Source organism: Arachis stenosperma, chromosome 4 (genome assembly GCF_014773155.1).
Source record: "Arachis stenosperma cultivar V10309 chromosome 4, arast.V10309.gnm1.PFL2, whole genome shotgun sequence".
In the NCBI taxonomy this organism is placed as follows: domain Eukaryota; kingdom Viridiplantae; phylum Streptophyta; class Magnoliopsida; order Fabales; family Fabaceae; genus Arachis; species Arachis stenosperma.
This window is the reverse complement of record NC_080380.1, coordinates 91,736,114-91,808,202: the sequence shown is the minus strand read 5'-3', so window position 1 is coordinate 91,808,202 and position 72,089 is coordinate 91,736,114. Positions and strand designations below refer to the sequence as shown.

The following is a 72,089-nucleotide window of genomic DNA, read 5'->3' as shown; positions in this document are numbered from 1 at the left end:
TCAGTATTTGGAGACTCATTCAGCTCCTGCCTTAACCATTTAGCACTTGTTCTGAAAAGATGCCAAGAGACTAACCTGGTTTTAAACTGGGAAAAATGTCACTTTATGGTGACTGAAGGAATTGTCCTTGGACACAAAATTTCGAACAAGGGGATAGAGGTGGACCAAGCTAAGGTAGAAGTAATTGAAAAATTACCACCACCTGCTAATGTTAAGGCAATCAGAAGCTTTCTGGGACATGCAGGGTTTTATAGGAGGTTTATAAAGGATTTTTCAAAAATCGCCAAACCCCTGAGCAACCTGCTAGCTGCAGACATGCCATTTATCTTTGATGAGAAGTGTCTGCAGGCATTTGAAACTCTGAAAGCTAAATTGGTCACAGCACCAATCATCTCTGCACCAGACTGGACATTACCATTTGAACTAATGTGTGATGCCAGTGACCATGCCATTGGTGCAGTGTTGGGGCAAAGGCATGACAAGCTTCTGCATGTCATTTACTATGCCAGCCGTGTGCTAAATGATGCACAGAAGAATTACACAACCACAGAAAAAGAGCTACTTGCAGTGGTTTACGCCATTGACAAATTCAGATCCTACTTAGTAGGATCAAAAGTGATTGTGTACACTGATCATGCTGCTCTTAAATATCTACTCACAAAGCAAGATTCAAAACCCAGACTCATCAGATGGGTGCTGCTTCTGCAAGAGTTTGATATAGAAATAAGAGACAGAAAAGGGACAGAAAATCAAGTAGCAGATCACCTGTCCCGAATAGAACCATTGGAAGGGGCGTCCCTCCCTCTCACTGAAATTTCTGAAACCTTTCCGGATGAGCAATTACTAGCCGTCCAGGAAGTGCCATGGTTTGCAGACATTGCAAACTACAAGGCAGTGAGATTCATACCCAAGGAGTACAGTAAGGTGCAATCAAAGAAATTAATCACAGATGCAAAATACTATCTCTGGGATGAACCATATCTCTTTAAGAGATGTGCAGACGGAGTAATCCGTAGATGTGTGCCTAAAGAAGAAGCACAGAAGATCCTTTGGCATTGCCATGGATCACAGTATGGAGGACATTTTGGAAGTGAACGAACAGCCACAAGAGTCCTCCAGAGTGGCTTCTACTGGCCTACTCTCTATAAAGATTCCCGAGCATTTGTGCTTAACTGTGATAGTTGCCAGAGATCAGGCAACCTGCCCCACAGTTATGCTATGCCTCAACAAGGAATCTTGGAAATTGAGTTGTTTGATGTATGGGGTATTGACTTCATGGGACCTTTCCCACCATCATACTCAAACACCTATATTCTGGTGGCAGTGGATTATGTATCCAAATGGGTGGAGGCTATTGCAACACCCACTAATGACACTAAAACAGTGTTAAAATTCCTCCAGAAACATATCTTCAGCAGATTTGGTATCCCCAGAGTGTTAATCAGTGATGGGGGTACTCATTTCTGTAATAAGCAGCTCTACTCTGCTCTAGTCCGTTATGGAGTCAACCACAGGGTGGCTACTCCATATCACCCACAGACTAATGGGCAGGCAGAAGTCTCAAATAGAGAACTTAAAAGAATCCTGGAACGGACTGTAATTAACCGCAGAAAGGATTGGGCAAGAAGCTTGGATGATGCTCTGTGGGCATACAGAACAGCATTTAAGACCCCTATAGGGACCTCTCCATACCAGCTTGTGTATGGAAAGGCGTGTCACTTGCCAGTGGAACTGGAACACAAGGCCTACTGGGCAACCAGATTCCTGAACCTTGATGCCAAATTAGCTGGAGAAAAACGATTGCTCCAGTTAAATGAGCTAGAAGAGTTTAGACTCAATGCTTTTGAAAATGCAAAAATTTACAAGGAAAAAGCAAAAAAATGGCATGATAAGAAATTGTCATCCAGAGTCTTTAAACCAGGGCAGAAAGTTCTGCTATTTAACTCTAGGCTCAAATTATTCCCCGGGAAATTAAAATCCCGGTGGAGAGGTCCATATGTAATTACAAGTGTATCACCATATGGCTACATAGAGCTTCAAGATAATGACTCTAACAAAAAGTTCATTGTCAATGGACAAAGAGTTAAACATTATCTTGAAGGCAATTTTGAGCAAGAATGCTCAAGACTGAGACTTAATTGAAGAATCAGTGATAGTCCAGCTAATGACATTAAAGAAGCGCTTGCTGGGAGGCAACCCAGCCATATACAAAGTTTAATTACTAATTAAATAAATTTTCTTTCTTTACAGGTTTAGGTATAAGTATCTTCAAAGGTGAAATAACAAATTAACTGAAGTCCCAAGAGTTACAGAGAAATTTGGAAGTTCACTGGCATGAAAAAGCCAGTAAGAAACACTTTGGGCGTTAAACGCCCAAAAGAAGCACCCACTGGGCGTTTAACGCCAGTAAGGGTAGCCTTCTGGGCGTTAAACGCCAGAAAGGAGCATCTTCTGGGCGTTAAACGCCAGAAAGATGCACCTTCTGGGCGTTTAACGCCAATCTGCTAGCATTCTGGGCGTTTAGAAAAACGCCCAGTAAAGAAGGACTTCCTGGCGTTCAACGCCAGAAAGAAGCATCACATGGGCGTTGAACGCCCAGGAGAAGCATCACATGGGCGTTAAACGCCCAAACCATGCACCATGTGGGCGTTTAACGCCAGGATGGTGGGAGGAGGTACAATTTCGTTTTTCTTTATATTTTTTCCAAATTTTTATGTTTCAACTCATGATTTCTTGCATCAACATATTTCAAATTATCATCTCTCATCCCAAATTAGAGTTCTAAAAATCCTAATTTCTAATATCCCTTTTTCAAAATATCAAAGGTATCTTAATCCATAAAGGACAAATTAATTTTCAATCCAATCAAACTCTTTTAAAAATTTGTTTTCAAAACTCAATTATCTTTTTAAAAAAAAAAAAATATATCTTTTTCAAAATTAAATTTTTCAGATTTGTCTTTTAAATTCTTATTCATATCTTTCTCTTTTAAAAATTATATCTTTTTCTAATCATATCTTTTAAAATCATATCTTTTATCTTATCTCTTTCTTATTTTTCGAAAAATAACCCACCCCCCCTCCCTATATCTTGTGTTCGGCGCCCTCCTCATCATCCAAACTGCTCTCCTCCTATCCCTCTTCTTTCTTCTCTTTTTGCTTGAGGACAAGCAAAGCTCTAAGTTTGGTGTGGATATCCGTGATCATCAAATTCATGGCCCCAAGAGGAAAACAACCCACCCAAAAGGGCAAGAAAGAAAGCGCTCCAAAGCCACTTTGGAATCAAGGGAAGTTCTTATCTAAAGAACATTCAGATCATTATTATAAAATAATGAGTCACAGATCAGTGATCCCGGAAGTCAGATTTGATTTGAAAGAAGATGAATATCCGGAGATCCAAGAGCAAATCAGAAACAGGCATTGGGAAATTCTGGCCAATCCTGAAACAAAAGTGGGAAGAAACATGGTTCAAGAGTTCTATGCTAATCTATGGCAGACAGAAAGGCAAAGAATCGTTGGAGCTGCTATCTTTGATCATAAAACTGTGGTCAGAGGAAAGATCATTCATACCAATCCTGACAGGATCAGGGAGATATTCAAGATTCCTCAACTAAAAGACGACCCAGACTCCTTTAATAGGAGAATGATGAGGGTCAATAAAGGATTGGACAGGATCTTGGAAGATATATGCGTTCCTGGAGCCAAGTGGACTACCAGCACAACTGGCGACCCAGTTCAACTAAAAAGGGAGGATCTAAAACCAGTAGCCAGAGGCTGGCTGGATTTCGTAGGGCGTTCCATATTGCCCACCAGCAACCGTTCTGAAGTAACCATCAAAAGAGCTGTCATGATTCACTGCATCATGTTGGGAAAAGAGGTAGAAGTCCATCAACTGATCTCATGTGAGCTATACAAAGTAGCAAACAGGAACTCTAAAGACGCCAGATTGGCCTATCCAAGCTTAATTTCTATGCTCTGCAAAGATGCCGGAGTGAAGATGGGAATAACAGAGTACATCCCAGTTGAAAAGCCAATTACTGGAATATCAATGGTCAGACAGCAACAAGATGATTCAACCAGGAAGAGAGCACAAGAAGCTCTCCCAGAACTGCCTCAATTCGAATATTGGGAACATCTTGAAGCCTCTATTTCCAGATTGCAAGAAGCTATGGATCAAATAAAGGAAGAACAGAATAATCAAAGTAGCATGCTTTGCAAACTGCTCAAAGAACAGGAGGAGCAAGGGCGTGATCTAAGGGAGCTGAAGCGCCAAAAATTAATCCTTGAACAACACCCCAGAGATTAGAAGAACACGTCCTTCCTCAAAACAAAAGGTTGCTGAGTTCCAATTTTCCTGCTTTAATTTAGTGATAGCATTTTTATTTGAAATTCACCTTAGGAGATATTTAGTAGTAATTAGTATGTCTATTTTGATTTTATTTCCAATTAAGCTATAGTTTATTTTTCTCATCATCATCAGGCATGAATAAAGTAGTAGATTTTATTTTAGAATAAAGAAGTAATCTATATTTTTCGAGTTCCTAATAATAAAATTTATAATTAATTATATGTGGTGGCAATACTTTTGTTCTCTGAATGAATGCTTGAACAGTGCATAAATTGTATTTTGAATTTGATGAATATTGGCTCCTGAAAGGATGAGGAACACGAAAAATATTATTGATGATCTGAAAAATCATGAAATTGATTCTTGAAGCAAGAAAAAGCAGTTCAAAAAAAAAAAAAAAAAAAAAAAAAAAATTTACAATCAAAAGGAATAAAAGCCAAGCAGCCCTTAAAACCAAAAGGCAAGGGTAAAAAGGATCCAAGGCTTTGAGCATCAATGGAGAGGAGGGCCCAAGGAAATAAAATCCAGGCCTAAGCGGCTAAACCAAGCTGTCCCTAACCATGTGCTTGTGGCATGCAGGTCCAAGTTACAAGCTTGAGACTGAGTGGTTAAAGTCGTGATCCAAAGCAAAAGAGTGTGCTTAAGAGCTCTGGACACCACTAACTGGGGACTCTAGCAAAGCTGAGTCACAATCTGAAAAGGTTCACCCAGTTATGTGTCTGTGGCATTTATGTATCCGGTGGTAATACTGGAAGACAAAATGCTTAGGGCCACGGCCAAGACTCATAAATAGCTGTGTTCAAGAATCAACATACTACACTAGGAGAGTCAATAATACTATCTGAATTCTGAGTTCCTAAGGATGCCAATTATTCTGAAATTCTAAAGATACAGGGAGATGCCAAAACTGTTCAGAGACAAAAAGCTACAAGCCCCGCTCATCTAATAAGAATCTGAGCTTCATTGAAAACTCTAAAATATATATTACTTCTTAATTTCTGTTAGAGCCTATTTTATTCATCTAGTTGCTTGAGGACAAGCAACAGTTTAAGTTTGGTGTTGTGATGAGCGGATATTTTGTACGCTTTTTGGGGGTAATTTCATGTAGATTTTAGCATGTTTCAGTTAGTTTTTAGTAAAATAATATTAGTTTTTAGGCAAAAATCATATTTCTGGACTTTACTATGAGTGTGTGTATTTTTCTGTGATTTCAGGTATTTTCTGGCTGAAATTGAGGGAGCTGAGCAAAAATCTGACTTAGGCTGAAAAAGGACTGCTGATGCTGTTGGATCCTGACCTCCCTGCACTCGAAATGGGTTTTCTGGAGCTACAGGAGTCCAATTGGCGCGCTCTCAACGGCGTTGGAAAGTAGACATCCAGGGCTTTCCAGCAATATATAATAGTCCATACTTTGCGCGAAGATAGACGACGTAACTTGGCGTTGAACGCCAAGTACATGCTGCTGTCTGGAGTTAAACGCCAGAGAAACGTCATGATCCGGAGTTGAACGCCCAAAACACGTCAAAACCTGGAGTTTGACGCCAAGAAAGGCCTTTACACGTGGAAAGCTTTAGTCTCAGCCCCAGCACACACCAAGTGGGCCCCAGAAGTGGATTTCTGCACCAATTATCTTAGTTTACTCATTTTTCTGTAAACCTAGGTCACTAGTTTACTATTTAAACAACTTTTACAGACTTATCTTGTACCTCATGCTATTTTCAGATCTGAATTACATACTTTGTGACGGCATGAGTCTCTAAACTCCATTGTTGGGGGTGAGGAGCTCTGCAGCGTCTCGATGATTTAATACAATTCCTTTGTTTTCCATTCAAACACGCTTGTTCTTATCTAAGATGTTTATTCGCGCTTAACTGTGGAGAAGGTGATGATCCGTGACACTCATCACCTTCCTCAATCCATGAACGTGTGCCTGACAACCACCTCCGTTCTACATCAGATTGAATGAATGTCTCTTAGCTTCCCTAATCAGAATCTTCGTGGTATAAGCTGGATTGATGGCGGCATTCATGAGAATCCGGAAAGTCTAAACCTTGTCTGTGGTATTCCGAGTAGGATTCCGGGATTGAATGACTGTGACGTGCTTCAGACTTTAACCTGCTGGGCGTTAGTGACAGACGCAAAGAGGGATTCTATTCCAGTAGGAGCGGGAACCAACCGGTGATTGGCCGTACTGTGACAGAGTGCGTGCATAGCTTTCACTGCGAGGATGGGAAGTAGCCATTGACAACGGTGACACCCTACATAGAGCTTGCCATGGAAGGAACCTGCGTGTGAGAAGAGGATTTCAAGGAAGAGTTGAAGTCAGAGGACAAAGCATCTCCAAAACTCCAACATATTCCCCATTACTGCACAACAAGTAACGCTTTTATTCTCTATTATTAAAGTAATAACTATTTATTCTACGCTCTAATTGGCAACAAAAATACGAGGCTAAAGAATCCTATTGGTATCCTGACTAAGCCAAATAAAATAAATATTGATTGCTTCAAACCAATAATCTCTGTGGATTCGACCCTTACTCACGTAAGGTATTACTTGGACGACCCAGTACACTTGCTGGTTAGTTGAACGGAGTTGTGAATTCAACCAGTGCCATAATAAGGATTTTGAATGAACAAGAGACACAATAGTTTTTGTGTACATACTAAAGCTCAAAAGATAGAAATCACAATTTCGTCCACCAGGTACACATCGTCTAATTACCTGGTCAGCACCACACCTCCAAAGATATGGGTCATCCCATACATAGTATTTGGACTCGCTTTTCAGCTTGTCTCTCTGATGCTTAGTGAAATCAGGAGGAAAAGTATGGCTAACTAGATAATTAGCTACAGGTGCATACCAAGGGACTACATCAGATACTGCTTGTAAGCTATCAAATGGAAAATTATCATCAAGGTTCTAAAAATCGGACCGGACTGGCCGGTTCGACCGGTTTAACCACGAACTGGCGATGCAAACGGTCCGGTCCTCCTGTAAAAACCGTGCTGGAAAGAACCGACAAAGAACTGACGAATCGGCCAAAAACCTGCCGGTTGGGCCAAACCGGTGACCGGCCGGTTCTGCATAAACGACGCCGTTTTATTATTTTTTAAAAAAAAAGAAACCCTTAACCCAACCCGACCCGTGGAGCACCCTGCACCCCAACCCCCCCTTTCTTCCCCCGAACCCATTCACTGCTGAATCTGAATCATATTCATCTCAGAGTGAGAGAAGAGTGAACCCTAGCCACCCGAACCCTAGCCTGCCACCGCGCCCTCCTTCGTCGCCGCGGTCATCGGTCATCAGCGCCACCGCCGTTGCCTGGTCGTCAGCCCAAGTAACCTTCCTTCTTCGCCTGGTTCCCTGCCCAGTAGCCCTCCATCAGCGTCGTCTTCATCTTCTCAACACCAGCAGGCAGTAGCCCGTCCCATCGTCTTCATCATCGCGCGGTGAGTGACTCATCCTCTGCTCATCTTCTTTGTTCTTCGCCTTTGTAAACTTCCACTGTGAACTTCTTCTGTGAACTTCGACTTCCTCTGTGAACTGGCTGAACTCAGATTTCAGTTTAATTGTGAACTTCCTCCGTTTGTTGGTTAGCATGACTATCAAAAAATCTGTTTGTTGGTTAGCATGAGAAATAAATAATCTGTTTGATGGTTAGCAGATTTTTGGTTGTTGGTTAGCATGAGAAATAAAATAAATAATCTGAAAATTAACTGGCTAGTTTGCAGATTTCTGTCTGTTGGTAACTTGGTTTGTAGCTCAATTTTTGTTTGTTGGTAACTTGGTTTGCAACTCAATTTTTGGTCTTCTTCTTCAGTCTTCTTCTTCTTTACTGATGGATCGTTCCCTCTGTTAGTTTGTTACTCTATTTTAGTGTGACTATTTTCTAATTGCTCAATGGCTCGATTACTCTGTTAGTTTACTGATGGCTCTGTTAGTTTGTTACTCTGGTTTACTAGTTGATGATGGCTCCTAATTTTTTTGTTCAAATTTGCTAATGGCTTTGTTTTGTAGTTGCTGGTTTTGCTGGGTGAAGATTTAGTGTTTTGGAATGTTTCATAATGTGTTAAATGCTTAATGGTGTAGGCAGATTTTAGTGTTTTGTAGTTGCTGGTTTTGCTGGTTTTGGAATGCTGAAGGCTAGTTTTGCTTAAATATTTTGGACACTAGAGCTTCTTTGATCAACTTCTGCTGAGAATATGCTATACACAGGTCTATGATCAGAGAATCATGACTCCCCACAAACATAAGATAATTGGTTAATGCCTCTCCCATGCCATAAGATTCTATCACACCTTGAGAAAAAAAGCATGCATTATTTTGATTGTTTTGTATTTCCATTAACCACTTATCTGATTGATACAGGTGATGGTGGTAAGAACTAAGAACACTACCATGCTGGAGTTCTCTTTTGTTTTGAATGTCTTCCATCTCATGCATACCTACCTGAGTTGTTTGAATACTTTTATGTGGGAGGGAAGTATATTTTCCCTTACTCGACCTTGCCTCTGCTCTATTCGCAGCTGAAAGCAAAAGATATCAAATGGTAAGGTAAGATTTGAGAAAGGAGCAAAAGGGAAAAAGAAAGTAACATACTTGGTCATTCTCTAACAAGTCCTTCCAAAGACTAATGATAGATATCATAGAGGTGAAGTGCTTACTCATGTTCCAGAATTGTCTAAGATGAATACTGGTCGCTGGTGCCTTGGACAACGGGAAACCTTGTCTTTCTCAGAAAAAAAGAAACTCACAAGAACATCCTAAGGTTTTGATGATTGATAAATCTTTATGTTGACATTTAATATTTGAGTTTTCTTTATACTATTTAACTTGAGTTTGTATATTAATAAGATTATAAGAATTTGATTGATGACATTTAATGTAGTTTTTTAAATTTGAAAATTATTTTAATATTTATATTATACTATAATTATATTTTAAGATGTTTATTTATAATTTATTTATTATTTTATTTTAAAACGGTTTTTCCGGTTGAACCACTGGTTATACCGGTTAGACCAGTGAACTAGTGAACGAGTAGTTAGAACGGTTTGATGATCGGTCCGGTTTTCTGAACCTTGATTATCATTGATAGGAATGGAGTCATCTTTAATGTGCTCAAGGCGACTCAAGTGGTCAGCCACTAAATTTTGGTTACCACTTCTATCTTTAATTTCCAGATCAAATTCTTGTAGCAGTAGCATCCAACGTATTAGCCTTGGTTTAGACTCCTTTTTAGCTAATAAATATTTTAGAGCTGCATGGTCTGAGTACACTACTACCTTAGTACCAAGTAAGTAGTCTCGAAATTTATCCAGAGCAAAAACAATAGCTAGAAGCTCTTTTTCAGTAGTAGTATAATTAGATTGAGCAGCATCTAAAGTCTTAGATGCATAAGCAATTACAAAAGGGTCATTACCTTCATGTTGAGCCAGTGCTGCTCCTACTGCATGATTGGAGGCGTCACACATGATTTCAAATGGTTGACTCTAGTCTGGTCCCCTCACAATCGGAGCTTGAGTCAAGGTGGTCTTTAGCTTATCAAACGCTTGTTTCCAATCATCACTGAACTCGAACTCAATGTCTTTCTGCAGTAGTCTGGATAAGGGTAGTGCTACCTTACTAAAGTCCTTAATGAATCTCCTGCAAAAACCTGCATGGCCAAGGAACGAACGGACTTCCCTCACAGAGGAGGGGTAAGGTAAACTAGAAATAACATCCACCTTTGCCGGGTCTACAAAGATACCAGTATCAGAAACAACATGTCCTAGAACAATACCTTGTTTTACCATAAAATGACACTTTTCAAAATTTAAAACAAGGTTTGAACTAACACACCTGTCCAATACTTTAGACAAACTATCCAAGCAAAGGTTAAATGAATCACCATAAACGCTAAAGTCATCCATAAAAACTTCCATACAGGTCTCAATGAGATCAGAGAAAAGACTCATCATACACTTTTGGAAAGTAGCTGGTGCGTTGCATAAGCCAAAGGGCATTCTTTTATAAGCATAAGTCCCAAAAAACATGTAAAAGTAGTATTTTCCTGATCTTCAGGAGCTATATGGATTTGAAAATAACATGTATAACCATCTAAAAAGCAGTAGTGAGATTTACCTGACAGGAGATCAAGCATCTGATCAATGAATGGCAAGGGATAATGATCCTTGCGAGTGGCTTGGTTGAGACGCCTGTAATCAATGCAAACTCTCCATGCGTTCTGCACTCTGGTTGTCAGAAGTTCTCCTTGCTCATTCCTTATTGTTGTGACTCCAGATTTCTTGGGCACCACTTGTACTGGGCTGACCCATTCACTATCTGAAATGGGGTAAATGATATCTGCTTCAAGTAGTCTGGTTACTTCCTTCTTGACAACTTCTAAGATGGTGGGATTCAATCTTCTCTGAGGTTGACGGACAGGCTTTGCTCCTTCTTCTAAGAATATTCTATGTTCACAAACTTGAGGGCTGATGCCTACTATATCCGCCAAGCTCCACCCAATTGCTTTCTTATGCGTCCTCAATACACTAAGCAGTTGTTCCTCTTGTTGGGAAGTGAGCTCTCTTGCAATGATAACCGAAAACTTCTGCTTGTCCTCAAGGTATGCATACTTGAGGTGTGGAGGAAGGGGCTTTAATTCTATTTTTTGCTCATGGTTTGGTTCTGGATTCTCTAGGGCTGGTGAAAATGGTAATGAATCTTTAGTATGTTCAGAGGGTATCCCCACACTTGGATCTTGCTCCAGAAGACTCTCTTCCATTTCTTCCTGGTGGGTCGCAGTTATAATTTCATCAATGATGTCACATTAGAATATGGAGAGATCTTCTGGGGGATGCTTCATAGCTTCATCTAGATTGAAGCTTACTGTTCTGCCATCTACCTCAAAGGAATAGGTACCTGAAAAAGCATCCAGCTTGAATTTTGAAGTCTTCAAAAATGGTCTACCAAGCAGAATTGACGAAGGTCTCCCTGAGTCATTTTGGGGCATCTCCAAGATATAAAAATCAATGGGAAACATGAGCCCCTTAATGCTCACTAGTACATCTTCAGCAATTCCAACCACTGTGATAATGCTTTTATCTGCTCTGCTGCCGACCTTTTTAAGGGAGGGAACCTTAAAGCATTATATATAGACAAGGACATAATACTCACGCATGCTCCTAAATCACACATACAGTCAGAAAATATCACACCTCCAATGGTACAGTTAACCATGAATGGGCCTGGGTCACTACATTTTTCAGGTATATTTCCCATCAAAGCAGATATAGAACTACCTAAAGGAATAGTTTCTAATTTATTAATTTTATCTTTATGTATGCACAACTCTTTTAGAAACTTTTCATATTTAGGCACTTGCTGAATAACATCAAAAAGGGGAACAGTTACCTCTACCTTTTTGAAGATCTCTACCATTTTGGGATCAAGTTCCATCTACTTTCTAGGCTTCTTAGCAAGGTGTGGAAATAGAATAGGAGTGGTGTCTTTTATAGCTTCAGCTTGCTGGGGTTCCGTACTCCTTGGTTGGGCTGCTTCTGCTTCAGCCACGTCTTGTGCTTCATCTTCTTCTTCAACATCCTGTATCTTAACCGTGTCCACAGTTGGGGTGTGTTCTAGTGGGCTTGGTTCCTCTGAATTCCTCTCTTGCAGTGTGGTTCCAGAGGGGAGTCCACCCGAGCTTGAGTTATTCAGTGATCCAATCTATGAGACAAGGGCTTGCAAGGTAGAGTTTAGACCATTTAGAGTAGAAGTAAGGTTGTTTTCCATGGTCTGCTATCTCTGATCAATAGATTGTAGTAACTCATCATTAGAAGATGAAGAGGGATAAGTGATCTGAGGGGTCTACTGAGATGCTTGAGGCTGCCTTAGATGAGGTGCTTTGTAGGCCTGGTTCTGATTCTGCTACCTGAAGTTGTTATTGTTATTCCACCTCTGGTTTCCATTGTTATCTCTGCCTCCTCTATTATGATTGTCCTTCCAACCCTGGTTAGAATTATCTCTCCAGCCTTAGTTGGGGTTATCCTGCCATCCATGGTTGTAGCCGCCGCCTTGATTGTACCCTTGATTGGGGCGGTCATAGAAGTTGTGGGTGGCTGCCACAGTGTGGTCTTCCTGTTGAAGTTGCGGACACTCATCAGTATAATGACTATAATCAGCACAGATCCCGCATACTCTTTGTGGAACCAACTGTTGGCTGTGTTGTGGTGGAGAAGGATGAACTTTCTGAGCTTGTTGTTGACTTAGTTGCATTTGCTTCAGTAAGTTGGTCATTTCACATAAGCTCTGAGTTATAGCAGCAGTCTCTTTGCTAGAGGATACCTCTGCAACAGCTCTTGACCGACCTTGTTTCTGCCTGTGATTCCTAGTAGATTCAGCTAAGTCGCTGATCAATTGCCATGCCTCCTCTATAGTCTTGTACTTTTTCATAGACCTATTGCTAGCACCTTCCAATATGGTCTTATCTTGAGATTTCATACCCTGTGTAAAGTAGCCGAGCAACACTATCTTGTCAATCATATGGTGGGGACATGCTTCCAGAAGATTATTGAAGTGCTCCCAATATTCGTAGAGAGTCTCGAATTCGTCCTGAACGATCATGAAAATGTCTTTCCTTAGTTTATCGGTAACCTCAGCTGGAAAGAATTTCTCCAAAAATCTCTTCTAAGCGTATCCCAGTTAGAAACATTTGCTCCGGGTTGAGTGTAGTACCACTCTTTAGCCTTACCCTCAAGAGAGAATGGGAAAGCTTTTAACAGAATAGAAGTTTCGTCAGTACCATCACGCTTAACAGTAGAACAGGCTGTCTGAAAATCCCTAAGGTGCTTGATAGGCTCTTGAGCAGGTAAGCCATGAAACTTGGGCATCAAGTTGAGTAGTGCAGTCTTTATTTCGAAGTCCACAGCCACTGCTAGGTGGCGTGCCTGGTATGTCTGTAGTGTAAAATCAGGGGCTCTAGCCTCCTGGATAGTGACTCTCCTAGGTGCTGCCATGTCACCTGCACGTGAATCAACTGGATCAGTAGAGAGGGAGCTTGTTTCTTCTTTAGATGATGTTTCAGATTCATCCTCGGAGAGGACTAGCTGACGCCGAGCTTGCCTTATACGTGAAATAGTTCTTTCAATCTCAGGGTCAAATACTGGCAAGCTTGGATCAAGAAGTGAACGCGTCATTTAATGAAAGAAACATACAGCTCATAGTAACAAAATAAAAAGAAAAATGCAATTAAATAAATTCTAATCAATAAATTTGCACACTATTGCAACTCCCCGGCAACGGCGCCAAAAATTGACGTAAGCGAAAATTGGCAGATTAAGAATTAATTAGAGAAATGGCGTTGCGAGTACAGTTCTTAACCGGCAAAAATCCACTTATCAATTTAGAAAAGGGTAGTCACAAATTTTGGAAATAAAATACTGGGAGTATGAGTCCCAGGTCGTCTCCCAACATGTTACAGGAAGATGTGCTATTTTAACAATCAGAGGTTTTCAAAAGGGGTTTTGAGTTTGATAAACAGAAAATTAAATTAGAGAAATTATATGATTTAAATAAAATCTTGACCGGGAGAAGATTAATTGGAAGTTCTATCCTTGTTGGAATTTTGTCAAGATCAATTAATAATTAGTCATTGTTTTCATTTAGTTAACCCTCAACGAATGAAGGAAAATCAAATTAAAAGTCAACTTCTATTCACAAGTCCTAATCCTCTCCCTTGGGAAGGATTAGAGTTAGTGACTAACAAGCCAACCAACAATGAATCAATTGTAATTGAACTCTTGAGTAATCCAACTCAAGGTTCTCCTTTTAATCAACTCCCAATCAAGTTGGGGAACTACTCCATCATTATAAATGTAGACTTCATAGAATCAATGGGGGAAATGAGAGAAGACATCATAAACAATAATGAAAAAGATTAATTAAAAGTAAAAATAGTTTTGTATTAATAAACTATGAAAATAATCCAATGTCAACTCTGGAAAAATTAAGAATATAGAAGAGTAAATGAAAAGTAAATAACAAACTATGATGACTAGTTTCGGAGGTAGACTCTTCTTAAAAGCTAAAGCCAAAAATCTTCAAATCCTAATTTATGAATGTCAAAGAGAGAAAACCTAGGGGAAAAGTAAAATCAGATCTAAAAAAACTTGAAATTATGCGGAATAAATTGTTGTTGTTATCTCTGCATGTTCCCTGGCTCTAATCTGTATTTCTGGGCCGAAAACTGGGTTGAAATGCGGCCCAGAATCTGTGCCAGCAACTTCTGTAATTTTGCAGATCGCACACGTCACGCGGCCGCGTCGTCCACGCGTTCGCGTCACTCAGCGTTTTTCGTACCACGCATACGCGACGTCCACGCATTTGCGTCATTTGTGCAGCTTCCAATCCGCGCGGTCGCGTCAGGCACGCGAGCGCGTCACTGTGATTTCTTCCATTTCGCGCGGTTGCGTGAGCCATGCGACCGCGTGACTTCTCGCTGGTCATCTCCTCAATTCCTTGTGTTCCTTCCACTTTTGCACGCTTCCTCTTTATTCCTTACGCCATTCCTGTTCTATAAAGCCTAAAACACTTAACACACAGATCACGGCATTGAATGGTACGAAGGAAGATAAAAATATACAACTAAAAGGTCATTAGGAAGCAAGTTTTCAATCACAGAATATTTTTAGGAACGAATTGTAAATACATGCAAATCATATGAGTAAGTGGGCTAAGGCTTGATAAAACCACACAATTAAACACAACATGAATCACAGAATAGCGGTTTATCACTCGGCTCCTCATGATTCCTCTCTTGCAGTGTGGTTCCGGACCTCAAGGTGATGGCATTGATGCCTCCCTTGGGGTTGGGTAAAGGTTGAGAAGGAATTCCACTAGAGCTTGAAGGCTGGTTGTTGGAGTTGTTCAGTGATCCCATCTGTGATACGAGAGCTTGTAAAGTGGAATTCAAACCGTTTAAGGTAGAAGTAAGGTTGTTCTCCATGGTCTTCTATCTTTGATCAATAGAGTGTAGCAACTCGTCAATAGAAGAGGAAGGGGGGTAAGTAATCTAAGGAGTCTGCTGTTGGTTGTTCTGAGGCGCTTGGGACTGCCTTTGGTGAGGTACTTTGTAAGGCTGGTTTTGGTTCTGCTGTCTGTTATTGTTGTTATTCCACCTCTGATTTTCATTATTGTCTCTGCCTCTTCTGTTGTAGTTGTCCCTCTATCCCTGGTTGGGATTATCTCTCCAACCCTGGTTGGAGTTATCCTACCAACTTTGATTGTAGTTTCCACCTTGGTTGTAGTTGCCGCCTTGTTGATAGTATCCTTGATTCGGGCAATCATAGAAATTGTGAGTAGCTGCCAAGGTGTTGTCCTCATGTTTGAGCTGTAGACACTCATCAGTGTAATGACTATAATCAACACATATTCTGCATACTCTTTGAGGAACCAGTTGATGACTCTGTTGTGATGGGGGAGGCTGAGGTTGTTGTTGATTCAGGTGTATCTGCTTCAGTAATTTGGTCATCTCACATAGACTCTGTGTAAGAGCGGTAGTCTCACTGCTAGAGGAGACCTCTGCCACAGCTTTGGGATGGTTGTTCCTGTGCTTGTGATTTCGAGCAGACTCGGCCAAGTTGGTGATCAGTTGCCATGCTTCTTCTGTGGTCTTGTACTTTTTCAGAGAACCGTTGCTCGCACCATCTAATGTAGTCTTGTTCGGAGGCTTCATGCCCTGTGTGAAGTAGCTGATCAATACGAACTTGTCAACCATGTGGTGGGGGCATGCGTCTAGGAGATTATTGAAGCGCTCCCAATACTTGTAAAGTGTTTTAGATTCGCCATGAATAATCATTGAGATTTCTTTCCTCAGTCTATCAGTAACTTCAGCTGGAAAATATTTTTCCAAGAATTCTCTCCTAAGCGTGTCCCAATTAGTAACAAGTGCTTCAGGTTGATTGTAGTACCACTCCCTTGCCTTTTTCTCAAGAGAAAATGGAAAGGCGACAAGCAGGATAGAAGTCTCAGTTCCACCATTACGCCTGACAGTAGAACAAGTTGTCTGAAAATCTCTGAGGTGCTTGAGAGGCTCTTGAGCAGGTAAGCCATGAAACTTTGGCAGTAGATTGATTAGTGCAGTCTTCAGTTCAATATCTGCACCCAAATTTGGATGACGCGCTTGGAAAGGTGGTAGTGTGAAGTCCAGAGCTCTTGCTTCCTGGAGAGTAATCCTCCTGGGAACTGCCATGTTCTCTATGCGTAAATCAACCAAATCAGTAGGAAATGAGCTTGTTTCTTCCTTAAATGACATTTCAGATTCGTCCTCAGAAAGGACTAACCGACGCCGAGCTCGCCTTATACGTGAGATAGTTCTTTCAATTTTAGGATCAAATACGGGTAGGCTCAGATCAGGTAGTGAACATGTCATTCAATGAAAGAAACATGCAGATCATGATAATAAAATAGGAAAGAAATGCAAATAAATAAATTCCAACTAATAAATTAGCACACTGTTGCAACTCCCCAGCAACGGCGCCAAAAATTGACGTACAGAAAATCACCGATCAATAGTTTATAAAGAAAACAGCATTGCAAGTATAGCACTTAACTAATGAAGATACCGCATATCAATTTAAAAGAGTTGTCACAAAAATTAGGAATAAAATACTGGGAGTATGAATCCCAGGTCGTTTCGCAACGAGCTGACAAAAGGGTGCTATTTTATTGATCAGAGGTTTTCCAAGGATTTTTAAGAGTTGAAGAACAGAGAGATAAGTGATTGAGAATTTATATAATCAAATAAAAAAAACCTTGACCGGGAGTAGATTAATTGGAAGTTCTATCCTTGTTGGAATTTCTCAAGTGTAGCTTCAAGAGGTTGTTATTTTCACTTAGTTAACCCTTACTAAATAAAGGAAAGTCAAGTGATTGAGCTAATTCTTATTCGCAAGTCCTAATCGTCTTCCTTGGGAAGAATTAGCGTTAGTAAATAGAGAATTATCCAATAACTTCCAAATTAACTAATCACTTCAGCATTCCACTTCAAGGGTCTCCTCTTAATCACTCGCCAAAGTCAAGTGGGAGTTCTACTCCATTGACATGAATATAACTTTTGCAGAATTAAGAGAGGAATAAAAGTGAGACATAATAAACAATAGCTAAAAATTAATTAAAAGTAAAAATAGTTCTTGCATTAATAAATTCTAAAAACAATCCAATTGTAACTCTGAATAAGGATTAAGGATATGGAAGAGTAAGGGACAAAGGAAACAAACTAGAATAAATGAAACTTCAACGGAGGTAGCAACTCTTTTCAATATCCCAATCAATAGCAGAAAGCAATAATGTTTTAAGAACTATGAATGTGAAGAAAACCTAGAGGAATAAGTGAAAATCTTTCTCTAGATTCAGAACTAAACTAAAACTATACAGAATGAGAATGTCCTCTGAGTCTCTGTTGTTTCCTGGCTCTAGTCTGTGTTTCTAGGCCAAAAGCTGTGTCTAAGACTGGCCCGAAATCGCCCCCAGCGATTTTCTGCAACTGTTGTACGTCGCGCATGTCACGCGTACGCGTCATTTAGCAATTTTCCTTGTCACGCGCACGCGTCAGGCACGCGCACGCGTCGTTGAGCAAACTTCAATTCACGCGCACGCGTGAGCCATGCCTGCATGTCGCTCCTCGCTGATTGTCTCCTTTATTTCTTGTGCTCCTTCTATTTTTGCAAGCTTCCTCTCCATTTTCCAAGCCATTTTCTTCCCTGTAAAGCCTGAAAACACTTAACACACAGATCACGGCATCGAATGGTATAGAGATGGATAAAAATCTATAATTTAAAGGCTCTGGAAGCAAGTTTTTAATCATAGTATTGAATCAGGAAGGCAAACGTATAACATGCTAATTACATGAGTAGGTGTAGGAGAAAGGTGATAAAAACCACTCAATTCAACACAAGATAAACCATAAAATAGTGGTTTATCAGTCGTCTGACCGACTTCCGTGGGTAACAATTTGCTTTCAATACCAATTCTTAGTTTTCTTTATTAGATTAGTTATTACATTGCATGATAGGTTGCATGTTAGTTAGAATTTGTACATATTTTTACCACTTCTTTCTTATTATGACTACTTGGTTAAGGTGATAAATTCTTTTCCAAGAAATTGTTTTAGGGCAACCTACCAATTTGAAAAAAAATTGTTGAACTTGCTTGAAAGAATTTATTTTGGAACATGGTTTTTGAGCTAAGAACACAAGCATGTGAGTTTTGAGACTAATTGTGTGGTTACATCTTATAACCACTGATTTCCATTCTTGTGTGCATTATTCTCTTTCTATGATTGTGATCCTTGATTTGTTTAATTCTTTATGTCCATTATTCCATGTATACATGCATTTATATGATTGAGGCTATCATTTCATTTAGCTCACTTACCCAAATAGCCTTCCTTTTACCTACCGTTGTTAGCCAACTTTGAGCCTACGATTAACCCACTTTGTTCTTTAGTTTAGCACATTACAAGCCTTAAAGCGAAAAAACAATAAATGTCCTTTATTTGGATCTTTGATTAGCTTAGGCTAGTGAGTGTGAGTATCATTCAAGTGTGGGGAAACTTGGGATATTGGTTAGGATAAAAGGGTGTTTTGTGTTTCTATCAGGAATTTAGGAAATTGGGTACATGCTCATGTATTAATTATATGTAAAATCATATGCATTGATGCCTTCGTATGTACCTTATTGTGAAAAATAAAAGAAAAAATTGATAAAGAAAAAGAAAAAATATATGAATAAAAAGAAAAAAATATAGAAAAAGAAAAGAAAAAAAGCAATAAAAGGGGACAAAATGCCCCAAAGTAAAGATTAATAAAGATCAATGCATATGTGTGGCAATCAAAAGAAAATGCATGAGTATGTGAAAAAGTGAAGAATGGGTAGTTAGGTTCTTAAATTGTATAGGTTGCCATAGGTTAGGTGGGAAGTTTAAGTTGATCAAAGATTCAAATTCTAGTCTGCTTAACCATATACAATCCTACCTTGACCCTAGCCTCATTACAACCTATGAAAAGACTTCATGATGAATGTATGCATGCATTGAATAATTATTGATTGTTAGATGAAAAACAAATCTTGGAAAGCATGATTAGGGGAGAATTGAGAGAATCGACCCTATACACTTGAGCGACTATAGTGCAAACACTTCCGGTGAGGGTTCGATGCTCGATTCCTTGATTCCCGGCTTTCATGAGCGTTCTTCTTGCAAGTCTATTTGAACTTCATTTTTATACTTGAATTAGTAGGATTCATGAATCGTCATATGACCTTAGCCCTACCTATTTATACATTCTCTTAGAGGATTGATTTATTTTTAACCAAGTAGGTAGAATCATTTTGCATTTAGTTGCATTCATTTAGATAGGATGCATATAGATAGGTTGCATTGAATAAATGTCATACCCCTTGTTTCATTCTTGGTTTAGCATGAGGACATGCTATGGTTTAAGTGTGGGGAGGTTAATAAATCCCATTTTTAGGGTTATCTTGTGTTGAATTTAGAGGGTTTTATCAATGTTTCTCCCATTTATTCACTAAAATGGCATGGTTTTGTAAATTCTCCTTTAATTCTGCTTAAGAGTGAAAACATACTTTTTAGGTCTTAATATAGCTAAATTTAATTCCCTTGATTCCATTAGATGCCTTGATATGTTTGTTAAGTGATTTCAGGTTTAAGAGGCAAAGATTGGATTGAAGGAATGAAGAAAAAGCATGTAGAAATGGAGAACTCATGAAGAAATGAAGGAATTGCAAAGCTGTCAATCCTGACCTCTTCGCACTTAATCGATCATAACTTGAGCTACAGAGGTCCAAATGAGGCAGTTTTAGTTGCGTTGAAAAGCTAACATCTGGGGCTTCAAAATGATATAAAATTTGCCATAGTTGCCTTGCGTTTAGAGATGCGTACGCGTGATGTATGCGTACGCATGGGAAGCTGCACGTGACTCACTAAAGGCAACTCATGGCCAGCGATTTCTTAAGCATTTTGGGCCCAATCCAACTCATTTCTAATGCTATTTAACCCAAGGATCGAAGAGGAATGAACCAATTAGTTAGTTAGTGAGTTTTAGTTTAGTTTTCATCATGCTTTAGTTAGTTTCTAGAGAGAGAAGCTCTCTCTTCTCTCTAGAATTAGGATTAGGTTTAGATCTAGATCTACTTCTTCTACTTCTTCTCTTTTGCTTTAATTTTCCTTTTTCATCTTCAATTGTTCTCTTGTAGTTGTAGCATTCTACTCCTCTTGTAATTCTCTTGTATTGTTAGTTGTAGTTTATGAATTTTTTTGTAGATATACATTTCCTTTCAATGCAATTTATTGTTTTCATGTCTTTTAATGCTTGCTTTAGTTTTCTATTGTTGATCTCTTGCATTGATTAGTTGTAGTTCCTTTAATTCTTGCAATTTATAATGTTTGTCTTTGTTGCCTTTTATGTGTTTGATGAAATGCTTTTTCTAGTTATGAGTTAGGTTTTTCTTCTCTTGGCCTAGGTTGAGTAATTGGAGACACTTGAATTATCAAACTATCTTGTTGATTGATAATTAGAAGTTGCTAGTTTACTTGAATTATCACTAAAGCTAGTCTTTCATCATGATTAGACTAGGACTTGTGGTCTCAAGTTGATATCCACTTAACTTTTCTTCATAATTAGAGGTTAACTAAGTGGAGCAATAGACAATTCTTCTTGTCACACTTGAAGATGATAATTAAGATAGGATTTCTAATTCTCATACCTTGCCAAGAGCTTTCTCAATTGTTAGTTCATTTACTTTGCCATTTACATTTCTTGTCTCTTACTACAAAAACTCCAAAATATATTTCATAGCCAATAACAAGAACATCTTATTGCAATTCCTAGGGAGAACGACCCGAGGTTTGAATACTTCGGTTATTTTTTATTAGGGTTTGTTACTTGTGACAACCAAATTTTTGTATGAGAGAATTATTTGTTGGTTTAGAAACTATACTTGCAACGAAAATTTATTGTGAAATTCTAAACCATCAATTTTTCCCTCATCAATGGGTAAAATATATATTACTTTTAAGAATGGTGTGTGAACTCGCACTATCCGTAAGGCAAATATCTTTACTATATGCCCTTGCCATTCTCTTCAAAGACAAATAATAATAAAATGAGTAGAAATATCTAAGCAGTAAAATAATTTCCTTGATTAAAAATATTTTTATAAGTATAGTATAAAAATTTTATTATTATCTTGGCACATTCAATAATTTTGAAATTCATAAATATTTGTTCAAAAATTATTCATATATATCACACTTGAAATTCAAATGCATAAAACTTAACAAAAAGTTTTCTTACATTATTTATTCACATGAATACTTAACAAATACATATATTAAACTATTTCATCATTGATCAAATGACCAATATTTTATTCAGGATCCTCAAAGAAATCAGATACATCATAATGAGTAGTGGAATTTTCAATATCATTTGAAACAAAATTTGTTTCCTTTCCTTTGTCGTCTTTTTTCAAAGATGCTTGATAAAGATTGACTAGGTGCCTTGGTGTACGACAGGTACGCGACCAATGGCCCTTTCCACCACAACAGAAATATTTATCCTCAATGGATTTATTTTGCTCATTGTTTCTTTCCTTATTCCACTTCTGGTATGATCCTCTCTTATGAACATAATTTTTCTTTCTTCCATAATTTTTCTTTTTACCAAAAGCTTGCCATTTACCTCTTCTGGGGTTATGATTTGCCGCATTTACTTCAGAAAATGGGGTGGCGCCAACTGGGTGCACTTCATGATTCCTTAAAAGTAATTCATTGTTGCGTTCAGTAACAAGAAGACAAGAAATTAACTCAGAATACTTTTTAAATCCTTTTTTCTTGATACTGCTGCTGCAAGAGCACATTCGAGGCATGGAAGGTCGAGAAAGTTTTTTCTAACATATCGGGCTTGAGGAAGTATCATCGCCTTTTAATGATTATACCTTTCTTCAAGGTCTTTCCACAGATCTGTAGGATCTTTTAATGTGAGATATTCATTTTTTAATCCTTCGTCAAGATGACTATGAAGGAAAATCACGGCCTTGGCTTTATCCTTCTCGGATACATTATTTTCAACTTTAATGGTATCTCCAAGTTCCATTGAATCAAGATGGATTTTAGCATCTAGTATCCATGATAAATAGTTATTTCCAAATATATCAAGAGCATTAAATTCAAGATGAGAGAGCTTCAACATAATGAAAATTTGTTACTTGGAGTCTTCCTGAAATTTGATTAGTGCCTCGTGCTGATAACGTGTTGTAGAATAAATAAATAAGAAAGATATAATATAAAATAAAATGTAAATAGAAGATTCTAGTTTTGATATTCACTAATATAATTATCTCACTATAATAATAAAAGTAACTTATATATTTATTACTATTATATATTAGCAACGTATGAGAAAGAGAGAGAGGAGAAAAGTTTTGTATATAGACAATATAAAAAGAGAGAAGATTATTGTTATTGAAGTCTTATTAACGGAGGCTTAACCTCCTATTTATACACATAAGGGGACTTCATTTTCAACTCTCAATTAATATGAATTCATCTATAACAAGATAATTCCTTCAATTAACCGTCCAAATCATAAATGGGCATTCACGCATTTGTTCTTATCACAACAAAATCTACAACTTTTTGTGTTTTCAATAAATAACCAAACCAAAATTTTCAGTCCAACCTAAAAGAGTCATTTTTGTCCCAGTCCATGTCTGATCCAAAGTCCAAACAATCTCAAGTCCCATTTTATTTGACAAAGAATAACGTCACAAATAGATTTAATACCATCTGCTAAAAAAATTATAGTTTACCAAAAAAAAATAAAATAAAATAAAACGGAACCAATAGACGCAAGTAACCAAAAGAAACTTCATTATTTTTTTATAATAATAAGTTAACTAGTGCCGAATTAAAGGCAAAGAAAAATTAGTCATTTGAGATTTTTCTTGTGTATTTTTCATCCTTTTTTCTCGGTCAGAAGAAGGAATCCTTTTTTTATGGACACGTTGCAATGAGAGCATGAGAATTTAAGCTATCTTAAAATGTGAAATGCAGTTTTTAATGTTGCAAATGAGTTCATCATCATAATTCGAATTTTACATATAAAAATATATTCCAACATTTATATTTTACATATCTAAATTGGGGAAGAAGTGTTAGACATATATAAAGTTAGTTATTACTTATTACCCACTTTTTATTTTCTATATATAGAGACGAAATTGATGTTTAACGAAATGGTGGATCTCACTAATGTAACAATGTAACATGTAATTATAGCCTATATTTAAGTGAGTATAACTTATGGTGGCCAAGTGTAGCCAAGGTTTAACCGGTCAATGGCACAGTAACACGTGACAAGGAAGAAATTTGAGGAATAATGAGTTATGTTAAGTTGGTTGCAACGTGTTAGTAATAAGCACAATAACTCTCTCTTGTTTATCGCATTAGCAGTTTAGAAATTTTGCAAGCCAAAAGTTCTTTGTGTGATGTGGGCTTTAGTATAGGTGAAACAAAACCCACACGAAGAAATAAATAGCTGTCCAAAAAAAATGGTTCAATGAATTAGTATGAGAATTAAAGTAAATTACATTTAACTCCATACAAAAAAGAAAAACAGACTACAGTTAGGAGTAAAATCATCGTCAGCAATTTCCGACAAGAAATTAGTTCGAAGATTAAATTTGAGTAATGGTGGCCATGGTTACCAGATTTTCAGACATCAACAACGGCGATGGCTTTCAAGATACATTCAGGAGACAATCTCAGCAGTATCGTCAAGTCCTCTTCGAGAAATATCGTCTCACAACCGATTGGTAACGGTGGATACCAACGGCTGACAACGATAGAGGAAGATGCTGGAAGTGATAATTAAGTAGCTCAAGTAGTGGTTTTTTTCGTAGCACAACGACGGCCATGGAGAAGGAAAGGAAAGGCGTTGTCTTGCAGTTTCTGCCGAGTCAGGTCGAGCCTGGGGTTTTTGGTGGTTCAGACATACTTTGGGCTTGAACATTCCAACATTCATAATTAGATTCTTAATTAATTTCTATTACATACCCAAAACATTTACGCGGCCTTCATTAAAAATTTACTATTATTGGTACAGTTAATAATGTTGTTGATTTTGGCTTTCCAAAACTGTTACGAATAAGAATCTTATTAGAGAGTCATTTTTTATCATCTTAACTACCGTTTTGCCTTGACCACCAAGCTTGCTTTTTTTCCAAGGCGAAAAAGCTCACTTTTCACAAGGGGAAAAAGAGTGGAATGGTGACACATCCCACATGCAATAGTGGCACTATAGTAGAGTAAATAGGTAGAGAAAAATGTTAAAAAGAATGCTATAAGGATAGAAAGAATAATGTCACCACGTAAGAGTGTTGGAGGAGAAGAAGTTTGAGACCTTTTGGAGAAGAAGAAACTCATGGTGCTCAAAATACACTAGAAGTAATGATTGGTGATTTTATTTTGAGAGTTCAAATTTTAGTATTTATCTTTAGAGTTGAAAAAATTATATTTAATCTATAGTTTTTTTTATAACGTGAAGATGGTATGTGATATTACATTATCAAAAAATCATATTATTCCACGTGTCAATAATCCTGAATATGTAAGTGTTATATTATTGTTATTTATTTTTATTAGTAGTTTTATGTTATCAATAGTTATGTCCATATTGGAGTATATTCAAAATAGTGGTAATGTAGTTAATTTTTGTTATTGTTCGGTTGTGCGGTTATCGGACGGTTCGGGTGGAATATGTGGAACTGGAAACGCTTCGATCACGATCGTGCTTGGATCCTGTCTATCGGGTAGCCGAGCTCTCGTTGTGGAAGGAGGGGGTGTCACCTGCAAAGACACTCCGACGCTCTAGTCAGTTAGTGTGCAGGTGAGGAATGGTTAGGTGGAATGTGTGACGTACCTTGGGGGAGGGGTAGGACCCTCCCCTTATATACTGTGTCAGATGCGGGTCCCACAAGGGCAGGACCCTCTTTTTGCGAAACTTCCTCGCACAGCTGTGGTGATCAGCTGTCCCGAACACGTGTTCGGGTCGGGTATGAGCGCATCACCCGACCGTTTTGGTTGGGTGGTTAGTGGGTCGGGTCGGCCCAGGTTCCCTTTGGGCCAGGCCGTAATAGTGCCCCCGACGCGTCGGCAACAGCCGCGTGGGCTGTTGGGGGCGTGTTGTTTCTGACCTCATGCGTTGTCGCCAAGCCGGCCGTCTGTGGAGGGGACGCCTCTCTTGCGCACGTGTCTGTTTGTTGCTGGGGCGATCAGTTATTGCCTCGTTCTTCGTGTGGAGCATTAAATGCTCATAATGGTTTTTAAAACCCTTGGTGCAAAGACTAATATGCCCCTCGGCTTTCGTGCTCCTTTTGGTGGTGGTTTTAAAACTGTTCTGCAATGCCTTTGGGATCCATTTGACGATTATCTCTCCGCATCCGATTCTGCCAACCTCCATCTTCTTCTCCCTCATTAGTTCCGGGGCGTTGTTGTTGCTTTCCTTTCGAATTTTTGCTATTAGTGCAGGTAATTTATTTTGTCTTCTTATTATTCTTTTGCTTCTGCCATTACTTCCTTTTTGTGCATGTCGTATGTTTATCTTGCATGATGGCTGATCTTAGGTCCTAAGTAGGTGTGTTAGGGAGGGTTGCCATTCTAGAGTAACTTTGTTTGGGTCTTATCATTTTTAACCGTGTTTAGCCTTAGTTGCGGAATAGACTGAGTGTAGCTTTTGTATTCACTCCGATCACCCGACCTCTTAGACTGACTGGATGGTCCCCCCCGTGTAGGTATGGCTCGCACCGCCTCCCGGGCTTCCCCTTCTCCCGCGGCGTACGACCCCTACGCCTGGGTTGTTTTTGATGTAAGGGACTCCCCCAATCAAATGGGCGAGGAGGAGCTCACTGAGTTCCGTCAAAACGAGTATCTATGCGGAGGAACTGACGAGGAGTCCAACTACGACGTCTTCGTCCCGGCTCCTCACGAACGCTTGTACGAGCTCAACTTCCACGCTCCCCAAGTTGCCGATTGGATTTGATTCTACAAATCCATGTTTACTCAAGTGGAGGTTCGTATTCCGTTTTCCGCTTTCCAAATGGCACTTCTGGGCCGAGTTTCCGTGGCACCGTCACAGCTGCATCCGAACAGTTGGGCTTCAATCCGCTGTTTCGAGATGGTTTGTGAATATCTCGAGCTGCCGGTGTCCGTAGATGTTTTTCTTTTCTTTTTCAACCTTACAAACCCTTCGAAGTGGTCGGAGGATTTTTTGTTTGTTTGAGAACTCCTATCACGGATTCAAAGATAAATATTTCAAGGTCCGCCCTGTCAAAGGTCGTCATCTGGTGGACGAAATTGTGATCACTTGTTATTTGTTTATAAAGGATGTTTACTCTTAGGGCACTGTTTATTTTCTTCACAACTCCGTTCAACTAACCAGCAAGTGTACTGGGTCGTCCAAGTAATAACCTTACGTGAGTAAGGGTCGAATCCACAGAGATTGTTGGTATGAAGCAAGCTATGGTCACCTTGCAAATCTCAGTTAGGCGGATTGAACATTTGTAATAGTGATAATTGGATTGTTCTAATAAAAAGGAATAATAAAAGGGATAGAGATACTTATGTAGATTCATTGGTGGGAATTTCAGATAAGCGGAATGGAGATGCTGTAGAGCTCTAGGACGCCTGCTCTCCTATTCCTTCTACCCAATCCTTCTTACTCCTCTCCATGGCAAGCTTTGTATAGGGGTTCACTATCAGCTGTGGCTACTTTCATTCCTCTCGGGGAAATAACCTGCACGGCTGTCACTCGCACAGCTAACCAGTCTGGAGGCATCACCCATGGTTGATAGCTACATCCCATCCTCGCAGTGAAAGCTATGCACGCACTCTGTCACAGTACGGCCAATCACCGGTTGGTTCCCGCTCCTACTGGAATAGAATCCCTCTTTTGCGTTTGTCACTAACGCCCAGCAGGTTAAAGTTTGAAGCACGTCACAGTCATTCATGAACGGAATCCTACTCGGAATACCACAGACAAGGTGAGACTTTCCGGATTCCCAGGATCCTACTCGGAACACCACAGACAAGGTTGGACTTTCCGGATCCAGATGAATGCCGCCATCTATCTAGCTTATACCACGAAGATTCTGTTGGGGAATCTAAGAGATACACATTCAAGCCTTGTTACACGCAGAACGGAAGTGGTTGTCAATCACGCGCGTTCATAAGTGAGAATGATGATGAGAGTTATTAGCTCATCACATTCATCATGTTCTTGAGTACGAATGAATATCTTGGAATAAGAATAAGATAGAGAATTGAATAAAAGAAAATAGAACTTCATTAATCTTTGAGGTACAGCAGAGCTCCACACCCTTAATCTATGGTGTGCAGAAACTCCACCGTTGAAAATACATAAGCAAGAGGTTCAGGCATGGCCGAATGGCCAGCCCCCTAAACGTGATCAATGATCTCCTAAGATGAAGAATAAAGCAAAACTGAGATCAAAAGATGATTGATACATTAGTAAATCATCCTATTTATAATAAACTAGCTCCTAGGGTTTACATGAGTAAGTAATTGATGCATAAATCCACTTCCGGGGCCCACTTGGTGTGTGCTTGGGCTGAGCTTGATCTATCCACGAGCAGAGGCTCCTCTTGGAGTTGAATTTCGAGTTATGATGTGCTTTGGGCGTTCAACTCCGGATTATGACGTTTTTCTGGCGTTTAACTCCAGAAAGGAGCGTGTACTTGGCGTTCAACGCCAGTTTGCGTCGTCATTCTTCGAATAAAGTATGGACTATTATATATTGCTGGAAAGCCCTGGATGTCTACTTTCCAACGCCGTTGAGAGCGCGCCATTTAGAGTTCTGTAGCTCCAGAAAATCCATTTCGAGTGCAGGGAGGTCAGAATCCAACAGCATCAGCAGTCCTTTTGTCAGCCTTTTTCAGAGTTTTGCTCAAATCCCTCAATTTCAGTCAGAATTTACCTGAAATCACAGAAAAACACACAAACTCATAGTAAAGTCCAGAAATGTGAATTTAACATAAAAACTAATGAAAACATCCCTAAAAGTAGCTCAAACTTACTAAAAACTATATAAAAACAATGCCAAAAAGCGTATAAATTATCCGCTCATCACAACACCAAACTTAAATTGTTGCTTGTCCCCAAGCAACTGAAAATCAAATAGGATAAAAAGAAGAGAATATACTATAAAGTCCAAAATATCAATGAATAATAATTTAATTACATGAGCGGGACTTGTAGCTTTTTGCTTCTGAACAGTTTTGGCATCTCACTTTTTCCTTTGAAGTTCAGAGTGATTGGCATCTTTAGGAACTTAGAATTTCAGATAGTGTTATTGACTTTCCTAGTTAAGCATGTTGATTCTTGAACACAGCTACTTTTGAGTCTTGGCCGTGGCCCTAAGCACTTTGTCTTCCAGTATTACCACCGGATACACAAATGCCACAGACACATAACTGGGTGAACCTTTTCAGATTGTGACTCAGCTTTGCTAGAGTCCCCAGTTAGTGGTGTCCAGAGCTCTTAAGCACACTCTTTTGCCTTGGATCACGACTTTAACCACTCAGTCTCAAGCTTTTCACTTGGACCTTCATGACACAAGCACATGGTTAGGGACAGCTTGGTTTAGCCGCTTAGGCCTGGATTTAATTTCCTTGGGCCCTCCTATCCATTGATGCTCAAAGCCTTGGATCCTTTTTACCCTTGCCTTTTGATTTTAAGGGCTATTGGCTTTTTCTATTGCTCCTTCTTTTTCTATATACTCTTTTTAGATCTCTTTTTTTTTTTTTTTTTTTTTTTTTTTTCACTGCTTTTTCTTGCTTCAAGAATCAATTCCATGAATTTTTCAGATCATCAATAACATTTCTCTTTGTTCATCATTCTTTCAAGAACCAACAATTTTAACACTCATAAACAACAAGATCCAAAGACATATGCACTGTTCATTCATTCATTCAGAAAACAAAAGCAATGTCACCACATCAAAATAATTAAACTAAATTCAATAATAATTTCAAAAATTATGTACTTCTTGTTCTTTTGAATTAAAACATTTTTCTTTTAAGAGAGGTGAAGGACTAATGGATTTTATTCATAGCTTTAAGGCATGGTTACATACTAATGATCATGAAATAAAGACACAAAACATAGATAAACATAATAATTAAAAACCGAAAACAGAAAGAAATAAAGAACAAGGAATGAATCCACCTCTAGTGGCGTCTTCTTCTTGAAGGACCAATGATGTTCTTCAACTCTTCTATGTCCCTTCCTTGCCTTTGTTGCTCCTCCCTCATTGCTCTTTGATCTTCTCTTATTTCTTGAAGAGTGAGGGCGTGTTCATGGTGTTCCACCCTTAGTTGTTCCACATTATGGCTCAAATCTTCCAAGGAGGTGCTAAGTTGCTCCCAATAGTTGTTGGGAGGAAAGTGCATTCCATGAGGCATTTGTTGATGATGCACTTCCTCATGTTCTTCTTGAGGGCCGTGAGGAACTTCCCTTGTTTGCTCCATCCTTTTCTTGGTGATGGGCTTGTCTTCTTCTATGGAGGCATCTCCATCTATGATAACTCCGGCTGAATAACATAGATGGCAAATGAGGTGAGGGAATGCTAGCCGTGCCATGTATGAAGGCTTGTCAGCTATTTTGTAGAGTTCATTGGCTATGACTTCATGAACCTCTACTTCTTCACCAATCATGATGCTATGAACCATGATGGCCCGATCCACAGTAACTTCAGATCGGTTGCTTGTGGGGATGATGGATCTTTGAATGAACTCCAACCATCCTCTAGCTACAGGCTTGAGGTCCAGTCTTCTTAGTTGGACTGGCTTGCCTTTGGAGTCTACTCTCCATTGGGCGCCTTCCACACATATGTCCATAAGGACTTGGTCCAACCTTTGGTTAAAGTTGACCCTTCTTGTGTAGGGGTGTTCATCACCTTGCATCATAGGCAAATGAAACGCCAACCTCACATTTTCCGGACTGAAATCCAAGTATTTCCCCCTAACCATTGTGAGATAATTCTTTGGGCTTGGGTTCATACTTTGGTCATGGTTTCTAGTGATCCATGCATTGGCATAGAACTCTTGAGCCATGAGAATTCCGACTTGTTGCATGGGGTTGGCTAAGACTTCCCAACCTCTTCTTTGAATTTCATGTCGGATCTCCGGATACTCATTTTTCTTGAGCTTGAAAGGGACCTCATGGATCACTTTCTTCTTTGCCACAACATCATAGAAGTGGTCTTGGTGGCTCTTGGAGATGAATCTCTCCTTCTCCCATGACTCGGAAGTGGAAGCTTTTGCCTTCCCTTTTCCTTTTCTTGAGGAAACTCCGGCCTTGGGTGCCATTGATGGTGAATGAAAAATAAAAAGCTTAGGCTTTTTACCACACCAAACTTAAAATTTGCTTGTCCCCAAGCAAAAAGAAAAGAAGAGTAGAAGAAGAAGAAGAAAATATGGTAGAGAGGGAGAAGAGAGGGTTCGGCTATGTGGGAGAATGTGGGGTTGTGTTGTGTGAAAATGGAAAAGAAAAGAAGGGTATTTATAGGGAGGGGGGAGGGTATAGGTTCGGCCATGTTGGGTGGGAAAGGGTGGTAAATTGAATTTGAAAGTAGTGGGGGTAGGTGGGGTGTATGGGGAAGAGGGGTATGATGTGAATGGTGAATGGGGTAATTGGGAAGAGGAATTGAGGTGATAGGTGAAGGTTTTTGGGAAGTGTGACATTGAGAATGAGATTTGGATTAGAAGAGTGTGATTAGGATTAAAAGGAATGTGGTAGGTGGGGACCCTGTGGGGTCCACAGATCCTGAGGTGAGGATCCTGTGGGGTCCACAGATCCTGAGGTGAAAACAAATACCATTCTTTCACCATATAGGCATGTAACATGCCTTGATGCATCATTCTGGCGTTCAAACGCCCATTGATGCTAGTTCTGGGCGTTAAACGCCCATGTATGCATGATTCTGGCGTTGAACGCCAGTTTCATGCTTGTTTCTGGCGTTCAGCGCCAGATTGTCCTCTGTGTGCGCATCCTGGCGTTAAACGCCAGGTTGTTGCTTGTTTTGGGCGTTCAACGCCAGAATGGTGCTCTGTTCTGGCGTTGAACGCCGGCCAGATGCACCTTCTGGGCGTTGAACGCCAGCCCGTGCGTCCCCAGGGTGAAAAAATTTTTTTCTTCTGTTTTTGACTCTGTTTTTAATTTTTTGATTTTTTCGTGACTCCTCATGATCATGTACCTAATGAAACACAAAAATAACAAAGAAACAAAATAAAATAAAATTAGATAAATAAAATTGGGTTGCCTCCCAACAAGCGCTTCTTTAATGTCAATAGCTTGACAGTGGCTCTCATGGAGCCACATGGTGATCAGGTCAATTTAGTGTGTAGTATTCCCAACACCAAACTTAGAGTTTGGATATGGGGTTTGAACACCAAACTTAGAGTTTGGTTGTGGCCTCACAACACCAAACTTAGAGTTTGACTGTGGGGGTTCTTCTTGACTCTGAACTGAGAGAAGCTCTTCATGCTTACTCTCTTTTGTCATAGAGGGATGGCCATGTGCTTGAAACACAAGGTAGTCCCCATTCAATTGAAGGACTAACTCACCTCTGTTGACATCTATCACAGCTCCTGCTGTGGCTAGGAAAGGTCTTCCTAGGATGATGCATTCATCCTCTTCCTTCCTAGTATCTAGGATTATGAAATCAGTAGGGATGTAAAGGCCTTCAACCTTTACTAGCACGTCCTCTACTAATCCATAAGCTTGTCTTATGGACTTATCTGCCAATTGTAATGAGAACAAGGCAGGTTGTACCTCAATGATCCCCATCTTCTCCATTACAGAGAGTGGCATAAGATTTATCCCTGACCCCAGATCACATAGAGCTTTTTCAAAGCTCATGGTGCCAATGGTACAAGGTATTAAGAACTTGCCAGGATCTTGTTTCTTTTGAGGTAGAGTTTTCTGAATCCAAGTGTCTAGTTCACTAATGAGTAAGGGAGGTTTACTTTCCCAAGTCTCATTACCAAACAGTTTGGCATTCAGCTTCATGATAGCTCCTAAATATAGAGCAGCTTGCTCTTCAATCACATCTTCATCCTCTTCAGAGGATGAATATTCTTCAGAGCTCATGAATGGCAGAAGGAGATTTAATGGGATCTCTATGGTCTCTAGATGAGCCTCAGATTCCTCTGGATCCTTAATAGGAAACTCCTTCATGCTTGAAGGACGTCCCAGGAGGTCTTTCTCCTTAGGATTTTCGTCCTCCTCCTCCCTAGTGCATTCGGTCACTTTGATTAAATCAATGGCCTTGCACTCTCCTTTTGGATTCTCTTCTGTATTGCTTGGGAGAATACTGGGAGGAGTTTCAATAACTTTCTTACTCAGCTGGCCCACTTGTGCTTCCAGATTTCTAATGGAAGATCTGGTTTCATTCATGAAACTGAAAGTGGCCTTTGACAGATCAGAGACTATGTTGGCTAAATTAGAATTGTTTTGTTCAGAGTTCTCTGTCTGTTGCTGAAAAGATGATGGATATGGCTTACTATTATTCAGCCTTGCACGTCCACCATTGTTAAAACCTTGATGGGGTTTTTGTTGATCCTTCCATGAGAAATTTGGATGATTTCTCCATGTTGGGTTATAGGTGTTTCCATAAGGTTCACCTAAGTAATTAACCTCTGCCATGGCAGGGTTTTCAGGATCATAAGCTTCTTCAGAAGCTGCCTCTCTATTACTGTTGGATGCATGTTGCAATCCATTCAGATTCTGAGAGATCATGTTGACCTGTTGAGTCAACACTTTGTTCTGAGCCAATATGGCATTCAGAGCATCAATTTCAAGAACTCCTTTCTTCTGAGGTACCCCATTGTTCACGGAATTCCTCTCAGAAGTATACATGAACTGGTTGTTTGCAACCATGTCAATGAGTTCTTGAGCCTCTTCAGGCGTTTTCTTCAGGTGAATAGATCCACCTGCAGAATGGTCCAATGACATTTTCGAAAATTCAGAGAGACCATAATAGAATATATCTAATATGGTCCATTCTGAAAACATGTCAGATGGACATCTCTTGGTCAGCTGCTTGTATCTTTCCCAAGCTTCATAGAGGGATTCACCATCTTTTTGTTTGAAGGTTTGAACATCCACTCTCAGCTTGCTCAGCTTTTGGGGAGGAAAGAACTTGTCTAAGAATGCAGTGACAAGCTTATCCCATGAGTCCAGGCTATCCTTGGGTTGTGAATCCAACCATACTCTAGCTCTGTCTCTTACAGCAAAAGGGAAAAGCAAGAGTCTGTAGACTTCAGGATTAACTCCATTTGTCTTTACAGTGTCACAGATCTGCAAGAACTCAGTTAAAAACTGATAAGGATCTTCAGATGGAAGTCCATAAAACTTGCAGTTTTGTTGCATCAATGCAACTAGTTGAGGCTTAAGCTCAAAGTTATTGGCTCCTATGGCAGGAATGGAGATGCTTCTTCCATCAATCTTGGATGTTGGCTTTGTGAAGTCACCAAGCATTCTCCTTGCATTATTATTATTATTTTCGGCCATCTCTTCCTCTTGTTCGAAATTTTCTAAAAGGTTGCTTCTGGATTGTTGTAATTTAGCTTCTTTTAATTTTCTCTTCAGAGTCCTTTCAGGTTCTGGATCAACTTCAACAAGAGTGCCTTTGTCCCTGTTCCTGCTCATATGAAAGAAAAGGGAACACAAAAAAAAGAAAGAAGGAATCCTCTATGTCACAGTATAGAGATTCCTTTATGTTAGTAGAAAAAGAAAGGGGTAGAAGAAGAGGAATGGATTCGGATTTTTGATGAAGAGGGGTGAAGAGAAGTGTTAGTAATTAAATAATTAAATAGAGGAAGAAAAGAGAAGAGAGAATTCGAAAACAATTTTTGAAAAGGAGTTAGTGATTTTCGAAAATTAGAGATAAAATGTAATTAAAATTAAAACATGAAATAATTAATTAATTAAAAAGAACTTTTTGAAAAAGAGAGAGATATTTTCGAAAATAGAAGAGGAAAAAGTAGTTAGGTGGTTTTGAAAAAGATAAGAAACAAACAACAAGTTAGTTAGTTGATTGAAAAAGATTTGAAATCAAAATTGAAAAAGATAAGAAGATAGTAAGTTAGATAAGATATTTTAAAATCAAATTTTGAAAAAGATAAAATTTTAAAAAGAATAAGATAAAGAGATAAGATAAAAGTTTTAAGAAAAAGATATTTTTGAAAAAGATTTAATTTTTAAAATTACTTAACTAACAAGAAACTACAAGATAAGATTCTAGAACTTAAAGATTGAACCTTTCTTAACAAGAAAGTAACAAACTTCAAATTTTTGAACCAATCACATTAATTGTTAGCTAATTTTCGAAAATTACATATAAAGATAAGAAAAAGATTTTGAAAATATTTTGAAAAATAATTTTTGAAATTTTCGAAATTTAAAAAAAAAATGAAAAAGATATGATTTTTGAAAAAGATTTTGAAAAGATAAGATTTTTAAAATTGAAATTTTGACTTGACTTGTAAGAAACAACTAATTTTGAAAATTTTTGACCAAGTCAACCCAAAATTTCGAAATCTTGGAGGGAAATAAGGAAAAGATATTTTTGATTTTTTTGAATTTTTAAATTATGAAAGAGAAAAACAACAAAAATACTTTTATGCATGAAATTTTTAGATCAAAATAATGAATGCATGCAAGAATGCTATGAATGTCAAGATGAACACCAAGAACACTTTGAAGATCATGATGAACATCAAGAACATAATTTTGAAAAATTTTTGATGCAAAGAAAACATGCAAGACACCAAACTTAGAAATCTTTAATGCATGGAAAATATGAATGCAAAAATGCACATGAAAAACAACAAACAACACAAAACAAGAAATCATCAAGATCAAACAAGAGGACTTGTCAAGAACAACTTGAAGATCATGAAGAACACTATGAATGCATGGATTTTCGAAAAAAATGCAAGAAAAATTTTAAAAGCATGCAATTGACACCAAACTTAAAAATTGACTCAAGACTCAAACAAGAACACAAAATATTTTGGATTTTATGATTTTCTAATTTTTTTTGGATTTTTTTTTTTTTTATTAATATTTTCGAAAATAATGTGAAGAAAAACGAAAAATAAAAAGAAAAATTTTGAAAAAGATTTTTGAAAAGAAAATTACCTAATCTGAGCAACAAGATGAACCGTCAGTTGTCCATACTCGAACAATCCCCGGCAACGGCGCCAAAAACTTGGTGGACGAAATTGTGATCACTTGTTATTTGTTTATAAAGGATGTTTACTCTTAGGGCACTGTTTATTTTCTTCACAACTCCGTTCAACTAACCAGCAAGTGTACTGGGTCGTCCAAGTAATAACCTTACGTGAGTAAGGGTCGAATCCACAGAGATTGTTGGTATGAAGCAAGCTATGGTCACCTTGCAAATCTCAGTTAGGCGGATTGAACATTTGTAATAGTGATAATTGGATTGTTCTAATAAAAAGGAATAATAAAAGGGATAGAGATACTTATGTAGATTCATTGGTGGGAATTTCAGATAAGCGGAATGGAGATGCTGTAGAGCTCTAGGACGCCTGCTCTCCTATTCCTTCTACCCAATCCTTCTTACTCCTCTCCATGGCAAGCTTTGTATAGGGGTTCACTATCAGCTGTGGCTACTTTCATTCCTCTCGGGGAAATAACCTGCACGGCTGTCACTCGCACAGCTAACCAGTCTGGAGGCATCACCCATGGTTGATAGCTACATCCCATCCTCGCAGTGAAAGCTATGCACGCACTCTGTCACAGTACGGCCAATCACCGGTTGGTTCCCGCTCCTACTGGAATAGAATCCCTCTTTTGCGTTTGTCACTAACGCCCAGCAGGTTAAAGTTTGAAGCACGTCACAGTCATTCATGAACGGAATCCTACTCGGAATACCACAGACAAGGTGAGACTTTCCGGATTCCCAGGATCCTACTCGGAACACCACAGACAAGGTTGGACTTTCCGGATCCAGATGAATGCCGCCATCTATCTAGCTTATACCACGAAGATTCTGTTGGGGAATCTAAGAGATACACATTCAAGCCTTGTTACACGCAGAACGGAAGTGGTTGTCAATCACGCGCGTTCATAAGTGAGAATGATGATGAGAGTTATTAGCTCATCACATTCATCATGTTCTTGAGTACGAATGAATATCTTGGAATAAGAATAAGATAGAGAATTGAATAAAAGAAAATAGAACTTCATTAATCTTTGAGGTACAGCAGAGCTCCACACCCTTAATCTATGGTGTGCAGAAACTCCACCGTTGAAAATACATAAGCAAGAGGTTCAGGCATGGCCGAATGGCCAGCCCCCTAAACGTGATCAATGATCTCCTAAGATGAAGAATAAAGCAAAACTGAGATCAAAAGATGATTGATACATTAGTAAATCATCCTATTTATAATAAACTAGCTCCTAGGGTTTACATGAGTAAGTAATTGATGCATAAATCCACTTCCGGGGCCCACTTGGTGTGTGCTTGGGCTGAGCTTGATCTATCCACGAGCAGAGGCTCCTCTTGGAGTTGAATTTCGAGTTATGATGTGCTTTGGGCGTTCAACTCCGGATTATGACGTTTTTCTGGCGTTTAACTCCAGAAAGGAGCGTGTACTTGGCGTTCAACGCCAGTTTGCGTCGTCATTCTTCGAATAAAGTATGGACTATTATATATTGCTGGAAAGCCCTGGATGTCTACTTTCCAACGCCGTTGAGAGCGCGCCATTTAGAGTTCTGTAGCTCCAGAAAATCCATTTCGAGTGCAGGGAGGTCAGAATCCAACAGCATCAGCAGTCCTTTTGTCAGCCTTTTTCAGAGTTTTGCTCAAATCCCTCAATTTCAGTCAGAATTTACCTGAAATCACAGAAAAACACACAAACTCATAGTAAAGTCCAGAAATGTGAATTTAACATAAAAACTAATGAAAACATCCCTAAAAGTAGCTCAAACTTACTAAAAACTATATAAAAACAATGCCAAAAAGCGTATAAATTATCCGCTCATCATCATCCTTTTTGGTTGTCGTTGGAGGGGGCACGCTTCATCCCGACCTATTGGAGCTTCGGGGCGGGGTCCAATGCCTTCGTTAAAGTATCCTACAAGGGCATGTCTGCGGTGGATAGGAAGATTGCCAATGTGTTACTGGCAATCTTCGGGAGGAATCACGTGAATCCTCACCTCCTCATGGGTGACCGGGAAGCCGGTCGGAGCTATATTTGTGAGAAGTCTTTACTTGCTTTGTCTTTAGTTTCTTGCTTTTCCCAATATTTCATTGCGACTAAAGGATTTTCTTTTCTTGTTACAGTGGGAATGTCTGCCGAGATAACGGGTCTCCCTAACTTGTTCCAAACTTTCTTATGCGCAAGTGACGACGAGGCGGGCAATGAGAAATCGACTGCTCCCCCGGAGGACAAGAGCAAGGCCACTTCCGAGCAAGGGGCTGTGGCCGATGAGACCGGTACCTCGGCTCAGGGTGCCTTGGCTCAAAGTGACAGGGAAGTGCGCATTTCTCCCTTCCGCGAAGTGGTCGGCACTGGGGGTTCGACGTCCAACCCCGCTGCCGATGATGAGGTGGAGGAGGTACCCAGCCTCAAAAGGAGGAGGACGTCCAGCAGTCACGAGGGAGTTCTTATTGTGATGGAGAAAAATTTTGACGCGGGGAATTTTATAGATTCTCGATTGATCCCCGAGACTGAGGAGCACTTCCACGAGTCATCTCTTGCCGGGCAAGCGAGGTGGATGTATCGTACCCTCTTGCGCGGTGCAGTGATATCTCAGAAAGCCGGGTTCGAGTTGTCTGGGATGGAATCTCTTCGCAGGAGGTTGGAGTCTGCTGGAAAGGCCAATAATGAGCTCAAACGCGAAGTTGAAACTCTTCGGGAGCAGCTGACCCAATCTAATGAGAAGCTTGACGCTGCCGAGAAGAAACCATCTGCTGCCGAGAAGAAGGCCTCTACTGCTGAGAAGAAATTGGAAGAGTCGGACGCCACGGTTTCCCGTCTTGTTGAGCGGGATATGACTTTAGAGAGTCAGGTTGGCGTGGCCCAAGGGCGGGTGGCCGCGTTGGAGAAGGAAAAGCAAGCTGTCAAAGCTGAGCTCGCAGCGTTGAAAACAAAGTATAAAGACGTCGTCAAGCAGGGGAAGGGCGCGATCCTGGCAACCGAGGAGGCCCTTAAAGCTCAGGTCAAAATTGTTGCTCCTGATTTCGACACGTCGGCAATTGGAGTCTTCAAGGTGATCAAGGACGGCAAGATTGTTGACGTTCCTAAAAAATGATTCCTCTTGTTCTGTATGAAACTTTTGGTTGGCCGTTTTGTTTTGGCTTTGGTGAATAGTTGTTTTATTGGGTTGTTTGCCCGTTTTATCATAATTAATACTTTTTTATTCGTCTGGTTGTGTTGTCGTTCATATTCACCGTTACTGGTTTGTAGTTGCCATTCGTTTTACCGTATTGGTGGTATTCTGGCTAAGCTAGTGGAGCCAGGTCGTGGCTTTGTAGTGTAGCCGTTTGCTATTGTGGTAATTGATGGGCTTCCGGGGTGATCAGTCCCAGGGCCGCGCATTGTTGTCGAGTTGTGAGGAATTCGCTTGCGTAGTGGGTTGTCCAGAAAAAGCGAACAAAACAAAAGAAACAAAATTTTGCACAAGTATATCTTATTCGATAATTGCATAAAAGGCCCATAGACCATAACGAAAAGTACAATTCCGTGAATTAAATACTTAACTCAATTGGTCGGCATGTCGCCTCATGTGCTAGGAGTAGAATCTTCTCAAGTTGTTCGCGTTCCACGTTCTTGGGACTTCTTTGCCATCGAGCCTTTCTAACTTGAAAGCGCCTTTACCCATCACTTCTTTGACTCTATAGGGACCTTCCCAGTTTGCCGCCAGCTTGCCCACTCCCGGGGTCGGTAAGCCGATGTCGTTACGCCTTAGGACGAGATCATTTGGTTCAAACTCTCTTTTGAGCACTTTGGTGTTGTAGCGTAGGGCCATTCTTTGCTTCAGCGCTGTTTCTGTCAAGTGGGTCATTTCTCTGGCTTCATCTATCAGGTCCTTCTCCACGGCTTCCCCCACTCCTTTCAAAAGTAGTCGCGGGCTCGATTCCCCGATTTCCACGGATATTACCGCATCTAACCCGTATGTCAGTCGGAAAGGGGTCTCCTTGGTGGAGGACTGTTCGGTTGTTTGGTAAGACCAGAGGACCGAGGCAAGCTCGTCGGCCCAAGCACCTTTTTTATTATCCAGTCGCTTCTTAAGCCCTAACAGGATAATCTTATTCGTGGACTCCACCTGTCCGTTTGTTTGGGGGTGCTCTACCGAGGAGAACTTCTGTCTTATACCTAGGCCGGTGAGAAACTCCGTGAACTTCTTGTCGGTAAACTGTGTGTCGTTGTCCGAGATAACAATCTCCGGGATCCCGAACCGCGTTATCACCAGCCTCCACATGAATTTCCTGCAAATGGATGAGGATATGCTGGCCAGCGGCTCGGCCTCTATCCATTTGGTGTAGTAGTCAATGGCGACTATGAGGTACTTGACTTGTCCAGGACCAATGATGAGCGGATAATTTGTACGCTTTTTGGCATTGTTTTTAGTATGTTTTTAGTATGATCTAGTTAGTTTTTAGTATATTTTTATTAGTTTTTAGTTAAAATTCACTTTTCTGGACTTTACTATGAGTTTGTGTGTTTTTCTGTGATTTCAGGTATTTTCTGGCTGAAATTGAGGGATCTGAGCAAAAATCTGATCCAGAGACTCAAAAGGACTGCAGATGCTGTTGGATTCTGACCTCCCTGCACTCTAAGTGGATTTTCTGGAGCTACAGAAGCCCAATTGGCGCGCTCTCAACGGCGTTGGAAAGTAGACATCCTGGGCTTTCTAGCAATATATGATAGTTCATACTTTGCCCAAGATTTGATGGCCCAAACCGGCGTTCAAAGTCACCTCAAGAAATTCCAGCGTTAAACGCCGGAACTGGCACCTAAATGGGAGTTAAACGCCCAAACTGGCACCAAAGCTGGCGTTTAACTCCAAGAGGAGTCTCTACACGAAAATGCTTCATTTGCTCAGCCCAAGCACACACCAAGTGGGCCCGGAAGTGGATTTTTATGTCATTTACTCATCTCTGTACACCTTAGGCTACTAGTTTTCTATAAGTAGGACCTTTTACTATTGTATTTTCATCTTCTGATCTTTGGAACCTTTTTCTTTAGATCTTTTGATCACTTTGGGAGGCTGGCCTCACGGCCATGCCTAGACCTTGTTCTTATGTATTTTCAACGGTGGAGTTTCTACACACCATAGATTAAGGTGTGGAGCTCTGCTGTACCTCGAGTATTAATGCAATTACTATTGTTCTTCTATTCAATTCCGCTTGTTCTTGTTCCAAGATATCACCTGTTCTTCAACTTGATGAATGTGATGATCCGTGACACTCATCATCATTCTCACTTATGAACAAAGTGACTGACAACCACTCTTGTTCTATAAGCATACGAGGCTTAGTGAATATCTCTTGGATTCCTGATACACGATGCATGGTTGATCGCCTGACAACCGAGTGCTCGCCTGACAAACGAGCCAGCCATTCCGTGAGATCAGAGTCTTCGTGGTATAGGCGAGAACTGATGGCAGCATTCAAGAGAATCCGGAAGGTCTAACCTTGTCTGTGGTATTCTGAGTAGGATTCAATGATTGAATGACTGTGACGTGCTTCAAACTCCTAGCAGGCGGGGCGTTAGTGACAGACGAAAGGATCGATGGATTTTATTCCGGCCTGACCGAGAACCGACAGCTGATTAGCCATATGCTGTGACAGAGCATGGGAACATTTTCACTGAGAGGATGGGAGGTAGCCATTGACAACGGTGAAACCCTACATGAGCTTGCCATGGAAAGGAGTAAGAAGGATTGGATGAAGACTGTAGGAAAGCAGAGAGATGGAAGGGAAGGCATCTTCATATGCTTATCTGAAGCTCTCACCAATGATATACATAAGTACCTCTATCTTTATCTTTATGCTTTATTCGTTTATCACTATACTCATTTGAGTCTGCCTGACTGAGATTTACAAGGTGACCATAGCTTGCTTCATACCAACAATCTCCGTGGGATCGACCCTTACTCGCGTAAGGTTTATTACTTGGACGACCCAGTGCACTTGCTGGTTAGTTGTGCGAAGTTGTGTTTATGCCATGGTATTGTGCACCAAGTCCTTGGAGCCATTACTAGGGATTGTTCTTGAGCTGTGAAAAGTATTGATCACAATTTCGTGCACCAACCAACTGGGAAGGGCCCCAAAAGATCGACTCTCCATTGTGAGAATGGTCGGGAAGACGTTAACAGGCTTAGCTCAGAGGCCGGTGCCCTGTGGAAATTGGCGTTCTCTTGACACTTGGCGCATTTTCTGACGAATTCTTTAGAGTCTGCCATCATTGATGGCCAATAGTACCCAGCTCGGATTAACTTTCTTGCTAAGGCTTTGCCCCCTATGTGATGTCCGCAGCAACCTTCATGGACTTCCCTGAGGACGTAGTTCGTCTGGTCGGGGTGTAGGCATTTCAGTAGGGGCTGGTTGAGTTATTTCTTGAATAGCTGTCCCTAGATGATCACGTACTTGGCCGCTTTCCTTCTCAGCTTTGTGGCATCCTTTTCGTCGTCGAGAATTTTGCCGTTTTCTAAGAAGCTGGTGATGGGGTCCAGCCATGAGGGGCCTAGCCTTGATAGGTGCAGAGTGAACGCCGACTCCCTCATCATACCTTGGATGAGAGATCGGTTACCTTCTCCCGGTTTGGTGCTGGCCAGTTTTGATAGGAGATCTGCCCGTGTGTTCCTTTCTCTGGGCACGTGGTGGATCGTGACCTCTTCAAACTTTTGGCTCAAATCCTTGACTTTTTCTAAGTACTTTTGTAATAATGAGTCTCTGGCTTGGTAGCTCCCGTTTACTTGGGAGGTGACGACTTGTGAATCGCTGCATATTTCCAACCTCGTTGCTCCGACTTCCGTTGCTAGGGCTAAGCCCCCTATGAGGGCTTCGTATTCTGCTTGGTTGTTCGAGACGAGAAATTCAAACCTGATCGACTGCTCGTATATGACCCCAGCTGGGCTTTCCAGAATGATCCTGGCGCCCCTGGACGTCTGGTTGGAGGCTCCATCCACGTGGAGCTTCCACCATGCGCTCGTTTCTTCGGTTGGATCTCCCGTTACTTCTACTAGAAAATCTGCCATCGCTTGCGCCTTAATTGCTTGCCGGGGTTCGTATCGTATGTCGTATTGGAAAAGTTCAATGGACCAAGTCATCATCCTTCCCGCCAAATCGGGTTTTTGAAGTACTTGTCGAATTCCTTGGTCCGTTCTTACGACAACCTGGTGACCTTGGAAGTATTATTTTAACCTCTGTGAAGAGGTCAAGAGTGCCAGAACTAGCTTTTCTAGTTTGTTGTACCTTAGTTCTGCCCCTTGTAGGGCTCTGCTCACGAAATAGACTGGTTGTTGAGCCCTCCCTTCTTCTCGCACTAGAACCGCGGCCAGGGCTTCTCCTGTTATGGCGAGGTATAGATATAATGGCTCCCCGGTCTTTGGCTTTCCGAGCACAGGGGGTGCCGCCAGGATTTCCTTGAAGTGTCTAAAGGCTTCCTCGCATGCGGGCGTCCATTTGAATGCTATCCCTTTCTTCATGAGGTTAAAGAAGGGCAGGGCCTTTGTTGCCGAAGCTCCGAGAAAATGGGCTAACGAGGTCAGTCGCCCTGCCAATCTCTGGACGTCCTTGATACAACCCGGGCTCTTCATCTGGAGTATCGCTTGGCATTTCTCCGAGTTAGCTTCTACCCCTCTTTGGGTTATCATGAATCCTAGGAACTTTCCAGCTTCCATGGCGAAGGCACATTTGAGGGGATTGAGCCTCATGCCGTGTTGTCAGAGAGACGCGAATACATTTGCCAGGTCATTCAGGAGGTCGTCGGGTCGCGTTGTTTTCGCGAGGATGTCGTCTACATAGACTTCCACTATCTTGCCTATGAGGTCGTGGAATATCTTGTTCATCAGCCTTTGGTATGTTGCCCCTGCGTTTTTTAGGCCGAATGGCATCACCTTATAACATAAGGTTCCCTCCGGCGTTATAAACGCTGTTTTGTCCTCGTCGGGACGGTGCATCGGTATCTGATTGTGGCCGGAGTAGGCGTCCATGAAGCTCAGATAACGGTAGCCCGCCGCAGCGTCGATGAGTGCGTCTATGTTAGGGAGGGGGAAACAATCTTTAGGGCATGCCTTATTAAGGTCGGAGTAGTCTACGCACATTATCCATTTGCCGCTGTGCTTCTTTACTAGAACTACATTCGAGAGCCATGTCGAGTAGTCTAGTTCTCGTATGTAACCTGCTTCTAGGAGGCTGGCCGTCTGCCTGGCCACCTCCTCTGCCCTCTCCCGCGACATCTTTCTCCTCCGTTGGGCTACCGGGAGCGCTTCCGACTTGACGGCCAGGTGGTGTGACATAATTTCGGGGTCTATGCCCGGCATGTCGGCCGGTGTCCAGGCAAACAAATCCCCATTGGCCCTGATCATTTCTACCAAGGGCTCCTTCAATTCATGTGGGAGATTCCTGTTGACGAACGTGAATTTTTCCTCCGTGTCGCCGACCATGAACTTTTCCAGGTCCCCCTCTGGTTCCGGTCTGGGTTTGTCGTCTACTCTGGCGTCTAGGTAAGCTAGGAACACCCCTGACGCCTCTTTGGATTTCTTCCTTAGGGAGAGGCTGGCGTTGTCGCAAGCGACTACCGTCTCAAAGTCTCCTCTTATGGACCCTATAGATCCGTCATCGGTAACAAACTTCATGACTAGCAGCTTTGTATTGATTATCGCTTCAACATCGTTAATCGTCTTCCTTCCCAAGATGATGTTGTAGGCGGTGGAATCTCGGAGGACCACGAACTCGGCCATCGCCGATCTTCGGCCTTGAGCCTGTCCTACTGAGACCGGCAGGGATATTACTCCATCAGGTTTGATGAAGTGGTCGCCCAACCCAATGACCCCGTGCTGGTGAGTCGACAAGTCGGCGTCCCTTAGCCCCAGTGCGTCAAACACGTTGCGGAACATAATGTTCGAGTCTGCCCCCGTGTCGACAAGGATTCGTTTGACGAGACCGGTTCTCACTCTGGCCGTGATGACCATGGGTGGGTTTTCAGGGGCCTCGTCGAACCACTGGTCTTTCGGGCCGAAAGAGATGGAAGGGGGCTTCTTAGAGCTTCGCACCAGCGAGGAGGAGACCGCCAAGACCTTAGCATCTTTCTTGTGCACCGATCGCGACCTTGGCGCGGCATTTTTGGCTGTCACTACGTTTATCACGGTGAGGCCATGATCTCTGTCTTTTGGCTCTTGTCGCCGCTTTGCCGACCGGGTTTTGTCTTCTTCGTCTTGGTCGCAATGATGCCTCCTCGGCTCCCTTATAAGATGGGAGAATTCTGTTAGTTTACCCTCCCTTATCGCTTGTTCTAGTGCATCTTTCAGGTCAAAATAGTCCTGTGTTTGGTGACCATAGCCCTTGTGATAGTCACAATAGAAGTTCTTGTTTCCCCCCGTACGGTCCTTGAGTGGCCGGGGCTTCGACAGGATTCCTTTCTCGGCAATTTGCTGATGAACTTCCATGATGGGAAGAGTGAGCGGAGTGTAGTTGGTGAATTTCCCGACCCGGAGAAATGGCCTGGGTGCCTTGCTCGGCGCTCCTTCCCTGGCTTGTTCTTTTTGTCTTTCTCCATTACCTTGTTGCCTAGGTTGGTTGTAGCCGGAGTGCCGTTTATTGGCAGCCACGACTTGGCTGACTTCCTCATCATTTATGTACTCCTTAGCTACCGTTTGGATCTCGTGCATCGTCCAAACTGGTTTCGTGGTGAGGTGCTTTCGAAAGTCCTCGTTGAGGAGGCCGTTCGTCAGACAAAGGCTGGCCACCGAATCGGTTAGACCGTCAATTTCCAAGCATTCGTCGTTGAACCGGTCCAGGTATTTTCTGGTCGGCTCTCCCTGTCTCTGGGTTATCTCCAGAAGGTTGATCGGGTGCTTTGCCTTTGCTATTCGTGTTGTGAATTGGGCTAGGAAGGCACGGTTGATGTCCGAAAACCCATAGATGGACCCCTGCGGGAGGCCGTTAAACCATCTGATCGCGGGTCCTGCCAGGGTCACCGGGAAGGCTCGGCATCTCACCTCGTCCCCTAATCCCTCCAGATTCATCCTAGCTTCGAAGGCTGTGAGGTGTTCCAGAGGGTCTTGGGTTCCATCGTACCTCATGTCCGTTGGTTTGTCGAAGTGCTTCGGCAACCGGACTTCGAGGATGGATCGATGGAATGGGGTGGCGCCCATTATCACGGGTCGACGTGTCCTCTCGGACCTCTCTTCCCCGTCTTCGCGATCTCGTCCCGTGTAGCGCGTTTCCTTGCCTCGGGAGTAGATGATTGTGTCATTTCGTCTTCTCGGGATAGGTGACTCTTCTCGAGTGCTCTCCGCTTCCGTTCGGGATGCGGAGGCGTGTCGTAGACGACTTCGGTGGGAGTCTCTCTCTCGGCTTTCAGGAGATGGGGAGTAGCTAGGATCGGTGGTTCGTCGGTCGTGCTCCTGGTCGGCCAGCTGCCGTTCCAGGTTCTGGACCCTGTGGCGTAGCTCCTGCATTATTCTGGCGCTGTCGCCGCCAGTTCCTCCGAAGGGTCGCGTCCTTGTATGTGGTTCAGTGCGTTGTCGGAGGGACCTTCGCCGTCCTCTTGGCGAGGCGACAGAGGCTGCCCCCTCTGCACCAGCTCCTCGGCCTTGGTCTCCGGCGCCCGGCACGACGTCCATTTAGGCGTCCCCACAGACGGCGCCAATGTTCGGTTGTGCGGTTACCGGACGGTTCGGGTGGAATATGTGGAACTAGGAACGCTTCGATCACGATCGTGCTTGGATCTGGTCTACCGGGTAGCCGAGCTCTCGTTGTGGAAGGAGAGGGTGTCACCTGCAAAGACACTCCGACGCTCTAGTCAGTTAGTGTGCAGGTGAGGAATGGGTTAGGTGGAATGTGTGACGTACCTTGGGGGAGGGGTAGGACCCTCTCCTTATATACTGTGTCAGATGCGGGTCCCACAAGGGCAAGACCCTCTTTCTGCAAAACTTCTTCGCACAGCTGTGGTGATCAGCTGTCCCGGACACGTGTTCGAATCGGGTATGGGCGCATTACCCGACCGTTTTGGTCGGATAATTAGTGGGTCGGGTCGGCTCAGGTTCCCTTTGGGTCAGGCCGTAACAGTTATTGTAATGAATAACCTTAAATTTCATGAGTGTGACACACTTGTTTTTCCATTAAAATTGTTAAAGGCCGGTGATGGACTTATATATATTGTCTACGTAAGTATTGAACTTAGGATAACTTCATAAATAAATGAACTGAAATATAATAAAGTAAATCCATGTCACTTCAACCCATCCCTTTTGTCAATAGCTACTGACAAATCTGTTTACATAATTCTGTAATTCGATCATAGGTTGGATCTGGCAAATAAAATGGCTTGGATATACCATTTGTTAAACATGTCATGTTCAATTCGCTACCAGTCTCTTCTACCTGCATTTATGCCATTTAAACAACATTAATACACACAAATAAAAATAAAATTATATCGAATTTTCGAAGTTCAGATCTAGAACACCTAAAGAATGGTTCATAACATTTTACCTATGATGGAATATTTTTTTTATCTTATCGTATTTTTCAATTTAAAAATTAATCTGTTGTAGATAAAAACTGTATTAAAAAATTTGTCATTTGTCCAACAAATTAATGTATGCATAAAATAAATTTTAAATTTCCAATACTTATTGAAGGGAATTAGTAAACTAATTCCTATATCAATCTAAGTTTCAGATGGAGTAATGTTATTCACGAAAACATTAAAAGATGAATATTTGGGCCAAAATGCGTACCGTACAAGATGCAGGTTTTTTAATTCGAGTGTCGTTGCAGTGCCATCTGGAAGTTGGAAGACAAGACAAATATTTGCACCAGGAGCAATGATCGTTTACATTAACGCCACGAAGAAGTGTAACTAAGCCTAAAGTGAACCTATCAAGTAAACAATTTTAATTTTTACATACACAGTACATAAACAAAGACTGAAAAGGAATAGCAAGTATTTGTGATTGCAATTCGGTTATGCACAAAATTGATTTTCATTATAAGGCAATTAATATGTCTACAACACACTGAGGGCTGTTTTGTCCTTATACTTGATTGCTAGCATTTATTATACTTGATAACTACGACATCATTCAGTTCTTGTTTTGGGATTGAAACTTTTCTATTTTCATCTCTTTTTTTCAAATGCTCTCTTATATGAGATGTTGGTAGGTTTAGCATGCTTTTAGGTTCTGGCTTAAGATAAAAAAAAGCATCAACCAAGGTTAAGATATGTTTCTCGCTCAAGTACCCTTTCATATATGAAAAAAAAAAACAAAAAAAAAAAACAAAAATTTCATATATGGAAAATTAATTAACTAGACTAGGTCATTCGATTAGATTAATTAAGAATTGAGCAATTGTTTGATCTGATTTAAAGTAAAAACGGATTACGAAAAGTCAGTCAAAAACCAAAAAAGCTAATGAATTGGTTGTGCTTTTATTTTATCACATTTTATTTAAGATTGGTTAAATTTCAATTAAACATTTAAATCCTTAAAACATGTTTATATTATACTTGAGCTTACCCAACAATTAGGAGGAGCAAGGAAAGAACCCACAAGCAGCATTGATATTTCTTGAATTTAGGTTTTTTAATGGATAGCGGAGAATTTGGTGATGATGAGAGAGCGTATTGTTGCTTAACCCATGCCGATTGGGGGCGGATCAAAAACACGAATCCCAGAAGAAACCCTGAAAGGAAGCCTCCAATATGAGCAAAATTGTCCACATGTGGCAGAAGCCCCATTGCTAGATTTATAACAATCACAAACACAAGGGTCAACACAGCTCCTATCTGCACATATCAAATGATTAAGGATCCAAGTTTAATTAATTATATAAACTGAAAATGTTATTGAAAAATTTAAGTATTCAAAGTTATCCGGTTATCCTCATCAACTTTTCTCTTTTCATATTTCACTTTTCATTTACTATTTTTCGCACTTTTCCTCTTTTTATTTTCATTTTACAGGGGAATTACTAGAAAAGAAAATATCACCTGATTTTTTTTTTGACAAAATAATAAAATTTTAAAAAAATGGTACATATTTGAAAGAAGAATAAATTGTTTTCGTTTAAAGGGTAAAACACCTAAATAAAATGTTTGGATTTTAATATTATATGTTTATTCTGAATTGAATTCAGTTACATACATGTTATATGAAATTGTTGTAAACTACAATGATTTAATAATAAACGTGTACACTATTATTTTTGTATATCGTATTTTGCTACAATGATTTATATAATGTGCACCCTCATTGCTAAATCGTTGTGGCTTGTAACAATTTGCATAAGACATGTAAGCTAATTTAATTAAGAACCAACATATAATATTAGAGACCAAACATTTTATTTTAAGTGTTTCATTCCATAATATATATGTATAGTAAGCACCTTCTTATCATATATAGACCAATTAGTAATGAGTTCTGAGAGCATGCCACCCAGCAAGCCAAAAAGTGCACCAGAAGCACCAACTGCAATGTTTTGTTGAATAAAAAGTGAAGAGACCAAACTACCCCCGAATCCAGAAATGACATATAGCAACCCAATGAGCACTGCAAATATACATATACATTCAACCATGGTAGCATTATAAATGAGTTTGGAGCAAAACTGTCAAACATTTCAAGTGCTCCAAAGAGCACCGGTGCACTAATTATTTTAACCGTTGATTTTAATTAATATATATTATATATATTTTTTATAATTCAGATCAATGGTTAAAACAACTAGTGTACCAGTACTCCCGGTGCACTTAAAATGCTTCCAATATAATAATTCCTTCTCTATCAAAAAGGAAATCAGAATAATCTTTGATGGAATTTTGATCATTGATGACACATATCACTGCTCAAATCAGATTTTGGATGTCATTATTTAAAATTTTTACTAAGCATATCATAATTAGTAAAAAATGGTCTTATATTTAAATGAGAATATCTTATTTTTATTGCTAATATGAGAACTATTTTAATAGATGATATATTAATTTTTTTATAGTATTTTTGGAGTTTAAAATATATCTTGATCTTAGTAGAATATTTCAATATTTAACCTACTTAAATACTTCACTTCTTATAAAAGAAATACAAAAATTATTTAAAAAAAAAATCAAACCCAGAGAATACCATGTTTATCAATTCATTCTAATTAAGTCATAGCCATCTGAATAAGATACATTTTTTTTTGTAAAACTGCAGGTGTAACCTTCTTACTTTTAGATTTAATTTGGCAAAAAAAATTTTTTAAAGTAATTTATAAAAAATAATTTTTAAAAAATAATTTTTTAAAAGTTATAACATCTATATTTGATAAATCAAATTAAAAATGACTTTTAATAAATACAAATAGCAATAATATAATTACATTTAGTAAAACGGATTTTAAAATTTAAAAATATTATAATAGACAACATAAATGTATGAGTTAAATTTAAAAATTAATTAATATATAAAATTATTTAGACTTTTTAATTTTGATAAATATATAATCTATATTAAAAAGTTTTACCTTACATGCTTTTAAAAATATATTTATCTTTTAAAAATTACAAATACAAACACATATTTTTTTATTTACCAAAAATGAAAATTTTGTGCTTTTGCACTTTCTTAGAAAGCTTTACAAAGTGTTAGTCACTCACTTGAGTAAGTTCATTTTACTTAACTAATCAAATTATATTGTGGTGATTCAAAAATGCTATGTAAGTAAAAATATAAGCCACCAAATCACTCAATACATACATACATATATACATATATGTGTGTGTGTTTGTGTGTGTGTGTGTTTTTTTTAATTCATTTTTAATTAGTCACACGTACCAAAGCCAAACTCTTGCTCAAGGCGAACTCCAATGATTATAATACCAAACATATTTGCCAATAAGTGGAACACCCCTCCATGTAACCATATGCATGTGATGAGGCGCCAAACCTGCTTTCTGTAAACCACTTTTTGCACGTCCAAAGCCCCCATTTTCTCTAGCCTGAAAATTAACTAGTTGTTTAGTCACAATATACAATTCTATAAAATTAAATGTTATTCGTCTATTCTCAAGTTATCTGTCGTTTTATCTAATTACACATGTTAAGAAATCTAAAATAAAAAGTTATTATGAAAAAAAGTAAATTTACAAACTATTCTTATTTTAAAAATAAACATCTTAAATATGAAAAATACATCATGACAATTTACAGTAACTTGATATTAATTTAAGGTTATAATTGATAATTCAACAAAGCATTTTGTATAAAACAAATAAGAATGATAAATAATGTGAAAACAAAACAAATTAAAATGTCCCAAATAACAATAATTTAATTTAAGACTAGTGTTAGAGAGCCAATTTCTTTTTCTGATAAACGTTAATTAATTTTTTTAAAATTATTTTATTTATCTTAAATTTAAAAAAAAAAAGTCACCAAAAAAAAATTCAAATTCAAGACCCTAAATAATAAGCTCTTAATTGAGTTAATTCTAAATTCTAAATTCTCAAAAATAAAAGAAATTTTAGAGTTGAAAAAGAGAAAATTAATTAATATTAACTAACTAAAAGTTTATTCCTGTATTTTCTCTTAATTCGATGCAAAGTAAATCAAGTATTGCAGCTGAAGCTTAGCGCATATATTAATTCATGTGTCTCTTAATATGGTGCATGTTCTTTTAAATATTGTGATAGCTAGGATTTAGAATTGTCCAATTTATTTGGAAAAAAAAAGTATTCAAAAGAAGAAATCAAATAAGCATGACCGAAAGCTCACGTGAATGTGGAAGGCCCAAGAAGGGGATTCTCATGGAAGGACTGAAAGCAGAAACGGCCAAGGAACCTGGCAATGCAGGAATATGAATTCTTGGGACAATTGTTGACATACATGGTGATGATGAACACAAACACATTTGCAATGACAAAGGTTGGTATCAACCAAGAAACCCATTTCATGAAATGCTTCACTTCCTTCTTTTCAACTGTAACTGCTTCTTTTGAAGGCATAGGCGGGTCTATCTCCATAGGGAGCACCATAGTCCTGCTTCTCCTAGAGTTTACCCTTAGAGATAGTGGTGCCTCTTCCTCCATATACAATAATGAAACTCTTCAGTTAAAAAGAAATCCAAGTATTGAACTACTATTCAGACCAATTATGATTGAAGTCTAGACATAGCATGCATTATAGCAAAATGGTAATAAGGCAATGAATGAACGAAGAAATTAAAGATGATTGATAATTTGATAAGTCTAACGTTAATGGGCAACTTTTATCTTGTTGCACACTTTGTTAGAGCGGTTTTGTTGGGTTGTGGTTGGAGTTTTTCTTTGCTGAGAAACGAACAGAGTGTTTTCCAACATATATAACAATGTTTCATGCTATGGTTGTTGGAACAAGTAAACAATGAACAAAACAATTAATAATTAATGACATTGTTTTTAATCAAATTGACATTTGGATGCTTAAAGTTTAGAGACAGAATCATTATCACTGGATTACATGACATATATAAGATACAGAGAAAGGGGTGAATTTTGAATGTGGTTGATTCCATGAGTCCAGCCATAACAAACAAAAGTTTTGGGGGTACATGATGTAGAGGTAATTATTAAATTAGGGTAACTAGATTGGCCGAAATTTAAACTAGTATTTAATTATATGCTATGTAAACAACTTAATTTTTTTTTTTAACAACATCGGGTCTGACTTAACCAAAAGTGTTATTGAAAAAATATGTAGGATTCTCATTTTATTATCTAAAAATTTAAATATTTTGTTTTAAGATGGTTCAGAACAAGTTCGACTTAGAATGGAAAAAAATCACCAATAAAACAGTACTGAATAGCCTACCAATGTATTACTTGAGTTTGTATAAGATGTCGCAGACGGTGGCGGATAAGCTGATTGCATTGCAAAGGAACTTTCTGTGGTGCAAGGAGGACGGAACCAATGGTATGCCGATGGTTAAGTGGGAGTTGGTCCAAGCTCCAAAGAAGGTTGGGGACTTGGGGGTTGAGGATGCCGTTCTTCGGAATACCGCACTTTTGTTTAAGTGGTGGTGGCGTTTTTCAAAGGAGGATTGCCCGCTGTGGAAAAAGATTGTGTGCTTTTGCAACAAGTTGAATCCTTCTGTCATGTTAGCAACTCAGTCTTTACCGGTGAAAGGGGGGCCTTGGAAAGACATATGTCAGCTGAATGTCAAAGAGCAAAGGGTCCGAGAAAAAATGGTTAGTGGACTGGCGATGGAGGTAGGTAGTGGTAGGAAAACTCGGTTTTAGGAAGATAACTGGGTTCAGGGTGGTCCTCTGAAAGAGAGATTTCCAAGACTCTTCTCTATATCAGGACAACAAGGGGCTGTCATTGGGGACTATAGGTTCTGTGATGGGATAGAGTGGATCTAGAACTTCCAATGGAGGAGGGACTTATTCCAATGGGAATTAAAACTTGTCCATCAGCTACATGAGCGGTTAGGGCCAGTGAAGCTGTCATCTGAGAGCGAGGATAACGTTGTGTGGAAGTTTGATAATAAAGGTATCTTTTCTACGAAGTCCTTTATGCAGATCATACAATCAGAGAGCTGCCAAATGAGATCACGAGCTATAGCTTCATAAGTGCACTCTGGAGAGGCTGGATACCCCCAAAAATTGAGCTTTTTGGATGATTTGTGCTAGTTGGTAGAGTTAAGACTAAGGAAAGGTTAGCTAGACTAGGAGTTGTTACTAATGGGTATAATATTTGTGTCTTGTGTAACAAGGAGGTAGAATCTGTTGAGCACTTATTCCTTTTGTGTGAGGTAACATGGCAGCTGTGATGCTTTTGGTTGCAGTCCTTTGGTAGGGAGTGGGTGATTCCTGGAACCCTTAAAGAGCTATTTGAGAGTTGGGGTGCCATGCCCAACAGACGACAAGGGCAGAAGATGTGGATGACGGCGTTCTTTGCAGTGATTTGGAATGCTTGGTTGGAACGTAATGCCATAATTTTTAATCATCAAGGAGTAAACATTGACATCATTCAAACAAGGACATTGTCCACCTACACTGAGTGGAATGGCAGGGATCCTGTTGGTGGTTGAGGGCAATACCGAAAAGGCCAGGAGAGTGGTTTATCTGTTTTATTGTTTTTATGTTTTTATGTTTGTATGTTTGCTCCACTTAAATGTGTTGAGCTTGTTGTGCTTCAAAAAAAAATCACCAATAAAACTACTTACTCTTTTAAACATTTTATCAAGAGTGGGATAGATATAGGGAAAATCTAACTAAATAAATAAAAAAGACCCAACATATATAATTAATCTACCAACATAATATAAAAATTTATATTATTAAATATAAACACAATAATAAAAGTCATTATATTATATAAATTTATTATTAATATTTAAAAATCGAATCTACTCATTATTAAAAGACAAACAAACAAACAAATAGTAATAATAATAATTGCTCATACCCTAATCCAAAAAATAAAGCCAGACTTAAAAAGAATAGAGGCTTACATAAGAGGTTAGGCTTCCTTCACACCTACCCAACTTCTTAGAGGTTGGGCGTATCAACTATTGTACCAAAACCTATAAATCTAAACAAGTAACTACTTTCTAAGATATTTCTTATCTCTCTAGAGGGGAGATCTCAATGATGGTGTTTTTGTGGAAAACGAATTTTCCAAACACATAGATCTAACCGGCAAGTATACCGGGTCGCATCAAGTAGTAATAACTCACAAGAGTGAGGTCGATCCCACAGGGATTGATGGATCAAGCAATTTTAGTGGGTGATTAGTTTAGTCAAGCTAACATTGAAGGGATATTGTGTGAAGTGTAGCCAACCGAATTGTAAATGACAGAAAATTTAAAGTTGCAGAAAGTAAAGTTGCAAGTAACTTAAATAACAAGAAAGTAAAATAACTGAAACTTAAATTGCAAGAAAAGTAAATTGCATGAAAATATAAAGGGGAATGGGAACAAGGAGATTAAAGCAAGCAGCAAGAAGAACTTGGAACAATTGCATAAGAATTAAATGGCATGAAAAGTAAAAGGACTTGGGTGCTGGGAATTAAAATTTAACAAGAGAATGTAAGGAGCAATCAAACAGAAAAGTAAAAGATGAAATAAGTGCAGCAGATTTAAACAGAAATGGAAAATTGCTTGAAGAAGTGGTGCACGAAATTGCAATAACACTTTTGCAATCCCGCACAACTAACCAGCAAGTGCACTGGGTCGTCCAAGTAATACCTTGCGTGAGCAAGGGTCGATCCCACGGAGATTGTCGGCTTGAAGCAAGCTATGGTTATCTTGTAAATCTTAGTCAGGATATCAGAAATTATCAGGATTGATTGTCAAAAGCAAAAGAACATGAGATGGTTACTTGTACTGCAGTAATAGAGAATAGGCTGAGGCTTTGGAGATGCTCCATCTTCCGAATCTCTGCTTTCCTACTGTCTTCTTCTTCAAACACGCAAGTCTCCTTCCATGGCAAGCTGTGTGTAGGGTTTCACCATTGTCAGTGGCTACCTCCCATCCTCTCAGTGAAAGCGATTGCATATGCTCTGTCACAGCATAGCAGAATTCATCTGTCGGTTCTCAATCAGGCCGGAATAGAATCTAGTGATTCTTTTGCGTCTGTCACTAACGCCCTGCCCTCAGGAGTTTGAAGCACGTCACAGTCATCCAGTCATTGAATCCTACTCAGAATACCACAGACAAGGTTTAGACCTTCCGGATTCTCCTGAATGCCGCCATCAGTTCTAGCTTATACCACGAAGATTCCGATTAAAGAACCTAAGAGATAATTACTCAATCTAAGATAGAACAGAGGTGGTTGTCAGGCACATGTTCATGGTTGAGAATGATGATGATTGTCACGGATCATCACATTCATCCGGATTAAGAACAAGTATTATCTTAGAATGGAAGCAAGCATGATTGAATAAGAAACATTAGTAATTGCATTAATCCATCAGGACACAGCAGAGCTCCTCACCCCCAACCATGGGGTTTAGAGACTCATACTGTGGAAAGAAACGTGTAAGAAATGTTATGAGGTCATAAGGTACGGATACAATGTCAAAAGATCCTATAAGTAGTAAAAGCTAGTATCCTAAGGTTTACAGGAATGAGTAAATGACAGAAAAATCCACTTCCGGGCCCACTTGGTGTGTGCTTGGGCTGAGCAATGAAGGAATTTCGTGTAGAGACCTTTTCTGGAGTTAAACGCCAGCTTTCATGCCAGTTTGGGCGTTTAACTCCAAATTTTATGCCAGTTCCGGCGTTTAACGCTGGAATTTCTGTAGGTGACTTTGAACGCCGGTTTGGGCCATCAAATCTTGGGCAAAGTATGGACTATTATATATTGCTGGAAAGCCCAGGATGTCTACTTTCCAATGCCGTTGAGAGCGCGCCAATTGGGCTTCTGTAGCTCCAGAAAATCCACTTTGAGTGCAGGGAGGTCAGAATCCAACAGCATCTGCAGTCCTTTTCAGTCTCTGGATCAGATTTTTGCTCAGGACCCTCAATTTCAGTCAAAAAATACCTGAAATCACAGAAAAACACACAAACTCATAGTAAAGTCCAGAAAAGTGAATTTTAATTAAAAACTAATAAAAATATACTAAAAACTAACTAAAAGATACTAAAAACATACTAAAAACAATGCCAAAAAGCATACAAATTATCCGCTCATCACAACACCAAACTTAAATTGTTGCTTGTCCCCAAGCAACTGAAAATCAAAATAGGATAAAAAGAAGAGAACATACTATAGATTCCAAAATATCAAAGAAACATAGCTCCAATTAGATGAGCGGGACTAGTAGCTTTTTGCCTCCGAACAGTTTTGGCATCTCACTCTATCCTTTGAAGTTCAGAATGATTAGCATCTATAAGAACTCAGAACTCAGATAGTGTTATTGATTCTCCTAGTTAAGTATATTGATTCTTGAACATGGCCAGTGTATGAGTCTTGGCTGTGGCCCAAAGCACTCTGTCTTCCAGTATTACCACCGGATACATACATGCCACAGACACATAATTGGGTGAACCTCTTTAGATTGTGACTCAGCTTTGCTAAAGTCCCCAATTAGAGGTGTCCAGGGTTCTTAAGCACACTCTTTTGCCTTGGATCACAACTTTATTCCTTTCTTTTTCTCTTTTTTTTTTTTTTTTTTCGAAAAAATATTTTTTTTTTCACTGCTTTTCTTGCTTCAAGAATCAATTTGATGATTTTTCAGATCCTCAATAACAGTTCTCTTTCTCCTCATTCTTTCAAGAGCCAACAATTTTAACATTCTCAAAGCAACAAATTCAAAAGACATATGCACTGTTCAAGCATTCATTCAGAAAACAAAAAGTATTGTCACCACATCAAACTAATTCAGCTAGTTTCAGAGATAAATTTCGAAACCCTGTACTTCTTGTTCTTTTGTGATTAAAGCATTTTCTTTTAAGAGAGGTGATGGATTCATAGGACATTCATAACTTTAAGGCATAAATTTTATTAATTATGAACTAAGAACAAGACTCAAATATAGATATAAGATGAAATTAACTAAAAAAAATTATAAATAGAAAATAAAACAAAAAAAACGCAAACATAGGCTTCTAATGATAGAGGTTTTCACAGAGTTAGGACTCAACAACCTTGATTTTGAGAAGTGGATGCTCCCTCAGCTTGAGAGGAGAACTTTTGGCGTTTCATCTCTTGAATTTCACGCCCCTGCTTCTCTTGTTCCTTCAACAATTTGCAGAGCATGCAGTTCTGATTCTGCTGTTCTTCCTTCAGTTGCTCCATAGTCTCTTGCAACTTGTTAATAGATGCTTCTAGGTTGGACCAGTAGTCAATTCTTGGAAATTCAGGGAGGAATTCCTGCGCCCTCCTCTTGATGGAGTTGTCTTGCACTTGTCCTTCCATTGACTTCTTGTTTATTGGGTGTTCAATGGGTATGAACCCATCTACTCCCATCTTCACCCCAGCCTCTTTACAGAGCAAGGAAATCAAGCTGGATAAGCCAATTTGGCTTCAGTGGAATTCTTATTTGCAATTGTGTAGATCTCACAAGCAATCACATGATGCACCTCCACTTCTTTTCCAAGCATAATGCAATGAATCATCACTGCTCTCTTGATGGTGACCTCAGAACGGTTGCTAGTGGGCAATATGGAACGCCCAATGAAGTCTAGCCAACCTCTTGCAATTGGTTTGAGGTCTCCCCTCTTGAGTTGGTTTGGGACAACCTTAGAATTGGTTATCCACTTAGTTCCAGGGAGGCATATGTCCTCTAGAACTTGATCCAACCCCTTATCTACTCTCACCATCCTCCTATTAAAGGAATCAGGATCATCTTGCAGTTGAGGCAACTTGAAGATTTCTCTTATTTTGTCCAGATGGAAGTATATAACTTTCCCTCTGACCATGGTTCTGTAGGTATGGTAAGCAGTTCCAGTCATTCTCTGCTTATCTGTTAGCCACAGATTTGAGTAGAATTCCTGAACCATGTTCCTTCCAACCTTTGTTCAGGGTTGGTTAGAACTTCCCATCCTCTGTTTCGAATTTGCTCTTGGATCCCCGGATATTCATCTTCTTTCAGATCAAATTTAACTTCCGGGATCACTGACCTCAGACCCATTATTTTATGATAATGGTCTTCATGTTCTTTGGTTAAGAACTTCTCTTCATTCCAAAGATTCTTTGGATTATTCTCTTTCTTGCCTCTTAAATTGGTTTGTTTTCCCTTAGGAGCCATGATATTGATGAATCTTGGCTTAGTGATCACGGAAAAGCACACCAAACTTAGAGGTTTGCTTGTCCCCAAGCAATATAAAAGAGAGAAGAGAGGGGGAGGAAGAGGAAATTCGAATGGTGTGGTGGAATGAGGGAGCCAAACGTGTATTTATAAGGTGGGGAGGGGAGTTTTCGAAAAAAAAGAGAGAGGGATTTGAAAAGATATGGAAGGAAATTGAGAAAAGGGTGAGTTTTTGAAGAAGATTTGGGATTAATTTGAAATAGATTTGAAGAATGGTTTTGATTTGTGAAGATTTGAAAGTGAATGATGAAGGGTTGAAGTGCATTTATGTAGAGGAGTATGGTTAAAAAGAGGAAAGTTTGAAAAAAAATTGAGTTGAAAACAAAAATGTGGTCCCCCCACCTTTCTGGCGTTAAACGCCCAGAATGGCACCCATTCTGGCGTTTAACGCCCATTTGCTACCCTTTTTTGGCGTTTAACGCCCAGCCAGGTGCCCTGGCTGGCGTTAAACGCCAGAAATCCTTTATCACTAGGCGTTTTTCCAAAACGCCCAGGATGCTGCACACCTGGCGTTAAACGCCCAGAATGGTGCCCATTCTGGCGTTTAACGCCCAAAATGGCACCATTCCTGGCGTTAAACGCCCAGAATGGTACCCATTCTGGCGTTTAACGCCCAAAATGCCCCTTACTGGCGTTTTTTCGCCAGTAAGCTCATTTTCTCTGCTTTTTGAGCTGAATCCTTCTGTAACTCTGTGAATTCCTTCATTTTTGATACTTGCCTCTGTAAGAACAATTCATACAACTTTCCTAATGACTGGGTTGCCTCCCAGCAAGCGCTTCTTTACTGTCTTTAGCTGGACTTTCACTGAGAATCACTCAAGTCTCAGTTTTGAGCATTCCTGCTCAAAATTTCCTTCAAGATAGTGCTTGATTCTCTGTCCATTAACAATGAACTTCTTGTCAGAATCAATATCCTGAAGCTCAACATATCCATATGGTGATACTCCTGTAATCACATACGGACCCCTCCATCGGGATTTGAGTTTTCCTGGAAACAGTTTGAGTCTGGAGTTGAAGAGCAGAACTTTTTGTCCTGGCTCAAAGACTCTGGTTGACAATCTCTTGTCATGCCACTTCTTTGCCTTTTCCTTATAAATTTTTGCATTTTCAAAGGCATTGAGTCTGAACTCCTCTAGCTCATTTAGCTGGAGCAGTCTTTTCTCACCAGCTAACTGTGCATCCATGTTTAGGAATCTGGTTGCCCAGTAGGCTTTATGTTCCAGTTCCACAGGCAAATGACAGGCCTTCCCATACACCAATTGGTATGGAGAGGTTCCTATAGGAGTCTTGAATGCTGTTCTGTATGCCCACAGAGCATCATCCAAGCTCTTTGCCCAATCCTTTCTTCGGGCCATTACAGTTCGTTCCAGGATTCTTTTTAGCTCTCTGTTAGAGACTTCAGCTTGCCCATTAGTCTGTGGATGATATGCAGTTGCCACTTTATGGCTAATTCCATATCTAACCATAGCAGAGTATAGCTGTTTGTTGCAGAAATGAGAGCCCCCATCACTGATTAGTACTCTGGGAACACCAAATCTGCTGAAAATGTTCTTCTGGAGAAATTTCAGTACAGTCTTGGTATCATTAGTGGGTGTAGCAATTGCTTCTACCCACTTAGATACATAGTCCACTGCCACCAGAATGTAAGTGTTTGAGTATGATGGTGGGAATGGTCCCATGAAATCAATTCCCCATACATCAAACAATTCTATCTCTAATATTCCTTGTTGAGGCATGGCATATCCGTGAGGCAGGTTACCAGCTCTTTGGCAACTGTCACAGTTACGCACAAACTCTCGGGAATCTTTATAGAGAGTAGGCCAGTAGAAGCCGCACTGGAGAACTTTAGTGGCTGTTCGCTCACTTCCAAAATGCCCTCCATACTGTGATCCATGGCAGTGCCATAGGATCCTTCGTGCTTCCTCTCTGGGTACACACCTGCGGATCACTCCGTCAGCACATCTCTTAAAGAGATATGGTTCATCCCAAAGGTAGTACTTGGCATCTGAAATTAGTTTCTTTCTCTGCACATAACTGTACTCTTTGGGTATGAACCTCACAGCTTTATAGTTTGCAATATCTGCAAACCATGGAGCTTCCTGAATGGCAAAGAGTTGCTCATCTGGGAAAGTCTCAGAGATCTCAGTAGAAGGGAGGGACGCCCCAGCTACTGGTTCTATTCTGGACAGATGATCAGCTACTTGGTTCTCTGTCCCTTTTCTGTCTCTTATTTCTATATCAAACTCTTGCAGAAGCAACACCCATCTTATAAGCCTGGGTCTTGAATCCTGCTTTGTGAGTAAGTATTTAAGAGCAGCATGGTCAGTGTACACAATCACCTTTGATCCCACTAAGTAGGATCTAAACTTGTCAATGGCATAGACCACTGCAAGCAACTCTTTTTCTGTGGTTGTGTAATTCTTCTGTGCATCATTTAGAACACGGCTAGCATAATAAATGACATGCAGAAGTTTGTTATGCCTCTGTCCCAACACTGCACCAATGGCATGATCACTGGCATCACACATTAATTCAAATGGTAATGCCCAATCTGGTGCAGAGATGACTGGTGCTGTGACCAGCTTAGCTTTCAGGGTCTCAAATGCCTGCAGACACTGTGTGTCAAACACAAATGGCGTGTCAGCAGCTAGCAGGTTACTTAAAGGTTTTGCAATTTTCGAAAAATCCTTGATAAACCTTCTATAGAATCCTGCATGCCCCAGAAAGCTTCTGATTGCCTTAACATTGGCAGGTGGTGGTAATTTTTCAATTACCTCTACCTTTGCCTTATCCACCTCTATTCCCCTGCTTGAAATTTTGTGCCCAAGGACAATTCCTTTAGTCACCATAAAGTGACATTTCTCCCAGTTTAAAACTAGGTTAGTCTCTTGGCATCTTTTCAGGACAAGTGATAGGTGGTTAAGACAGGAGCTGAATGAGTCTCCATACACTGAGAAGTCATCCATGAAGACTTCCAGAAATTTCTCTACCATATCTGAGAAGATAGAGAGCATGCACCTCTGAAAGGTTGCAGGTGCATTGCACAGACCAAAAGGCATCCTCCTGTAGGCAAACACGCCAGAAGGGCAGGTGAATGCTGTTTTCTCTTAGTCCTGGGGATCTACTGCAATTTGGTTATAGCCTGAATAGCCATCCAAAAAGCAGTAGTAATCATGACCAGCTAATCTTTCTAGCATTTGGTCTATGAATGGTAAAGGAAAATGATCCTTTCTGGTGGCTGTATTGAGCCTTCTGTAGTCAATACACATGCGCCACCCTGTGACTGTCCTTGTAGGAACCAGTTCATTTTTTTCATTATGAACCACTGTCATGCCTCCCTTTTTGGGAACAACTTGGACAGGGCTCACCCAGGGGCTATCAGAAATAGGATAAATAATCCCAGCCTCTAGTAATTTAGTGACCTCTTTCTGCACCACCTCCTTCATGGCTGGATTTAGCCTCCTCTGTGGTTGAACCACTGGTTTGGCATTATCCTCCAACAGGATCTTGTGCATGCATCTAGCTGGACTAATGCCCTTGAGATCACTTATGGACCACCCAAGAGCTGTCTTGTGTGTCCTTAGCACTTTAATCAGTGCTTCCTCTTCCTGTGGATTTAAAGCAGAGCTTATAATCACTGGAAAAGTGTCACCCTCTCCCAGAAATGCGTATTTCAGGGATGATGGTAGTGGTTTGAGTTCAGGCTTAGGAGGCTTATCCTCCTCCTGAGGAATTTTCGAAAATTCCTTTGCCTCCTCTGGCTCTTCCTGATCAGTTGAGCATCTTTGAAGATGTCCTCAAGCTCTGATTCTAGGCTTTCAGCCATATTGATCTCTTCTACCAGAGAGTCAATAATGTCAGCGCCCATGCAGTCCTCTGGTGTGTCTGGATGCTGCATTGCTTTTACAGCATTCAACTTGAACTCATCCTCATTGACTCTCAAGGTTACTTCCCCTTTTTGTACATCAATGAGAGTTCGTCCAGTTGCTAGGAATGGTCTTCCTAGAATGAGGTTGCACTCTTGTGCTCCTCCATTTCCAGTACACAAAGTCAGTTGGGAAGGCAAATGGCCCAACCTTGACAATCATGTCCTCTATTATGCCTGATGGGTGTTTAATGGAGCCATCAGCAAGTTGGAGGCATATCCTGGTTGGTTTGACTTCTCCAATCAACCCAAGCTTTCTGATAGTGGATGCAGGTATTAAATTGATACTTGCTCCAAGATCACATAAGGCTGTCTTGGTGTAAGTGCCTTCCAATGTGCATGGTATCAGAAAGCTTCCAGGATCTTGAAGCTTTTCTGGTAAGGTTTTAGAATGACTGCACTGCATTCTTCAGTGAGAAACACTTTTTCAGTTTCTCTCCAATCCTTCTTATGACTTAAGATCTCTTTCATGAACTTAGCATAAGAAGGTATTTGCTCAAGTGCCTCTGCAAAAGGAATCTTTATTTCAAGAGTCCTTAAATAGTCTGCAAAGCGAGCAAATTGCTTATCCTGTTCCGCTTTGCGGAGTTTCTGAGGATAAGGCATCTTGGCTTGATATTCTTCAACCTTAGATGCTGCAGGTTTATTCCGTACAGAAGTGGTTGAAGAAGCCTTGTTAGAGGGATTACTGTCAGCACTCTCAGGTGTCTGATCCTCCCTTGGCGTTTGGACGCCAGAATTGGGTGGAGAATGGGCGTTAACGCCAACTTTTCCCCCTTTTCTGGCGTTTGAACGCCAGAACTGGGCAAGGAATGGGCGTTTAACGCCAGCTTTCCTTCCCTTTCTAGCGTTTGAACGCCAATATTCCTCTCTGGGCTCTCACTGTCCTCAGAGGGATTTTGAACAGTGGTTTGGTTATCCTCTGTCAATTGTTCCTTGTTTGACTTTTTGCTCTTTTGAGCAGTGTTATTCAAGGTCTTCCCACTCCTCAATTGAACTGCTTGACACTCCTCTGTTATCTGTTTAGATATTTGCTGTTTTGCTTGATTCAACTGTAGTTCTATGCTTTTATTAGCAACTTTAGTTTCATGGAGCATCTCTTTAAATTCTGCTAACTGTTCTGTCATCAGGAGTAATTGTTGATTAAGCTCCATTATCTGTTCTTGAGGATTAGAGTCAGTGACTATTGTCATGACTTCCTCTTCTGGAGAGAACTCATTGCTAGAGTACAGATATTGGTTTCTAGCAACAGTGTCTATAAGCTCTTGAGCTTCTTCAATTGTCTTCCTCAGTGTATAGATCCACCAGCTGAGTGGTCTAAAGACATCTGAGCTTTTTCTGTAAGCCCATAGTAGAAAATGTCTAACTGTACCCACTCTGAAACATTTCAGAGGGACATTTTCTTAGCATACCTCTATACCTCTCCCAGGCATTATAAAGGGATTCATGATCCTCTTGTTTAAAGCCTTGGATGTCCAGCCTTAGCTGTGTCATCCTCTTTGGAGGGTAAAAATGATTCAGGAATTTGTCTGATAACTGTTCCCATGTCTTTATGCTTGCTGTAGGTTGGTTATTTAACCACCTTTTAGCTTGATCTTTTACAGCAAATGGAAACAGTAATAGTCTGTAGACATCCTGATCTACCTCTTTATCATGTACTGTGTCAGCAATTTGTAAGAACTGTGCCAGAAACTCAGTAGGTTCTTCCTGTGGAAGACCGGAATACTGGCAATTTTGCTGCACTATGATAATGAGTTGAGGATTTAGCTCAAAGCTGCTTGCTTTGATGGGAGGTATACAGATGCTACTCCCATATGCAGCTGTAATGGGGTTAGCATAAGACCCCAGAGTCCTCTTGGACTGATTAATTCCACTTAAGTCCATAATGGACAAAAGGGAAATGATAATGATTGCAAAGAGATAAATTTTGTTTTTGTTTTTTTTTTTTTTTGGATTAAACGAAAAAATTAAAATAAAATAAAAGAAAATTAAAAGACAAATTCGAAAATCAAAAATTAAAATAAAATCAAAGCAAATTGAGAACTGAATCAATTAGTTAATTAAAAAGATTTTGAAAATAGCAATTAGAAAGATATGATTGAAAAGTTTTTATGAAAAAGATTTATTTTTAAAAAGAGGAAAGAGAAAAACACAAAAAGACACCAAACTTAAAATTTTTAGAAATCAAACACTAATTTTTTTTTTTGAAAATTTTAAGAGAAAAACACAAAGAGGACACCAAACTTAGAATTTTTATGAATCAAAAGGGACTAAGACTATGCAAAAACGAAAATTTTAAAAGAAAAATAAAAGCATGCAATTGACACCAAACTTAGAATATGAACTAGACTCAACTAAAAGACTCTAAACCAACAAAAATAAAACAGTCCTAATCTAAGCAACAAGATAAGCCGTCAGTTGTCCAAACTCGAACAATCCCCGGCAACGGCGCCAAAAACTTGGTGCACGAAATTGCAATAACACTTTTGCAATCCCGCACAACTAACCAGCAAGTGCACTGGGTCGTCCAAGTAATACCTTGCGTGAGCAAGGGTCGATCCCACGGAGATTGTCGGCTTGAAGCAAGCTATGGTTATCTTGTAAATCTTAGTCAGGATATCAGAAATTATCAGGATTGATTGTCAAAAGCAAAAGAACATGAGATGGTTACTTGTACTGCAGTAATAGAGAATAGGCTGAGGCTTTGGAGATGCTCCATCTTCCGAATCTCTGCTTTCCTACTGTCTTCTTCTTCAAACACGCAAGTCTCCTTCCATGGCAAGTTGTGTGTAGGGTTTCACCATTGTCAGTGGCTACCTCCCATCCTCTCAGTGAAAGCGATTGCATATGCTCTGTCACAGCATAGCGGAATTCATCTGTCGGTTCTCAATCAGGCCGGAATAGAATCCAGTGATTCTTTTGCGTCTGTCACTAACGCCCCGCCCTCAGGAGTTTGAAGCACGTCACAGTCATCCAGTCATTGAATCCTACTCAGAATACCACAGACAAGGTTTAGACCTTCCGGATTCTCCTGAATGCCGCCATCAGTTCTAGCTTATACCACGAAGATTCCGATTAAAGAACCTAAGAGATAATTACTCAATCTAAGATAGAACAGAGGTGGTTGTCAGGCACATGTTCATGGTTGAGAATGATGATGATTGTCACGGATCATCACATTCATCCGGATTAAGAACAAGTATTATCTTAGAATGGAAGCAAGCATGATTGAATAAGAAACATTAGTAATTGCATTAATCCATCAGGACACAGCAGAGCTCCTCACCCCCAACCATGGGGTTTAGAGACTCATACTGTGGAAAGAAACGTGTAAGAAATGTTATGAGGTCATAAGGTACGGATACAATGTCAAAAGATCCTATAAGTAGTAAAGGCTAGTATCCTAAGGTTTACAGGAATGAGTAAATGACAGAAAAATCCACTTCCGGGCCCACTTGGTGTGTGCTTGGGCTGAGCAATGAAGGAATTTCGTGTAGAGACCTTTTCTGGAGTTAAACGCCAGCTTTCATGCCAGTTTGGGCGTTTAACTCCAAATTTTATGCCAGTTCCGGCGTTTAACGCTGGAATTTCTGTAGGTGACTTTGAGCGCCGGTTTGGGCCATCAAATCTTGGGCAAAGTATGGACTATTATATATTGCTGGAAAGCCCAGGATGTCTATTTTCCAATGCCGTTGAGAGCGCGCCAATTGGGCTTCTGTAGCTCCAGAAAATCCACTTTGAGTGCAGGGAGGTCAGAATCCAACAGCATCTGCAGTCCTTTTCAGTCTCTGGATCAGATTTTTGCTCAGGACCCTCAATTTCAGTCAGAAAATACCTGAAATCACAGAAAAACACACAAACTCATAGTAAAGTCCAGAAAAGTGAATTTTTAAAAACTAATAAAAATATACTAAAAACTAACTAAAAGATACTAAAAACATACTAAAAACAATGCCAAAAAGCATACAAATTATCCGCTCATCAAGAAGCAACACAGAATGTAACTCAGCTTGATTTTGAAATTTAAAGAGACAAGATCTCAGGGAATCAATGAGATTAGAAAACAAGTCTAGATCTCACTCCCTTCCTTGATCCAACAGCAAATAGATTGAAGAAGAAAGAAAAATAAAAGCAGTAAGAGAACTTTGATTCAAAATGTAATTCACTAAAATTATGCAGCAAGGCAAACAAAGAGAAATCTCAGAGGGAGAATGAAACAGAATTCCTTCACTTCTCAATCCAAGATTCAAAACAGAAAAAATAAAGGAAAGAGCTCTCTCTTTTGAAATGAGAGTGATGCCTTTATATAGGCTTTTTACAAAATGCAAATAAAATGAAATTGAAATTAAAAACAAATTCACAAAATGAAATTCCTAATCTAGCTTCTCTGTGTGCCTTTGAGTCATGTTGAGTGGGCTTTGCTTGCCTTGGATTTGAGGGAGAATGGGTCTTGGATGGCCTTGATTCAATTTGGTGAGGAATGGAATTAAATTGAATTTTGGTTGATTTTGGCCCATATGCTCCCAGGAGGCTGCCCTGCCCTTGTGGAGGGCAGGGCAGAAAAATGAAGCTTGGTCCGAGAATTGGTGCGAGCTTGGCGCGGCAAAATTTTCCTTGGTGCGTATGATGCTGCCCTGCCCGCGCCAAGGGCAGGGCAGGACAGGTTTGGTGCGCTAGGGACGTGAGTTGGTGCGCGCGCTTGGTGCTGCCATGGGAGAAAATTGGTGCGCGCGTTGGTGCTTGATGCTGGCCGTGCCAAGTTGTGTGCGCGCCTAAAGCTTGGCTTCCTAGAGGTCTTGTGTTCGAAACTTGGTGGAGGAAGTTGTTGCAATTTTTCCTTGAATTTTCATGAATAAAACACGACATTGCCCTCCAAGAGGGCATTCTGCCCTCCTTGAGGGCAGACTTCCTTGGTTTCCTTGTGTCTCCCTCTTCGAGCCTTGATGGAAGCATTTTGGTGTTTTTTCGCTTATTTTTGGCCCTTAAAGATGCCTCTCGTTCCTGCCTCAATTTTACGCCAAATATGGATTTCTATATATCGTTGGAAAGCTCTGAATGTCAGCTTTCCAACGCAACTGGAAGCACATCAATTGGACGTCTGTAGCTCAAGTTATAGCCCTTTGAAGGAGGCATGGTCATGCTGTGAGCGCCCAGATTTTACCTTAGCGAAATTCTTGCTTCCAATCCTCAATGTGCATCACGATTCTGCCCTGCCCTTGGCAAGGGCAGGGCAGTGTGCGTGCTGGCTGCTTCCTTCCTTGATTTGGTCATGGGCCACGCTTTTAAAAGCGTGGCCTAAGGCTCCAAAGTGTACCCCAACTTCAAAGTGTACTCCAAAGCTCTTTTTTCTCCTTTTTTGTGCTTCTTTGCTTCTTTTCTTCTTATTTCCTACAATATTTATAAAATTAAAATATCAAGAAAATATATCATTTAAGTACAAAAAGCATTCAATATTTAAGCACAAATCATCAATTTCTTGTATGAAAAAGCATAGAAAATGGGTATATGATGACATGTCAACACAACACCAAACTTAAATCTTGCTTGTCCCCAAGCAAGAAAAGAATCATGCAAAAAAGATTGACAATCCAAGGTAAGAAGAATAGCAACTCAATGTTCATGGCAAGCTAGTTTTCTATGCATGCTACAATTACAAAAGAGATGTAAATGATTGATGCTTCTATCTAGCTTCTTTTATGAAATCTTTTTCTTATAATTCTTCCTTGAAACAAGCTTTTGATTTTTTTTTTTTTGCTTCTCCTTTTGGGTGCTTTGCCCCATGAGTTAATAACAAAGCTACGACTTCTAAATGCTTTGTTTTCAAGTATTACCACTTGATACATAAGCACCACAAGCATTTAATTAGAGGACTTCATTAAGCTCATCATTTTTTTCTTTTCTTGACTCTCTAATCATTGATGCTCAGAACCTTGAGCTTTGAGGGAGTGCTTTTGCACTTGAGCCTAGCCTTGACTTCTAAGTGTTTTGTTTTCAAGCATTTGGCTTGATACATAAACACCACAAGCACTTAGCAAATAAATTGCCATTGGTACTCAGAGCCTTCAACTTTCTCATTCTTTCCCTTTTTCTTTTCTTGCTTTAATTGTATTTGCTTCTTCAAGGTTTTCATGATTTCAAAAGATTTCACAAGATGTACTAGATGAAAAACTTCAATTAAATAAAATCCAATGCAACTGAGCAACAATTAATCATACTAGCTTTCCAATACTTGTATGCACATGCTAAATTCTTCTTTAATTCCTTGTTTGTTTATGATCATGATGCTTTTTTGCTTTTGAACTCACAAAACTCAAGTTGGTAGTTATAATGTCACAGCACCATGTTTCAATCAAAATTCAAGCTATGCTTAGTCATACCACACATGCATACAGAGAATATAAAGACAATCATGCAATTTAAAGTGCTGGAAACAAAGGAGAGGAAAAGGAACTTTACAACCTTGTAGTTCATCTTCATTATTGTTGTCCTTTTTCTCCAATTCTTCCATTTCCCTTGCCAACTTAGAGTGCTTGCTCATCCTCAAGCAACAATTAGAACAATGGCTATGGGGCTAAGATGGATCATGAGTGTCTTATACAATGAAATGTTAGTAGCATATGTGTTTTGAGCAAGCAAAATTTAAAATAAAAATCAAGGCACAAGAGACAGAGACATAGTGATTGCAAATATAAGTTGGTGTGCATGATACATTGCATAAAAATATAAATGGCACACAAAACTTAGTGTGACACTTTCACTTGAAATTAATGCAAGTATCTAGTAAGCATTGGAACCAAATTTTGTTGCATAGCAACACCAAACTTAGAATGCAACCATATGTGAATTTATTTGAACTAAAACTAAACAAAAGAAACTGTTATTTGTTGAATACAATCACCAAGTGAAGAATCTATCATGAGTAAGGATGTTTGGGTGATGTATTAACAAACACAGTTAATAAAAGAAAGCATTAAAAACAAGGAAATGACTAAAACAATCAAGAAAACTAAAATTGTCTAACTAACTAAAAAATAACACTGCAGCGGCATTATGATTATGTAAACAAGTGGTGTTGCTTGAATGAATTGCATAGAAAAATAAGTGGCACACCAAACTTAGAATCTTGGTGCGTCACTTTCATTTTTGATTTGATGCAATCATCCAAAAAGATTGAAAACAATTTGTTGCAAGGCAACACCAAACTTAGAATGTAACCATATGCCAATTTATTGAATTTAAACAAAGCATAAAAAGAAATGTACCTACAGTTGGGTTACCTCCCAACAAGTGCTCTTTTAGTGTCATTAGCTTGACATGTTGCTCTTCACTTTCTTCCTCTTCTTCCAGTTTGTTAAGAGGAATGACCTCAAAGGAGGAAAAGATTCAGCTAGTGTCCCTTGTCTTGGCCTTTCCTCAGCAAGCTTCCTTTTACAAATGGCTTGATTGATCTTGCTTGCTGGATTAGGGACAGAATTGGTGTTCTTGCTAGTTGCCTTCACTTCTTTGAATTCAAGACTTGGTTGCTGTGTGATTATTGGAGATTTGTACTCATCCAGGGCTTTTTGAATTGGTGGTTCAATGAGCTTGTCCTTCATGAGCCTCTCTGTTTCCCTTGAGTTTGGACGTTCTTGATTGTCCTCCTCACTAGCTTGTTCTTCCCCTTCCTCTTTTACACTCAACATTTGCTTTAGTAGCTCTTTCATGGAGGAGGTTTGTTGATCTTCCCAAGCTTTCTTCATCTCCTCTTCATACCTTTCAATCATGGATTCAAGTGTTGAGAGTTGTTGGTTAGGAAAGTTTGTGAGAGTTGTGAGTCTTCATGTTCCCTTGTCATCTCAAGTGCAATTTCATTTTCAACCACCTTGTTCTTTATTGAAAGTTCACTTGATACAGTAGCCTCCTCATCTTGCTCTTCCTCCATTGAAATTTCAATTGATATAGGAACCTCTTCTTCCTCTTCTTCACTCACAGATTGTTCCTCATCCTTAAAACTTGGTGATCCTGAATGAATCTTCCTTTGCTCTACATGCCCTTCTGTTTTCTTGAGGAGGAATTCTTGTTCTGTCCAGCGTTGTTTTGTTCTTCCATAATTTGTTCTTGTCTTTCCAATAATTCTTTGGACTTTTGAAGGGGATCCTCAGCCACTAGCTCAAAGGATAAAGGTTGAGAGTAATTTTGTGGTTGGTGAGATGAGTTGTATGGATCTTGGAGGGAATTTTGTGTTGAGGCATAATCAAATGATGAAGAATTTTGAAATGAGAAACTGGGAAGTAAGGGTGGATAATTTTTCATGTGATTTGACTGCTCAGAATTTGCAGTTTCTTGGTGATACTCCCATCCACCATGAGGATAATGATATGAATCATTTTGTGGTGGTGGTTGGTATCCCTCATAATTCTCTTGCTCATCTTGGGGTTCTGAAGCAAACCTCCATGGATTGGAGTGCTCAGAATTTGTGTCTTCCTGGTGATATTCCCAACCATAATTAGGATACTGACTTGAATCATATTGTGATGGCGGGCAATATCCCATGAAGTTTGTTTGACTAAAAGATGAGGTGAACTCCATTTGAATTTTGCAAAACACAACACCATTGAAAATTGAAATTACTCATATCAGATATGAGTTTTGCTTAGTGAGGCAAAACACAAACACCTTGGTTTCAATTTGAATCAGAGAACAAAATAAAAAAATGCTTGATCTAGACTTCTCACCCACTTAATCATTGTTGATCTAATCAATCCCCGGCAACGGCGCCAAAAACTTGATGGTGTTTTGTGGAAAACGAATTTTCCAAACACATAGATCTAACCGGCAAGTATACCGGGTCGCATCAAGTAGTAATAACTCACAAGAGTGAGGTCGATCCCACAGGGATTGATGGATCAAGCAATTTTAGTGGGTGATTAGTTTAGTCAAGCTAACATTGAAGGGATATTGTGTGAAGTGTAGCCAACCGAATTGTAAATGACAGAAAATTTAAAGTTGCAGAAAGTAAAGTTGCAAGTAACTTAAATAACAAGAAAGTAAAATAACTGAAACTTAAATTGCAAGAAAAGTAAATTGCATGAAAATATAAAGGGGAATGGGAACAAGGAGATTAAAGCAAGCAGCAAGAAGAACTTGGAACAATTGCATAAGAATTAAATGGCATGAAAAGTAAAAGGACTTGGGTGCTGGGAATTAAAATTTAACAAGAGAATGTAAGGAGCAATCAAACAGAAAAGTAAAAGATGAAATAAGTGCAGCAGATTTAAACAGAAATGGAAAATTGCTTGAAGAAGCAACACAGAATGTAACTCAGCTTGATTTTGAAATTTAAAGAGACAAGATCTCAGGGAATCAATGAGATTAGAAAACAAGTCTAGATCTCACTCCCTTCCTTGATCCAACAGCAAATAGATTGAAGAAGAAAGAAAAATAAAGCAGTAAGAGAACTTTGATTCAAAATGTAATTCACTAAATTATGCAGCAAGGCAAACAAAGAGAAATCTCAGAGGGAGAATGAAACAGAATTCCTTCACTTCTCAATCCAAGATTCAAAACAGAAAAAATAAAGGAAAGAGCTCTCTCTTTTGAAATGAGAGTGATGCCTTTATATAGGCTTTTTACAAAATGCAAATAAAATGAAATTGAAATTAAAAACAAATTCACAAAATGAAATTCCTAATCTAGCTTCTCTGTGTGCCT

General features: G+C 39.8%; 1 protein-coding gene across 2 annotated transcripts; it reads right to left on the bottom strand.

Annotated features, from left to right (window-relative positions):
- Nucleotides 1–46,818: 46,818 nt before the first annotated feature.
- LOC130976710 (RHOMBOID-like protein 2) lies at nt 46,819–51,899 on the bottom strand. 2 transcript variants are annotated; one of them, XM_057901632.1, is made up of 6 exons: nt 51,455–51,899; nt 50,516–50,679; nt 49,086–49,249; nt 48,215–48,483; nt 47,435–47,573; nt 46,819–47,075 (listed from the first exon to the last, which is right to left on the bottom strand). In XM_057901632.1, the coding sequence occupies exons 1-6, from the start codon at nt 51,766–51,768 to the stop codon at nt 46,953–46,955; spliced, it is 1,173 nt and encodes a 390-aa protein (XP_057757615.1). In that variant the 5' UTR covers nt 51,769–51,899; the 3' UTR covers nt 46,819–46,952. The 2 variants fall into 2 exon arrangements, with proteins under 2 accessions (XP_057757615.1, XP_057757616.1); XM_057901633.1 differs by having other exon boundaries at nt 49,086–49,168.
- Nucleotides 51,900–72,089: the final 20,190 nt, after the last annotated feature.

What these genes read in the sequence shown, in the direction of transcription:
- LOC130976710 (XM_057901632.1), bottom strand. Translation starts at nt 51,768, where the DNA reads ATGGAGGAAGAGGCACCACTATCTCTAAGGGTAAACTCTAGGAGAAGC. An exon ending in CTTGGGCCTTCCACATTCAC is followed by an intron (nt 50,680 to 51,454) that starts GTGAGCTTTCGG and finishes GTTAATTTTCAG; the next exon opens with GCTAGAGAAAATGGGGGCTT. An exon ending in GGTCTATATATGATAAGAAG is followed by an intron (nt 48,484 to 49,085) that starts GTGCTTACTATA and finishes TGATATGTGCAG; the next exon opens with ATAGGAGCTGTGTTGACCCT.